Source organism: Elaeis guineensis, chromosome 5 (genome assembly GCF_000442705.2).
Source record: "Elaeis guineensis isolate ETL-2024a chromosome 5, EG11, whole genome shotgun sequence".
NCBI lineage: Eukaryota > Viridiplantae > Streptophyta > Magnoliopsida > Arecales > Arecaceae > Elaeis > Elaeis guineensis.
Genome location: NC_025997.2, coordinates 39,036,693 through 39,108,781, shown reverse-complemented (window position 1 = coordinate 39,108,781; position 72,089 = coordinate 39,036,693). Strand labels below are relative to the sequence as shown.

Genomic DNA, 72,089 nt, shown 5'->3' with positions numbered 1-72,089 from the left:
TGAAAATCTTTTGAACCTCCTCAATTCAGCTAAATATTTCCTTGGGAGTACTTTTCGCAAAAGAAACTCTCTACTTTTTTTTCGTATTTTTGCTCTTTAGCTATCTGGTCCAGCATCTAATTGGCAAAGCTACAGTTTATTCCATCTTTTGAAATTCATCTCCAAAAGATTTCTTGGCTCCCCTTGAATGCCACAACAACTTCTGATAAACTCCAAGAGCATTCACTTATTTTTTATCTTAGGACAAACGTTCATAAATCACTAATGCATAGTAATGCCTTTTCTAGAAACTATCGACCCTTGCAAATCTGTCTTTGTTTTCTTCTAAAAATATAACTAATTTGCTTAGTCAGCCCCACTCTAAAGAACTTTCAAATTCTCATCTCTGCTTGAAAAATGTATTGCTCTTGCATAAATTATATAAGAAAGCAAGGTGCAGTATTATTTCAGCCATCTCATTTCTATAACCAAACACTGAATCTCCAAGTTCTGTCATAAGCCCTCCTATCTCTCCCCATAGGACCATTCAAGTCTCTGCTCGTATGCATTGTTTCAACCTAACGAAGTCCTTTCAGTAAGATGGCCATTTCCATCCAGATGTAGTGCTTATGGAGATTTTCCTTAGAAACATTGGGACATGGTCACTTTTTAAGGTAGATCCTCTCGTCTTTATTTATCTCTTATCCACTTGTTCTCTTAAATCTTTTTTCTCAGAGATGCCCGCTAGTTTATAGGTTTTATCTATTAAAGTCCCTGCGTTTCAAGCAGCTAATTTATTTTTCCTAAACTGCCTAAGAATTGATTTTCCTAATTGACTATCCCATTTCTTCAATTCAATGACATCCTATTAATATCATAATAGCACAGTAATGTTTCGTTATGCCAACATCATCATCATGATCCTTTTTTTCATCAAATATGTGGTTCAATACAAAGCACAAGTTAAGAAGATTGTGAAGGATTGAGTAAAGTTTATGATCAGCTATCGATCTGCTGCTAATTCTCTAGGATTTGGTGTTATATTCCTCGTCAAGAAAGATTTACGTTGATATGGCCTTGCCATGAAACTCATGAGATCAATTGGTAGATAGAGAGATCTATGTTATTGATCAGTATAAGTTCATGCAACAGAAAACCATATCCAAAATTCCTCTCAAATGTCTAGCAAAGAAGCGATGATAACCTACACAGCAGACGAAATCTTGTAGAAAAAATTTTACCACAGAAAAAAAAAAAAAAAAAGGAGCTACTTGTGATCACCTTGATAGCAGCTAAATACATGAAAATTGAGTCTGTGTTTATTGAATTACCTTAATATTACAGTTCATAGAATGATAGGACAACAACATTTAAAGCCCCTTGGACCCCTATTATTGTTAGGATAATTGAAACAACAAGATCTTGCAACAAACTGAAGCAAAAGAAAAAGAAGAAGAAGAAGAAGAAAGGAAAAAAGAAAAAGATGCATCAAATTGTTGTTCCAAATCTTGTGTTCTACAACCTCAAGAAATATTTTCTGCTCTACAACCTCAGGAAAAGAAAAGTTTTAATGAAAACTATTACAACGGCATAACGTTAAAGGCAATAACTGAGGAAGAATGCTTTTAAAGCAATTATAATCAGCTGAAAATTGATTGTTTATTAAGGGACCATTTAAGAAGTGCTCTGCACCATATCAGATCCCATAGAGTTCATCATTCATACTTTAAGCCAATTTAGTCTTCCAACTTCAGTTCATTTCTAATGAAATTTTGGGAAAAATTAGCATATATCCATTAGCAGGCAAACAAACAAAACAATGACCAACAATAACTATCCAGCTACTCATGCATTTATGGTTGGACAAGTCTATCTTTCAACAAACTTTCTGATTACCACACAAAAGAAAGAAGCAAACTAACAAACTTCCATCTATTTATATAATCATTCCCCCGTATATCAGTTCAAATCTTCTCCCCTTCTCTGAATCCTCTCAGGTATATCCAAAAATCCAAAATCTCTCACAAAGAATTTTTACAGCCCGCAGAGCACATGCACATTAGTTAAGAACTTCTAACCACCACATCTAGTACCATGCCTAATAGGCTGATGATTTCATGACAATTATCTTTGACTGCTCTGTTTTACTTCAACACAAATAAACCTGTCAATCTCCATATCACCAGTTTAAGTGGGACAAAATTCCATAATGTTGAAATCATATCCATCTAAATCCCATTAAGCAAAAGGACAAGTTCTCCTGGAAGCTCCGATACTTTGAAAAAACCGGAGGGATCACATGAAAGAGCTTCCAGATACATGGAGGCTTATATCTTTACTCTTATAAAGCTATTAAGCTAATAAACACAGACTATCACCTAAAGACTGAAACTCTAAAGCAGAAGTGTATCGAAGGTGACATAACTTGGAAAGAAAAGGGTCTTCACCAAGAAAGCCGCAGGCATAAGATCGATATATTTTTTTCACATGCAAAATAAGTTCTAGCCTAGTACAGAAGAAGAAGACTATAAACACTTTTCTATTTGTCATCTGCTTGCATAGAACCAGGAACACAGAGAAACAGCAACCCAGTTGTTCATGAGGCTGGTACCAAATGCATAATTTGAGATTGATACATGATGACAGAATATGCAAGGACAATACGCAAACAAACAAGAACAAAGAACAGACCTTTCAAAACTTTCCAAGTAAAGCCGCTGACTTGCATGCAACTTAGACCCACAGGAAAGGAAGAGCAAAGAAAAATAATAAACAAGAACTTTCAAGACATATATGAAACATTTTTAAATTTACAAGTCCGATGATGAGTGAAAGGGTGAACAATTTTCAAAGTAGATGTACAACCAAAAGACATCAATGCCCTTTACTTGTAGCATCATGAGCATTAATTCCAACAAACAAGAAAAGAGTATCAGATAGTGAATATGAGAAAAGGGTGTTGCCAATATGATATAACCACTTCATGTTAGTGGTGCCTTCTTTTACTTTCTTCGATAATTACATGTCTGACATATTAGATTGATTTATCAAAACTTCCACAAACAATCTATTTTCCATGAAATTCTTCACATGTATACCCATTATTGGCCCTATAAATTAAGCATTCTCTCTAGTCTTATTTATAGTCAATTCAATTGATGATATCTAAGGCTAACAAAATGTGACCCAACCCATCAACCCAACTGATGTTCGACTTGTCATGAGAAGGTTCAGATTTGGGCTAAAAGGGTTTGGGTCGTAAACATGTCAACCCATTTAACTTGTTTAACATTCGGGTCAGATTCATGTTTCAAACATCTGACCTGTTTAACCATTTAATATTCAGCTCAGGTTGGGTTAGGTAACAAGTTTAACCCATTTAATATCTATTGAACCTATTTCAAACCTACTTAACCTGCTTTTGTCCAATTTAAACTGACCCATTTAACATGTTTAACCTGTTAAAAATCCACATAACTCATTTAATCAATTTAATCTGACTTACCCTATTTAATAAATGGGTTATGCAGGTCAGACAATGTTATTTGTTTAACAAACAAGTCGGGATCGGATCTGAATTTTCTATATATTTAATAAATGCGTCCGGTATAGGTTGATGGATTTTTGATCCGATCTGCATTCAATTTAACCCGTATCCAGATTGCCACCCCTAATGGTACCACATCTCAAATGCTCCATGTATTTCTAAATGGACCTATCAGTTTCAAAATGAACATATCTATCTGGACAATCGTCAGTCTTAAAACCTTTTTTGAAAAAAAAAAATGGTTCCATCTATGAGTTTACATCACAAGCACCTGGATCTTTTTAAATAGGTAGATGAGTAGCCCTATGGGTTTAGATAAGTTTAAACATCCACATTAATCATAAGAAAGCATTGCCAAATATTTTGGGTATTATAAGCATTTCTACTCCCTATTTATTATAGTTGAAGTTCAAATCAACAAATTCTGATCTTTTTGTCATTTATCTGTAACTTTGGAAACCAATAAAGACGAAGCCTTTGCAACTATGCCATCACTTGTGTGGATAAAAACATAGAAATGCAATAAGCAGAAGCAGAAGTGCACCTGCAAACCGCAACGCAAAAAAAAGGTCATGACGCATAAAAGCCACGAGGCACAAGCTGAAGAATAGTTTTCTTAGATGCAACTAAACCTAGTAGGAGATCACTATGTAGACTGTCAAATTCACCAACTGCTGGAAGAGAACCAAAAACCAAACAGAAACAACAAAATCAAGAAGTCCTCAAATACAGCACTAAAGACATCATTTAAGAAATATAGATGCTGACAGAACACCAAACAAGCAAGGAAAAAACAGAAGAAAACAAAAATGAAGAGTGGACCTATCAAGCCTCTCCAATCAAGTTGCCATCTCACAAGAAACTAAGATTCCATGCCAAAAACCAGGAAAACTGACTCATTGTATCCAAAACAAGGCTCATGTAAATCAGAACAAGAATTTTGAGGACGACGATGGCAGATTGCTATTTCAAAAAGTCTAATGAAAGACAAGAAGGAACAAAATTCATGTTAGAAGTATGAGCTGCAAGACTCCCAATATCACCATACCATCAAAATATCAATCCAAACAGCACTGATCAAGTTCGCATTCTCCATACTTCCAAGAAAACAAAAGAAAACAAAGTATCAACTTCAGATAATGGACATTACAAGAGTATCTTTTCAATATACAAGCAACATTCTTCTCGAAATGGTGTGAGTCTAAAAGGGCGAAAATTTCCTATACATAAGCAGAAGATGGTAGGAAGCATCGATCAAACCAAAATATTCATAAAAACAAGGTGGTAAAAAGAAAAGAGAAAGGAAAAAAGAAAAGAAAAACAGAGAGAGATAGAGAGGGAGAGAAAGCAAAAAAAAAAAATCAATTTTACCTCCTGCAACCCCAAGCTGAAACCGAGAAAAGGGGCTGATCTTGCCAGTACATCATGATACAGCCATTGTCACTGTTCAGCAGCTTGTAACTCTCACAATTGAAGTTCCTCAGCAACATCCCCGCCTGCAGGAGCCCTTGGTAGCTCAAGGAGACCCTGCTGAACCCGGCCAGCTCGAGCCTCTGCGCCCACCTCTCCAGCTTCTCGTGCCGCTCCGTCCTCTCCAACCCCTCGCACGCTATAATGTTCTTGATCTCCTCTCCCAACAGCTTCTCCACCCTCATCCGCTCCACCGAATTTCTCGGCATCGTCGACTCCAGGCAATCAAACAGTGCTGCATAGAAATACAGTGCCTTGGTGAACCTCTCATTCATCATGGGCGAATTGTGGTTCGACTCCTGCTCCGTGATCACCATGACCTTCGGCGACAGGCCCCAGAGCACCGCCAGGAAGCTCTCCATCCTCGGCGCCGGCACCAGAGCGAACGGCGGCGACAAAGCCGAGTCCGGGCTCGGTGTATACCCATTGATGACTTCCCTTTCGAGCAATTCTCGCAGCGTCGCCTGGTTCACACCATGAAGCTGAGTCGTGTTGGGATTCTGGATTGCTGGCATCGGCATTATCCGAGAGCTCCGGCCTTCATCATTGGTGGCAAGCAAGCAGTGCAACTGAAGGACCGAGTTGATCGCCAACGCCTCGCCGGTCTTGACTCGGAGGCTCTCGATGTCGAGATTGTCCAACCGGCTGACGACTGGATTGAACTGGAAGGGAATGTCGAGCCTCTCGGCCTCCTTGTTGAGGCAGGTGGCGGTGTGGCCGAGCAGCTCCTTGTGCTCGTGGACGCCGGTGATTCGGAGGTGAGGCGGGCCGCCGGGGCGCTTGCTGAGGGCCTGGAGGAGGGAGATCCACTGGGTGGGGTCGGAAGCATTGAGATCGATGATATGTATCATCTTCTCCTCCTCCATGGCCTCCAAGATGGCCCAGTTGGAGACGGCGAAGGCGATGTGGAGGAAGGGGCAGAGGTCGAGGAAGTGGCGCCGGGCGGCGACGGCCTCGGCGAGGGGGAAGGTGACGGCGCAAAGGGGGATGAGGACGCGGGAGACGCCGGGCAGAGAGCGGAGGAGGCGGAGGCTGAGGGCCACGGCCAGATAGGAGGCGATGCGCTGCATGGCGTCGCCGTCGGGGGAGGCGAGGATGGAGATGTGCACGAGCAAGGCGTCGGCCTGGTCGGGCTTGCCGGCGGCGATGAGGTTGGCGCAGTTGAGGAGGAATTGGATGAGGCAGAGGCCGCGCTCGTCGGACTTCAGCTCGCGGAGCCACGGCAGGTAAGGGGAGCCGCTTGCGGACGGCGAGAGCGACATTCCGGAGAAGCACTGCACCGACGACGAGCCCTCCTCTTGCGACGTGCCGGCCATCCACGGCGGCGACAGCAATTAAATAAAAGGGTTCAACACCAACTAATATTTAAGCATGTCGAAAAACCAGAGCCAGCAGAGCAGCAGCAGCAGCAGCAAAATTTGAGAATAAGTAATCAAGAAAAAGGAGGCTGGGTTGGGATATGAAGACAGGAAGGGAGGGAGAGATCAGAGAAGATAAGAGCTAGAAGCCCAAAAGCAACAACTTGGAGAGAGGTAAGAAGGAAAAAAAAAAAAAAGGGGAGAAAAGTGAGACAAAAAAAAAAAAAGGTAAAGAAAAAAGAAAAAGAAACAGTTAAAGTTCAGAAAAGGTCTCTGCCATGGTTGTAAGTTTTCAGCTATGGAAAAAGAGCCAAAACCTCAAGATGGGCAATCATCAATTTTTTCAAAAACACCAGAAAAGAACAGTGGGATCTCTCCCAATCAAAGGAATTGGAGGACTTCTCAAATCTCCAAATGGGGTTATCTCATCGACCTTCCATATGGATCCAAAAACATTCACCTGAATGGAAGAAAAAAGAAAGAGAGAAAGAGAGTGGTCGCTCTCCCTCTGTCTCTCTCTGTTCAAGATCTGCTAAGATCTCTCCCTTTTCTCCCCTTTCCTAACCACACAATTTTTTGGGCTACACCGCTTGGAAGGCTATAACCAATGTGGAGGAGTTACAGCGACAGGGAAAGTAGGGGGCGGGGGTGGTGGGGGGTTTTGAAACGGGGAAAGGGCTCCGTTTTGGGTGCGGCCAGCGACAAAAGCGAAGCCCTTTTGTCCGCACCACTTTGGCCTCTGTTTTGTAGCGCAGAGGAAAATGGAATTTGTGAGAGGGAGAGCCCCCCTCTCTCCCTCTCTCTCTTCTACTCTTTCTCTTTTTTTTTTTTTTTTTTTTTTTTTTTTTTTTTTTTTTTTTTTTTTTTTTTTTTTTTTTTTTTTTTTTTTTTCCTTAGGTGTTACTGCCACAGATTTATAGCTATAATCGTTAGTTTGGGGTTTTGTCTTGATGTGGAAGGATGAGGAATAAGGGTGGCCTCCTTATTCCTTATCCCCACCAGGGGCCAAGCAGTCCCTAACAAAACAAAGTGCCACTCATCTGGGTTTTGGCTTTTTCTAAGGTGAGAGATAAGGGTGGGGGGTGTTTGCAAGGAGCCTCCTTGAATGCTTCCAAGCGAACCTGTTTGTCTTCTTGTGGGCCGGATGGATCCTCCAAATGTTCCCATCTTCTTAAATTAAAGGCCATGGGACAAGGAGGTTGGGGGAGAGTGCAAGGGGTGGGGGGTGGCCCCCATGGTCATGTCCTCCCTTAACACCCTTTGATGGCGACCCTGGGGAAAGGTCTCCCAATTCACCCATGACACCACTTTCTTTTATCGCTCAGTGACAGCACATAGAGAAAAAGAAGGCTGGTAAATTGATGAGGGAAACATCCCCTGACTTTTTGACTTCAAAATAGCACGCATGGAATCCAATGGTCCTCCATGAATCAAGACCTCACTGCACATAAGGTGGCATTAGGATGGAAAGTATAAACTATTTCTATGTTCATACCTTGTTTCTTAGATATATCCTGAAATATCATTTTTTTATTTAAAAATATTATTTTTCATTCACTGGCTTAGAGCTCTCACTCCACTGCATGTCAAGTGAAGAAATGATGAATGAATAGGAGGAGACTGCAACTAATCAACTGCAGAATAATTTCTATATTAAAATGTTATGTTACAATACTAATTTTTTTGAAACAATTTTATCTATAAATAGAATTTTCCAAATATATAATTTTTAGTTTAATTATGGGCATGATATCGATCTTCATTCCAAAAATCCATTAAATTTGGCATGATCGAGTTTGATGTCGCAGCAGCTAGGTCCACCTCTGTATGTATGTGTTTATGCAAATATATATTGATCAAACAACCATGAAATGAATGTGATTAGCAAGAACATTTCCAATAATTTCCGTTATTAGATTACTTGCAATTATTTGGTAATTGTAAATGTTGTTTGTCGATTTTTTTTTTTATATCTCATGTTCATAAAATTAATGATCTAATTAAATCTATCTTCATATCATTCATAAAGTTTTTTGTATAGATAACATGTAATTGTCATACTAGAACGGATATACTTGGCTTTCATAGAATTGAAACAAGAAGAGTACTTTTACTAATATTTTACCACGGCAACCTAAGTTTCTATTCTTTCCTTTTCAGGCATATATTTGACCAGCAGTTTTGATATGTCAGCGGCGTGGCATCCCAAGCATGCTTTGGAATCAACATATATGATCTACAATATACAAAATATATCTACTATGTAAATATGTTGTGCCGGAACATTTGCCACAAGTAATTAGTTATATGATATTTTCATGATTTTGGTCCAGCTAAATGTCTACGTCCTTTCTTGTTTTGTACCTTGGTCATCATGACAAGTGGATTATCTTAATTGATACAAATTAATTTTTCGATTGCAGCAATTTGGTATCATTCATAAAATGCTTTATTCACACGTAACAAGTTATCAACATAGTATAAGAGACATTTTTTTGACTTTCATAGTATTTGAAGCAACATACCTTAATATCTTATTAACTCAACATATTGTACATATGTTTTCTGATATTCCACCATGACAACATAGTTAATCATTGTTTTCTTCTGGAGAGTATATATGTCTGATATTTTCTATATTTCATGAATGTGGAATCTTAAACATGCTTTGGAATCAACATATCTATGATTACAAAAATTCCAATTATGTGAATGTATGATGCAAGAAAATTTTAATCACTTCGTTGTCAAAGAGCTGTACTCATTTGGACAAGTATAGTGTCAATGCTGTTTCTTTCTCATGTACATCGTACGTAATCATAAGTTGATTGTCTTAGTTGATATAAATTAGCTTTCAAGTACGTCCAAATTTATACTGTTTATATATGATACTGTATATGATCAACATGTGACTATTTTATCATGAAGGATCCACTTCACTTCCATAAAATATGGAAAAATATGCTTATGCGTTTTATAAGCCCAAGAAAGACTTTTCCATACGTACGTTAGCTTGGCCACGTAGTTTGCCGATCTTTTCTTGTTAATTTTTGTTCTTCAATATGTTTAGTAACTTAACATTTTGGCCAATATTTGCATCTATGACATAGGATCTCCCTTTGAGCCTGCGACATTACAAAAATAATATTAATTTATTTAATTTAAAATATATTTGATTAATCATTAAAAAAATATTTTTTTATTTTTTAATTTTTAAAAAATAAAAATTAAAAAATAATATTTGATTACATCATGAAAAATAAAAAATAAAATAATTAAAATAATTATTTTATATATAAAATAAAAAAAATTATTTTTTAAAATTTATTTTTTTATTTTTTTTACTTCTGCATATCTAAAACGTCAAATCAAAAAGTAAAGAACCCGAGCCCTTTTCCCCCCGTCAAGCTCTTCACCTCTCCATCTCCTTCTCTTTCTTTTTCCGAACCCTTCTTCCTCATCGAACTCTTTACTTATCATCCCCAAATATTATTTTTTGCTTTATAGAAATGTAGTTACCAAATATATTTTTTATTTTTTACTTTTACTTAATAATAAAAATCAAAAAATAAAAAATATTTTTTAAAAATTAAAAATCAGAAAAATGTAACCAAATGCACTCTTAGTGTTTTGTTGCTTTTGAATGTGTTTCTAATCTTTAATAATTTTCTTAGACTTCACAATCTAAAATACATATATCTTTCAATCCGAAATCATCTCTTTGACAAACAAATTTATTGTATAAAATTTTGGTTACAGATTATCCTAATGGATGAGATCTTGATGTCTCTCCCATTTTATATCTATAAATCATGAACTTAGTTATCATTCTAATTCATTGATAATGTATGGATCCATTAATCTACTTAAAACTATACCAAGTTTCAAACACTTATTCCATCAAATTTATAAACTACTATGTCATACTAAATTTTTCTATAGCATTGTGAAACCTAAAAATATATATTAAGTTGCTTTGTTTTGGCGTTATATTATTGAACTTCTATCACATATCACCTATTTAATTAAATGATCTATAGACACTATCTTTATCTTTTCTAGAAGTATTTATATTTTTGTATTTATCTATCTTCATACAGTATATTTCAGAGATAAAAAATGAAAGGTGTAATACTTTCAAAGTATATTTATCAGATCTCACTATCATTGCAGTTGAGGAAAGATAATTGCTTAGATGGATATTGATATAAACTTAGCTTTGGAATTATAAATCAATAGAAAATAGTATGATAACAAATGCAGAAAGAACAAATGATTCCCTGCCCTTAGAAAATAAGGTCAGCCCCCTTAAAATAAGGGGTAACTTACCACCCAAACATTTGCTATTTATCATATCACAAAAAGTGTTATTCACGTACACAATAAAGCATCCCACATGGATGCATTAAAATTGCTTCATACGGCTCTTTTGCAATAATTAGCCAAAATTTTTTCTTTAGCTACAATATTTGACTGAATTTAATTTTAGGCTCGTTGTTTACATTAAAAAAAAAAAAGAAAGAAGAAGAAAAGAGATAAAAACAAGAATGATTTATGCTAGCCTCGTTTGAAATAATTTTAAATTTTGCTTTCACAAATTTTCTGTAGCAACTGTTCTATAAATTAATTCTCAATCTTTAAAACAAAGAAAGATAAATATTTCAACTAATCCACCTGGTTAGTGGCTAAGAAGGAAAAGAAATTATGTAATTGAATACACGTATTCTCTCTCTCTACTTCTCTCAAATTCTACTAAAACGATAAGGATTCATGCGATGTATTAATTATTTTTAAAAAAAAAATTTGAATATTTATATATGATTAAGAAATGTAAATAATATATTTCGGCTATTATGTTTAGATGAGGAATAGGATTGTTGTACGAATAATGGTTAAGAAGTAAAAGGTAAAATAATATACTCTCTCTGAGACTCCTGGCCTCTTTCCAGGCGTTTTCTCAGATCCCACCGGTCTTCTTCGCCGGCCATAAAATAAAACTGAACCATCTTTACTCCTTCCTTTTGATCCCACATGCTGTTAACATCTACTGGTCCTCTGATGCCACCAAGAGAGACATTAATTAATTAGAGCTTGGCTTGTCAAATTAAAATATATAATTAGCCAAAGAGACAGAGACTTTTCCTTTGTCCGAATGGAAGCTTGCAAAAATGCCACTGTTTTGTTGTCCACGTCGCTAAGTAAAAGACGCATCGGACCGTACGAAGCTTAGTGGGGAGGCATTCACGAGGGCGAGAGTTTTCTAGGCTTGCGCCCATTCGGGTCGTGGAGCCTTGGACGGGAGAATATTTCTTCGTCCCATTCCCCTGTCTTTATTCCCTTCTCTTGGCTTTAGCGGACGATTCTAAGAACTAGAGGCCGCGGACAAGAAGACCCCACGTCTGAAGATATATAGGATTAGATAACCTCAAGATTTGAAAGGTTTTACCACCTCCCCCCACAAGAAATTGACCAGTTTTTTTCTGGGGATTTGGACTCTTTAGAACTAGGAAAATCAAATCAATCAAGGTGGACATAAAAGAGAAGATTGATAGGAGTTTTTGGCTTGGACGTCTATAACACCATAAAGATTATTGTGCTTGGTCACGGGCACATGTTGTCGTCCAGGTATTGCCATAACAGCACCATTCAAAACAAGGCAGCATGGAGTTTAGGCTTTAGGTGTGAAACTCTTTGGCAGGTGGCGTGGGCAAGACAAAGCTCTATTGGAGTGCTATCCTTTAACCAGCTTGTTTTTGGACATATGCTATTGTTGCGTGCCTGGAGAGGACTAGTAACAAGTGTGTACTCACCGGGGCAAAATGTTCCGAGTGTTGGCTTCATCTTGTGTGCAAAGGATTTGTTGAAGTGGACTGGAAAGGCTAGGCGTTTTCATTTGTTTAATTTTGTAGCCTCACTGCTTGGTGGTCAAAATTAATGTAGTATACGAACTGTTTCTTGGTAAACAACGTACAAGTAGAGGGTGGGCATTACATGGAATCCGGATCTGACATCTAGAAAGAAATTTTTTTTTTTTTTTTAAGTTGATCTAAAGACCAAGGTGACACCAATGCATGACTGTGGCCTAAGACAGTTATAATTACTCTGTGTTGATGCAAAAATATTGGAAATCTTATTTGGAGGTTTGCATGTGATAAATTTTTGATTGAACTTGTCTACTACATTGGACGGAGCAAAGTTTAGCAGCATGATGTTGCTGTTTTTTCGTTTTCTGGATGCTCTAAATTGTATCAAACTATAAAATTTGTCCTCTATGCGAGTAAAGATTAATAAAGAGTTCTGCATTTTTAGATGTTCAGCTTACACATATTCCATGGCTAATACTCCGTTATTGATATTCTATTTAGGGATTCTATGTGGAACCCAATTGCCATTTTCAATCCCAGCGCGGAGGATTTGGCATTTAGTTGTGAAGGATGATTGTGGGCCTCCATAATCCGATCTATGATACAACGTGGCACAACTGTCTTCATCATGGCCCAGGCTTTGTTTACGATAGATATTGCATATGGGCCCAGGTATCATTGATCAGTAAAAGAGCATCATATGTCCTGGATACGAATTTGGTGCCCATTCAGCATTTCACATATGATAAAAGAAAAATAAAACGTGCATGTATAACCGCATTATTTCTCCTCTAAAGATCATCATCTCACGAAACACATTGGGCATGTTTGATTAAAGAGAGTTGGGCTCTATAATGAAAATAATTGACTCTCACTCAAGCCATTTGGTTGGAACGAGTCTTATTCCTATTCCTACTCTCATTCAAGGAGAACATGTGAATGCCCCAATCCTCCAAAACTCAATCTTAAATAAATCCCATTCTACTATTTATACCAAAAAAAAGAAATTGATTTCCAAAATGTACTCTTTTATTTCATTGATTGTCTAAAAATTTACTTACAAACATCCGGATTCTGACTTTAATCATGAATCAAATACATTAAAGAACATAGATTCGGATTTTTATTCTAATGCATTCTGATCATGAGCCAAACACGTCCCTTGTGTACAAACTTTATGCATCTACAGAAAACTCTAAGCTGTAATGATACACAACCTTTTGATGTTCCTCCTATCAACAAAGCAAACAACAAATATTGGCCATAATAGCAAGATTAAGAACAACTGTTCTAACAAATTCTAGTTTGCAACTAAGAGATAGTAAAGATGCTTCGAAGACGCTGGTACATTTCTTTTATAAACAGAGATATCTATAGAAAGAGATAGGATATCTAGAGTATTTCTACCCTAGGACCAAAATTAAAAGCCGTAATAGCTATCATTCTAATGTTTCGTGAATCGTGGTAGTGACCATGGTTTCAAGCTCCGAGATGATGAGCAAGATCCAGGCAACAGATGTGCTTTGATCAGAAATCAACTGCAATTCTTGCTGCCTTGAGAATGTCCATGATCACAGTCCCAGATTTGCACAGCTTTAGTTCCATTTTGAAATTGTTGTTCAATGTCTAAAGAGCCACAGCATTATCCACTGCAAGCTTCAGAAATGTTTGGCCATCATGTCTAGAATTCATTATATTGAGACTATGTATAGCTAGCTCTAGGATCCATGACGTTCTGACTGATGTTTTAACAAGAGAGCAACTTACCTGGATATTGGAAGGAGATAAAAATAAAAAGTAAACAAGAGCTATCTTAGGCATCATGAGGCTCCTAATATTGTTCTTGGTGATGATAAGCTAGGTGCTTCCCTTATTTAGCAAAAACAAAAAAAAAAAAAAGGGGGGGAATAAAAGAGTCAGCAAGAGGATGATAATAGTCGTGCCCTAGGGTTAGCAAATGGACCAATAGCCTGCAATCTGATATCTTGAATTCGGGTCTAAGAATATACAGCTAGGGTGTACAATAATATTCCATGCTCAGGAGCCAAAGTTTATAATAGCAACCTACTTATACAGGTGCCTTGACTTTGGTAGCACATACCACCTATGCCTAGCTCCTTGGAGTCGAGCTCTCTATTTTATGTATTTTTTAAACCATAGAGCATGGTGAATATCTTGGAGATGGACTGTTGTCACTCATTTCTCAACCTACCATATTTTGCATGCCAAGATGATAGCCGCTAGTCGTCCATGCCCAAGATGGGCAAGTGCACTCATCCAAATATGCATCAGCCTCTATGGTGCCAAACAAGCACCAATAAGCACCATAGAGGATTTGAACTCACCTCCATGACTATGGAGACAAATTGCTTAGCTGAATCTGAATCCCAATAGATGAGGCTAGGTTGGGTTGTTTGGGTTTAAACTCAAAAATCCAATCCAAAGTTCGATAGTTAGAGGTGAGCTTATACCCAAACCAAACTCAACCAACTTAACTTAGCCCAATCCAACTCCGAGCACTACATAAACAAACTTATATTTATGGTTCCTATAAAAGAAGTTCATGTGTTTTATGCAGGGCGTATTTGGTTATATTTTTTGATTTTTGCTTTCTAAAAAGTATTTTATATTTTTTTAATTTTTGCTACAGAACAAAAGTACAAAAAGTAAAAAATATGTTTGGTAATTAGTTGCTTTCACTAATTATCTAATTTTTAAAAAAATTATCTAACTTAAAAAAAAATAAAGGACTGATTAACTACATACCTCTTTGTCGGCTAGTACTTTGGCTATTACCATACTCTGCATTCTTACTGACTTTCTAAACCACCACTCAGATGTTGTCAACAGCTGAACCAGACTCCTCCTCCTCCGGTGTCGGTTCCACTCCCAACTACCCTCCCTCCAATCCCTGCCGACACATGAGCTGCATCCCGAGAAGAAATCTGTGCTTGAATCCAAACCTGAGTTCCATGTCATCCACTTTGGATCTCTCCCTAGTCATCTCTTGGTGCCGCCACTCCTCTATTGGAATGGCAATGGGTAGGGTTTGAGTCGGATATTATACTATCCATCTCCAAACCCAAACTCTATATCCTATACCCATACCCTATCCGACACCCGATCGAGTAAGAAAAGAGATACCCATCCCCATACCCAATGGGTTCGAGGATATCCACGGATAACTCATTTCTCCATACTCAACCCATACGCATCCTATGCCTATCCCATACCCAAAAAAAAATAAACAATCAAAATAATTTTATATATATTATCAATCAAAATAAAATTATCAATTCAACATAGAACATAATTTATAAATCTAAATTTATAAAAATCAAACATAAAAATAGAATTACAATTCAACATAGAATATATAAATAATCAAAATAATTTTATGCATATTATCAATCAAAATAGAATTATCAAAATAAAATTATAAACATATATATTTTAGTATTGGTTCGGGTATTATCCATATCCGTAGGTTCGGATCGGATTCGAGTTCGGATTTGGGTAGAAAACAGTATTACCCATACCCGTGCTACAGTTTTTAGATTTTATTCGAATCCGAACTCAAACCCGATCAAACCCTATTTTCGGATTTGATCGGGTTTAGGTAGGGTGCATACCCATCAGGTTGGATCGATTTTACCATTTCTACTCCACTATCGGTGTGAAATTAGGGCTGGGGTTTCCCTCGATGAACTCCAACTGATGGGTGTTAGGCTCCCGTAAGTTATCTCAGAGCGAGAAGATAGTAGGATTCTAGACGATGATCGAATCCTCGAAGTCGTCGGAAAGGCCAAGTTCTTTCCACATTCCAAAGATGGCGTGGAGGGGAAAGGATCGAGAGAGGGACATGAAGAGGAAGTGGGAGAGGCGATCCACTATGGTAGGGGCGGCAGTGCAGCGGTGGAGGACTCCTGGAGGGTGATTTGGGTGGCAGACGAGACGAGGCAGACGAGTGCTTGGGAGAAAGAGGGGTCGTAGTGGAGGGAGAAGACGTGAAATTTTTTACTTATTTTTTTAAAGCAAAAGCAAATTTTAAAAAGCAAAAAAAAATTGCTTTACACAAAAAGTAATTATTTTTATTTTTTTATTTTATTTTTTGCTTTTTTTTTGGTGTTACCAAATATTGTTTTTTGATTTTTGCTTTTCAAAAATTAAAAAAAAATACTTTCTTTTTGGTTAACCAAATGTACCCTTAATTACATTTCTAGTCCTATTGAGTTATAGCATTGTATATTTGTATCCAAATGTTGAAAATCTTTTTATCAATCTTAAATGAAATTAACTATTTTCAATCTGATTTAACTTGATTAATTTGGCCTACCTAACCTAATTCTACTCAATCCAATTTTGTTTAAGACAAGATTGGGTTGGGATAGTGTCATCCTTCTATTGGCAAACTTCGTAGGCAGACCAGCTTGTTAGTTGAACAGCTAATTTCATCATTAATTCCGAACGATATGATATGTGAACGACCAAGTGCTACCCAATAAAATATATAGTTTAGTAATAGTGTTATTGCTGCAACATTTCGGGAGGGTGCTGATGTGGCTGGAGTCAAATGCCGATCGAGATCCATGATATCAAAGAGTACCTACAAAGAAAGTCCACACGATCACTAAGGATGTTTCGACGATAAACCCTCTGATGTCTAAGTTAGCTGAAACTTTAAAAATAGTAGAGAGAAAAAATAGTAAGGATGGAGTGAGGTTTCTTCTTACCTGAGCTTGGCTTACCTTAGGGTTCCCTTCGTATCTTTTTTTTATTTAGAGGTTGAGCTTGTGGGCTGCTAGCCGGAGTGGATTTGTCTGGTCTAGCCATACAGGCTATTGGGCCTGTCGTTAAGGAATCTCCTTCATTCTTCCATATCAAGGTTGTTAGTCATAGATGTCGGGTGTAGACTTCGCCTATGCAAGTAGTGTCTAGGTTCACAGCTGGTGTGACCTCATCATATTATCTTGGGCGTGCCCCATAGAGGATTGGTCCTGATCAGTGAATCTCTCCCGCAACATATGCCCTCCACTCCCAAGTTTGAAGTGACTTTTAGGCTTCAAGCAAAGGGAGTAACTATCTTGGTAGCTAGACCGTTGACACGACTTCTTCGTGTCTGAGTTATTGCCTTCAGCAAAGATTCTCAGAAATTTAAAGACGTGCCGTGTCACGATTCACACCATTTTTTTAGGAATGGAGCTCGAGGTGTTACGAAATGGTGCTCTAGAGAGAGGAGATCTAGGGATTGCTCCCAGGCTCACCCTAGACTTACTACATGGTAAGTTGTTGTGAGTTCCGAAGCATGCTTCGTGAATTATCCTACGCGGTTTGATCAGATAAGGATGTGATGAAAGACTGCGCGGTCTGCCATTTCAGGATGGGCTAAGTGTGCAATCTAGCACTTCGAAGATTCAATCTGCACCATCATTGGCCTGCATAAATAGGCCACCCATCCGATGGAATTTTCTGCCATCTAACTATCAGTTGCTGCAAATGTCAGAAAAAAGTTCTCTCTTCTTTGTCTCATCGTCATGAAGCCATCGCTGTCAGCTGTTAAATAGACCGTGAAGAAGAAGATGAACTCCTCTCATGGAGAATCCTCATCCAAGAGGGTGAGGAGCACCTAGCCAGAATTCTCAGTCCTCATCAGGGACTGGATCTCATGCTACTGTGTCAGGGTCACATCAGGCCCCTTTTTCATCAGGTTGGACCTCGCCTTCCTTTGGAGGTTCGACGAGGTTTGGAGAGAACCCTCGTCTACCTAGGGGTAGCCAGAGTTCGCCAATGCTACCATGGAGATTTCCACTGAGGCTAGGCTCTGATGCATTAAGGAGTACAAAACCTCGATAGACATTAAGGATGAGCTCATCAAGGCATCTTCGGCTAGGTTCATTCAAGGCTCTGAGGATTGCAAGGTGCACATGAAGAGGATGGTCCCGAAGCTAAATCTGAGGTGCCTCCCCTCAGTAATAGTGATAAGGAGGTCAGGGCATTTTCTTCGGACAAAGATTAAGTCTTCATCTTTTTGTATTTACTTTTGGTGCCTTCATCTTGACAAAGTTTTGTAATAAAATTTTTAATTAATAAAAAATATGTATTTCATTATGTGTGCCTCTCATTTTAAGCTTTTGCTTCTCTATGGTATTGGTATGGTTGGCTTTTTGCCTCGATCAAGAGCTCGAATGGCTTAGATAGGTCGGTCGGATTGACTCCGTGCTTAAGTCAAAATCTTCCTCGATATTAGCCAAAGCTTCTACTTTATATGCATAAAAAGAATAGGCTTTCAAAAGTCTCAGACTCATGCATGTGCCAAGCACCGAATGCTGACTAGCACTACATTGCTTTCATGAATCATAGAAGATGATTCACCTCGATATTATATGGCAAAGAATCATACATTTTAAAGATCTGGTGGGGCTCGCATTTAATATTGATATCTGTTTTTCAGAAGGCACAGCTTTTGACACTCCTTAGTGGGCGACATTTGTTGCACAGCTAGAGGAGCATTTGAATTTGCCTGGATTTACCCCTTCTACAAATAGGAGCTTTGCTACTTATGGTTGGTACCGTCTTGATTGTCTTTCTCAATATCGTGGTGGAGTTGCCTTATCCAGTGATGGAGGGTTACTGGTGCCTTTCTTTAGCTTCGGAGACCTTCTCCCTCTTTCGATCATTCACTGGATGCTTTGAGGGAGCACTTCAGTGTGCATCTCGCTTTGGCCTGGAGGTATTCGAAAATTCCACCGCTCCGATTGAGGGGTTGCGAAGGCGACCATCTGGGCTTCTAGATGCCTTGTCCTCCATGGTTAGGTCTCGGATCTTTCTAAAGAGCTTGCTTCTTCTTTTGCCTAGGGTTGCTTTCTAGCCTTTCCTAGAGATGCATCATAAAGGTGAGTGGGATTCGAAAAGGGAAGCACCCACTCTGTCACCAATATTCTTTTAAGGGAGTTGGTGAGTGTCGCCAAACGAGGAGTCTTGCATTCTCCATCAGGGATCACATCTTCTTGAAGCCTAGCTCGCGCTCCAAGGTTGTCGGGCGGGCCATTTTGATCCTTTCTTCTTTCTTTCTTGTAACGAGATTTGCTCGATTGAGATGTAATGAACCTTTTGAATGAAAATATATTTTCATTGAGGCTCTCTTTGTATAATAAAGCATTTTTCCTTATTGCTTTGGGATGTGTTGATTCTTCTCCCACTATCATCATGAACTTTCGCTGGCAGTGTGAAATCTCTAGGGGACTAGCCCCTATTGGTTACAATGGACCACCCATGGCTACAGTAGGCCATGTTGATGGTCATAGTAGGCCATCTTGGCTATAGTAGGCCATGTTATATTTTTTGAAGGCTTATCTCAGTTAGCTACAATGGGCCACCCATGGCTACAGTGCGCCATGTTGACAATTACAATGGGCAGTCTCGGCTATAGTGAGCCATATGGCTATAATGGGTCATGTTGGATTTTTTGAAGACTTGCTTCGGTTGGCTACAGTGGATAATCCATGGCTATAGGAAGCCACATTGACAGCTATAATGAGCTGACCGTCACGGCTATAATGGACTATATGGCTATAGTGGGCCATGTTGATGGTTACAGTAGGCCTTCCTAGCTACAGTGAGCTATATGGCTACAGTAAGCTATGTTGGATTTTTTAAGGACATGCCTCAGTTGGCTATAGTTGGCCACATCAACGGCTACAGTGGGCTATCTCAACTATCCGATGATCAGGGTTTCGCATCAAGAAAAGTCTTGGTGAGCTTCTTACTTTTTTTTGGGCATTGGGCCTTATGGGGTTTCGATGCTTCATCCATGGAGAATCCGATCAAGTTGTCATATGTCGCATGAGCCTTTCGAGTTTGCTCTCGAGAATACTATGGTTGGGGCCATGCATCGCTTGATGTGGCCTTTGCTCCAGCATCTCCTTTTCTAAGTCAACTAGCGATTTCATCCTCTAGACAACATTGTAAAACAAGATGTCAGATAAGTTTTCATTATAAATGGAAAATACATTTACATCGGGGCTGGCTATCGTTGGTAATGCAACAATGGCGCCAGTGACTTCCCCCCAAGGCACCATTCCTTTTATCTATTTGATTTTATCTCCTACCCCCTGCACCTCCCGCTAAAGTAGAGATGGCAATAATGACTTTGACCATTGGTCAGTTATTGTTACTCTCCTCGTCAGGGGCTTGACCTTGCCGCTCTCACATGTGCTTGCCAAAATAGCCTCTGTAGATCAAGACCTTAATCTCATTCTTGAGCTAGTGGCACTCCTCGTGTCATAGCCATAGTCATAGTAGAAGCAACAATACCTCCTCCTATTCTTCCTATCTGAAGGAGACTTCATCGGTCCAGTTCATCATAGATACCCCTGATCAATGATCTCGATTAGAATATGAGATTATGGGATGGATAGAGTGTTAGAAAATATATCCTAAAGTCAATCATCTAGGTTGTATATGATTGTGCTCCATACAAGTATATGAATTACAAAATGATAAATGTTATCTGACAGATTCACCATAAGAAATACATCTTCCAAAATAGAACTCATATGTTATGATGAAGTCTTTAGAACTACTACTAAAATGATAAAAGAAGATTTATCATGTGGTTCTTAAATTCTGCTCGCGATCAAATAATACAATTATTATAAGGACGATAATTGTATCGAGTGTAGGTCATTATGTGCCATATTAGTTGATTGTCCTCTTAACTAAGATGTGTGGTGACACGGGTATGGCATATAAGTGATATGTAGGAGTACATTTCACTGAGCATGACCATTTTTGGAGCACTCTGCTGTCAAGGGTTACTCTGATGGGATATGGGTATAAGTGTCCCTCGGATATGAGACTATCTCGATGACTTGCAAGTAACTTATTGTGCTTTAGTGCCGGACTATCCAAATTTCTAATTCGATGATGGAAGATTTTTGGGTACAGTCAAGTACTTATAAATTCTGAGTGCGAGTCAAAATGGGATTGACCTCTCCAAGTAAAATTGGAGATGATACATCACTGTGTTTCAATTCAGTAAAACTTTGGCCAAAGTAGTCCTAGTGAGGAGTCACAAGATTTTTGAAATTGAGACATAATGTGGTCCACTCATCTTGAGTTGACAGTTTAACCCAATATCATCCTTGAGCATCAAGTGTCAAAGAGATGAATTATACGGTAACTATATCCACATGGGTTCTAGAGTGTTGCTGGGCATACATTCGACCTATCCAGACGTCGGATCCCATTGCTAGATGGTTACATCGATTAGTACAAAAATTATTCTTGTACTATCGATTTAGGTTCGAACCTATAGGATCACACACATAGAAGTACCTGTCTAATCAAATGGCTGATCGATGATTATGAATCATTGAAAGATTTAATTATCAATTTGATTGATAATTAATTCTTTACAAAGATTACAATAATTTTTTTACTAATGATTGATAAATTATAGTAATAATTAATTAATAATATGATTGTTAATTGACTCAATTTGATTGAGCAATGAGGATTGAATTAGATCTAATTGAATTAGATTCAATTAGATTGGCCTTGGATTGATTGGATGCAGCCCTATTGAATGATAGGACTTATTCCAATTCATCTTAAGGATACAAAATCAAATTAATGAGATTAGTTTGATATAGACTTTGATTGGATCAAATTCTATTAAATAATAGGCTTGATTAGATCAAGTTCTATTATCAAATAGCTTCTCTGAATCCATCAATAATCAATCTCAAGATCAATGGGATTTTAATCTAACTAATTCCAAAATTAATTAAAGCCTAATAATTGGGCTAGGACCTAATTAATTAGTTTGTTATAACTAATTCCTAAGTTAGTTAAGATTGGATCTAAAAATTAGTTAAAATTTGATCAAAATCTTGAATTCTATTTGAAATAGGACTAAACCCAAACCAACCTATGTGATATAAATTTCTCCACGCCCCACCTCTTTTCACGTTGAAAGAAACCCCATGCCCAAAAATCAGATGCTGCACCCCTTCTCCTCTCTTCCGTGCATGAGGCATCCCTTCTCCTCCTTGTCACCCAAAAAAAAATAGGAAGAAAGGGGCGTCCAACCATATCTCATGCACCTTGTCTCTCCTCTTCTCCTCCCTTCTTGAAAAAATTTTTGTGAGAGTTTGTTGCTAGTTTTTAGAAATCAAAGAGAGGCTTCTCTACTAGTTTTACAATAAAAAAATTGGAGAAGAAAAGTTCTTTCCAAAGAGATAAAGATCAAGGAAGAAGAAGGGTCTTCTTTTTTGTACGCAGTCTTGAAGAAGGAGTTCTTCTTTCATATTTTTTTTTATTTTTTTTAAGATAAAAATTAGATTAAATTTAATTTTTAATATAATAATTTGAAGAAGAAATATCAAAAAATTTTAGTTGGGTGTTTGGGGCTCCTTAGAGTTTTAGATCAAGGAAGAAGAAGGGTCTTCTTTCTTGTGTGCAGCCTTGAAGAAGAAAAAGTTCTTCTTCCAGATTTTTTTTTATTTTTTTTAGATAAAAATTAGATTAGATCTAATTTTTAACATAAATATTTAAAGGAAAAATATCAAAAAAATTTGGTTGGATGTAAGGGGCTTCCTAGAATTCTAGATCAAGGAAGAAAAAGGGAGAAAAAGAAAGAAGAACAGTTCTTCTCTTGAAGCCCTCTTTTGGATTCTTCTAGGGCTCAAGATCTCTTATGATTTTTATCATAAAAAATCAAAGAAGAAAAGTTCTTTTCAAAGGCGTGAAAGGAAGAGAGAAAGGTTCTCTCTTATGCATGAAAAAATTGAGAAGAAAGGGTTCTTTTCTTGATCTCTATTGTAGAGATCAGATGCATAGATCCAAGAAGAAAAAGAAAGGGTCTCATTATTCTTCATCTTTGTGTTTTCTCTTAGATTAGCCAATGCATGGTGTCTTTGTGAGCTAGCACTCCTAGGGAGATCGATCAGTACAAGAACTTTGTGTGGATACTTGGAGAGGTCGAACGTGTGTGCGGCTGCCAAGCATCATGAAGAACCAAGTACTACAAATTTTGGATGCGGTGATTTACTATCCGTACTCAGGTATGAGGTTATAATCTCAATTAATTTTTAAATATGATCTAAATATGAAATAGAAATGATCTATACTTGCTGAATTTTAGATTTATATACATGCATATTAATTCATGTCATAGATCCTGTATGATGATTTTAGATTTGATCTTTGCATGTATTATAGATTAAATTATTTAATTTATGTATGTTTCACTGTAAAATTTTAAAAATATATGCACATCATCCACCATGCTTTCCTTCATAGAGGAGTGTAGCTATTGAATCGTTGGGGAGGACACCTTGAATGGTAGCTTTTTCATGGTTGGAAAGATTCCCTCTCGATCCAAGTCAATCGAGGATCTTCCCAACCCCTCTTCTTGATGAAAATCTTCTTTCCTTCTATCTATCTATGAAGCTCCCAAGCCTCCTTTGTCTAAGCATACATCTGAGTTCAGGTCAACAGGTTGGCATAGTCCCTCGAAAACTTCTTATCGAGAGAGAAGGTGAGACGCTCATTCTGTAAGCCTCGCTTGAGCACTGACATTGCCACTGACTAATCAAAGATTCATACTGATCGTTGGTCAAGAATAAAAAATCAACTTAAACTGTATAGATAGGGTGAGTCGGGATCGTTTCCACGAAGATCTAAGGCGATTATCTTTTTTTTTAAAAAAAATAAAAGAGAATTGATTATAGAAAGATTAAAAAGAAATAAAATAATAAGAATTTAATTATAAATATAAATTAATTTATGAAAGAAAATAAGTCAAAGAAATAATCCAAAAATTTTGAATCCACTATGTAAATTAGATTTATTTTTTTTATATTGTAATATTAATTCTTGTGATTAAAATATTAGTATAATTTATCTCTAAGGGGTACGGACTGTATCAGTAGATCACAGCTCATCCTGTCAGAATATAAACTATCTAAATTTAATTACAAGATATAAAATTTAATCTAATATACCATGATCTATCTCTCCTAGGCACGTATCGTATCCAGGGATCACGGTACGTCAGTGAAGGATATAGTTCATGTAGGCTAGATCAATACCTCAGAAAAATAAAAAGATATGAAATAAAAGTATAATTTTATTACATAAAAATTAAATATAAAAAAAAAATAAAAATTCATTTACAGGCTTCATCGTATTCATAGATTGAAGGGATTTAGCCACGCATCAAGATCTCTAGCTCCATATTCATCTTTTCTCTTAGATCCCTAAACCTCCCTTATTTTTTTCTCTAATTTTTCTTTATTTTTCCATTGATTTTTTTTTTCAAAACTTATTTTCGGACTCCCTATTTATAGATAAATTTTTTAAATTTTTTTGATAAAAAAAAGAGTCATAAAACTCTTAGAATTCGTATAATATCTTTTACATTAATTTTTTACCATCAGATCACCTTTGGACCACCCAGATCAGTCCAAAAATCCATGTTTTAATCCTTATCAAAGTTGGATGTGATTTTGGCCATCCAATCATGCTTCAAATGAGATTTCAGCCATTGGATCGTGCCTCTGATCTTCTATTCAAAGTCGGGAGTGTCCTCAGCCGTTGGATCGTGCGATAGACGGAATCAAGGCCATTAGATCGCACCCAAGAATCCTTATTACACTTAAGAATACTGTCAGCCGTTCGATCTGGGTCGGGATAAATGTGGACCATCGGATCATATGAAATCATCTTCGCTCATCGTGGATCACGCCTGTGGACCGTGAAATATTTTTAATGGACCGCATCCTAACTCTGTGGATCGAGCAGTCGGTCCACCATGCACCGAAGGCTATAAAAATTATTTTTTAAGATATTTTGACTTAATTTTTACTCTGATTTTTGCCTGAAAAATAAAAAAAATATATTAAATTTTTCAAAAAAATTTTATTATTTTGATGCTTAAAAGTGCTTAATTAAATTGACATCTATTTTTCATAAATATGCTCTAATTTTATTTTTTTTTAAATTATTTATTTTTATAAAAAATTTAATTTATTCATAAAATTAGATTTTTAAGAAGATGTTAGTACAATAAATTATCAATAATATCTTCAATAAATATAAAAATATACCATTTATCACACCTTCCAACTTGTATTTTGCTCGTCCTCGAGTAAAAAAAGAATTTAAAATTAAATACCATTTAACTTAAAATTTTGAATTTCATGAAATAATTTTAAAAAGGACCACTGATGTTCAGTAGAGGATTAGTAAGTTATGTCATTGAGGTATTAACACTAATCAATATAAGAGTTAAACTAAGAATACTAAATCTTTTCTGAATTTTTTCTAAATTATTTCTATCTTTATCTCCAAATCATTAACCTTCATATGGACATGTATATTGTTACTTCCATCCTTCATTTATCAATTTGATTTTTTTTTTTTTTTTTAATGTTGTACTGCTATTGAGTGTCTTAACCCCTTAAGCTTTCTGTTTGACTCATGTAGTGAGTCTTCAGCCAATGACTCCCAAACCAAATGGCTTTAGGGCACTAGGTATAGAATACCTCTTGGATCTACTTACTCAAATCAAATAGGCTACGAGTTAAAACTAGCTTTACAACAAATTTCTTTATCCTCCACACTTTTTGATGCGAAACTCAATGCTTGCTTAGGCAAAGAGACCCGGTTACTCAGTATAAAGTACTTAAAAACTCTTCTCTTTTTTTTTAAATATGAAGAAATATATAGTTACCCTACACAAACCCATAGAAAGTAAACTCTTCTTTGATGCTGGTAGAAAAATTTAGAAATACTCAAAAAAAATTGTTTAAGTTCTAAACTTAACACTTTATTGAGTTTTCTTAATACTTGATCCCTCAATATCTCATAAACTCTCTAATCTATACATCAATTTTTTTAAAAAAATATTTGATTTAACTCAATTCTGAAATGTAATCAGGTGCTTAAATATGAAATACTAACTTACTTGAAGACTTAAAAAAATTTAAATAATTTTATTATTCTCGCCCCCCAACAAAATGGATATTGTCCTCAATGGAGTAGAAAAAATAAAGGGTGCATAAAAAGAGAAAAAAAAAAAGAAGATATCACCTGATCCAGATATTTTTTCAAAATTAGTTCTCCCTCCAACTTAGCCAATTTTGTCTTCAAATCTCTACAAAAGATACGAAGCAAGCCTCGATTAACCAAAATAAAATACAAAAAAAAGCAAAAGCAAAAGGTGGAACTGGGTTGCCTCCCAAAAAGTACTGAATTTATTGTCTTCAGTCAGACTAAATTATTGATAGGTGTTTCCACATAGAGCTATCCTTTATTCTTAAAAAAAATAAAGATTGGTTAAAATAAAGTAAAAAAAATTTGGATTGCCTCCCAAAAAATATTAAGTTTAACGTCTTCAGCCAGACCTAAAAGAGTGCCTATCCTATTTCTGTCTGAATCTTAATATGGGTTTACAATTCTCTACGTAATTCAGGCTCTTCCTCAAGATATTTTCTACTTAGGACCATTTTGTGACTTGTTCTCCTGATAACTAATAATTCTTCCACTATAATTAGATCTAAGTATAACTTAAGTACTAGTTGGGATTTTAAGAGACCAGATCTATATACTCGATGTGCTGAGGGAGTATTTTTAGATCTCTTATTGTTGCCTCTTCCTTTTTAAGTCGAGGTTCCACCAGTGTCATGAGGGATTCAACAATTAATTTTGGATTTAGCTGAGTGTAATGGTCACTAGGTGTGGATACCTCATTATTATTATCAACTTCGGGTATCTCCTCCAATTCCTCACACCTGAATGTTCTCAACTGATTGAACCGATCTTTAAGTTCTAGACCATTCTGAGCTCTAGGGTCATCCTCTAATTGGCTTGATAATCTATCTTCTTCTAGTTTACTAACCGCTATAGTTGATTGGCCCAATTATTTAAATAACTGATCAGTGATTTGCATGAAATTATTGAAAATATTTTTAATGTCTGATGTTGATTGCGCTAAGACATCTAGACTCTTTTCTAATGTGTTGACTCCTTCCTCAGGATCTAAATTTGATTGATTATTCAGTGTTTGGTTGGGCCTTAGATAGGGTTGATAAAAAATATAGGCCCCTAATGTTGCATCTTGTGATCATATAAAATTGAGATGACTTTTCGATCCTGGGTTATAGGTTGGTGCATAAGGTTCATTTATGTAGCTTTCATTGAATACACTCTCCTGTATGAATTCAATTTAGGTTGGGTTCATAAAATAAGGATACTTCTCCACAACATGATCTGGTGCATCGCATCCAATGCACATGGGTGCTAGCACTTGGTTAAATTGGATATATCTTTCAAATTCCAAGGCTTCAATTCTATTGATCAAAGTTGCAATTCTAGTATCTTCAAACTTTCTTGAATAAATGTATGCATTTTTAATTTCAGTAAATGTAGAATGTATGTTAATCATTTGAAAGCCAATTATAAAATTGTTAGTCGAGAATCTAATTCTAGACGATTGGACAGAGCTAATCGAATAACACAAGTCCAGCAGGGTTCTAGGTTATCTATTGGAATCAATTTCTTCCTAAGTGACCTTGTAGGCTTGTAGGCTTTAAATTGTGTCTAACAATCATCATTTTATCCTAGTAGATTTTTTTTTAATTTTTTTTATATGAGAGAAAAAGAGGAGAAGAAGAAGAGTTCTAGAGATGAGAGTCCTAAGGGATCCTGAACCGATAGATAAGGAAGTTTTAGTTAGATTTAATATTCGTAGGTTAGTAATCAAGCTATGCAGTCAATCCTAGCTAAAGATAATCTTAGATCTAGACAGCTCCTAACTGCTAAGGTTGTCTTTGAGCACTTCAAGTAAAAGATTAGCCACTCAACTGGCCAAATAAGTGTAAGATTGGTGGTGGTCCCTCCGTTGCTTTTCTTAGACACCAACTGAGTTGGTCAGATAAGCAAACAGAACCAATTAAATAACCACCTTCATTCAAGACGTAGTCTCTGAATTACTTTTCTAGACACCAGTCAAACTGACTAACCCTAATCCGATCCAACTCTCAGGATCTCTTGTCCTATTGAGCTCGAGAGTCCTTAGAGATCAACGTCTAATTAATTTTAAGTTAAGGTTTAGGTCAATACAATATGCAAAGATGATGATTTGTGGGCCAAGAAAAGATGATGAAATCTCCACCTTATCTTGTTCAGGATTTGTACCCTTAAGATGTTTTATGGACTTATGCAATGCAAGAAAAAAAGTGACCAAATTTAATAGTTAGTCAAGAGTAAATTGATTTATTTTATTTTTTAGATTTTGTGATTAAGTATCTAATTCTCTAAGTAGATTATGAGGTGTCAATGTAGAGATTTTTTTTTTCTAGAAGAAAGTAAATTTTACAAAGTAACTAAGCAAGTTAGAAAGCAAATAAAAAGAAACTAAGAATAAGACTAAAAAAAAAATTTAATAAAAAATAATCATGCCTAGATCTCCGACAATGATGTTAAAATTTGATCGCTGTCGTAGGTGGTCAAGAATAAAAAATCAACTCAAACTATATAGATAGGGTAAGTCGGGATCATTTTCATAGGGATATCTTTTTTTTTAAGAAGAAATAGAAGAGAATTGATTGTAGAAGGATTAAAAAGAAATAAAATAGCAAGAATTTAATTATAAATATAAATTAATTTATAAAAAAAAATAAATCAAAGAAATAATCTAAAAATTTTGAATCCATCATGCAAAATAGATTTATTTTTTTTTATGTTGTAATATTAATTCTTGTGATTAAGGTATTAGTATAGCTTATCTCTAAGAAGTACAGACTGTATCAGTAGATCACAGCTCATCCTATCAGAGTATAAACTATCTAAATTTAATTATAAAATATAAAATTTAATCTAACATATTACGATCTATCTCTCTGAGGTACGTACCATATTCAGGAATCATGGTACGTCAGTGAAGGTTATAGTTCATGTAGGCTAGATCAATACCTCAGAAAAATAAAAAAATATAAAATAAAAATATAATTTTATTATATAAAAATTAAATATAAAAAAAAATAAAAACTTATTTACAGGCTTTATCATATTCCTGAATTGAAGGGATTTAGCCATGCATCAAGATCTCTAGCTCCATATTCATCTTTTCTCTTGGATCTCTAAACATCCCCTATTTTTTTTTCTAATATTTCTTTATTTTTTTACTAATTTTTTTCTCTCAAAACTTATTCTTGGACTCCCTATTTATAGATGAATTTTTCATATTTTTTGATAAAAAAAAGAGTCCTAAAATCCTTAGAATTCATATAATATCCTTTACATTAATATCTGGATGTCGGATCACCTTTGGACCGCCCAGATCAACCCAAAAATCTATGTTTTAATTCTATCAAAGTCGGATGCAATTCTGACCATTCGATCGTGCTTCAAATGAGATTTCAACCATCAGATCACACCTCTGATCTTCTATTCAAAGTTGAGAGCGTCCTCAGCCATTGGATCGTGCGATAGATAGAATCTAGGCCGTCAGATCGTGCCCAAGAATCCTTATTACACGAGAATACTGTTAGCCATCCGATCTGGATCAGAATGAATATGGACCTTCAGATCGTGCGAAATCATCTCCGCCCATCGTGGACCGCTCCTGTGGATTGTGACATGTTTTCGATGGACTACGCCCTGACTTTATGGACCAAGCGGTCGGTCCACCATGCACTGAAGGCTATAAAAATCATTTTTAGGATATTTTGGCTTAATTTTTGTTTTGATTTTCATCTGAAAAATAAGAAAAAATATGCATTAGATTTTTTAAAATTTTTTTATTATTTTGGTGCTTAAAAGTGCCTAGTTAAATTGACATCTATTTTTCATAAATATGCTCTAATTTTATATTTTTTTAAAAATTATTTATTTTTATAAAAAAATCTAATTTATTCATGAAATTAAGTTTTTAAGAAGATGTTAGCACAATAAATTATCAAAAATATCTTCAATAAATATAAAAATATACCACTTATCACATATCTCAAGTGTGGCAAATAGCATTAAAACCTGTAACGTACTTATACAGTAACTCACCCTCTTCTTGGTGGAGGGAGAAGAGGCTGTCGGAGTTCCTCGATTAAGGTCGACAACTACTAAAACAAGTAATGAATAGCCTGTGGAGCTGTTCGAATGAATAGATGGACCCTGATCAAAGTCCAAAGTATCATGCCTGCATCGATTTTTTGAGGGTGGGTAGGAAGGTGAGACACAAGTGGCTGTTCAAAGCATCCTGAACCATTATGAGGGTTCTATAACCCTATAGATGATCAAGAGATTTATGGAGCCATCATACAGCTCCAGTTGAGGAATTTTGAACTGACTAACCAACTCAGGATCGGCTCCTCTAGGATGGCCTAGGCGAATGGTGATCGGGAGTCGAAGTTGAGGCCATCACTATTTCAATTAGGCCCAATCTAGATTTTGTCGAGGTGATGCTCGATGTCCCGAACTCTTTTATTGAGCTACTTCCCCTTCCAAGATCTCTCAGGCTTAAGATAATAGGTCAAGATTGAATCACCGATGGAGAAGAGCTTCTTTGCCATGCCCCTTCCCTTAGGCTTCGAGGGAAGGTGAATGGACTGGAACGATGGTGGAGTGGCGAGAGTGCTGCCGAATGGCGGGTCTCAGACTTTAAGAATGAGATCATCAGCTAAAATAGGAGGGAACTACTCAAGAGTTTGGTTCCATATGCTACTGCTGCTCCGTCACTTGTTGGAGCTGCTGTATAGCATAGATCAGTGTCTGAATCTGGTGAACCAAGACTTTGGATGGTGATAGATCTATTATGGCCGAAGGATGCATCGCATTGGATTCAGGAGTTGTACTACTTCGACTGCGACAGGTGGATTGCTATGGAAGTGATTGCTGTCGTAGGTGTCAAAATTAATTACTTAACTTACAACTATATAGATAAGGTGAGTCATGATCATATCCATAGGGACTGTGTTAATTACGGTTAAGTCATTTTAATCTTAAATTGAAGATAAATAGAAGTTTGATTAATTAAAAGTCTATTAAATATAAAATCAAGTAAATAAAGAACTAAACAAATTTTAATTTTAGCGAAGATGGAAGTTTGGTTCAAATATGAAGATGGATTAACAGGATCTCAACTATTCCTTATTTGACAGCCGGTACCCTTCTTTCATCTGCTCTTTCTTAGATATCTAAATAATAAAGATATAACATATCTTAGAGAGCACGATCTGTATCCTTAAAGTTATAGACTAGTCTAAATTAAATTAGATACAAGAGACAAAGCTTCATCTAAATATAACCTATCTTAAGAGTACGATCCATACCCGTAGATCACAGATCATCCTAGGAGAATAGACTATTCTAGATTGAAAACTCAGACAAAGAAAATAAAGATGCACATAGATAAGCAAATAAATTCATATCTTTATTGCATAATGAAAGAGAAATACAAAAGATTTTGCAACAGAAAACAAACTATCAAAATAATTTCCAGCGATCTCCCAAAAACTTAGTGTCTAGCCGGTCATAGGGAAGTTCTTCACCGCACTCTGCATTCCGAACTCTAGAGATTCTTTGCCATGGACTTGGAGAAAATCTTCGGTAGCAAGAGGAAGAGATTTGGTGGAGAATATGGGCTGAGGAAAGTGAGTTTTGGGAAGGATAAAGACAAAAAGATAGGTTGCTGATTTTTTAAGAAATGCCGTAGATGGCATAAGAAGAGAGGTTTGGGCGGCTAGTTTTTAAAGGAAAGGAAAGACCTAGGGCCAGCTAGGTTGGAAGAAGAAAGAAGGTAGGCGGCGGCTTGATTTGTGGTGTGAAGGGGAGTAGTGTGAGGCATGGAGGCTGAAGTGATTTCAAAGGGAGAGCCGGCCAATGGTTTATATAGAGAGGGAAGTTAGGGTTTGAGGGTTTAGGCACATGGAATAAGGGCCCTTAGATCTTAGGTCAAAGCATCAAGTCCCTTGGTTCTTCTCTTGATTATTTTCCTCAATTGCTTCCTTGATTAATTTCCTCATTTGATTGAATCAGAATTGGCCTCTAATTCTCTCTCAATTTCTTCTTTTTAAACCATGCTTAGCCACCTACAATATCAGCCCTTGATGCTTGATTGGGTGGTTCTCCTCTATTGATGAATTAGTCGCGTTCACACCATGATCCATGTGAAATATAATCTTTTAATTTTGACAATTGATGTTCAAGCTGTGTTCACACTCTGGTGTCTTCATGAATAGCTCCCCTCTTGGTGCCTACAATGATGGCCATTGGATGATGTGAGCTAAGTTCCTAGCCTTTGATTTCTTCATGAATCCATGTGAAGGTGTTCCAAGGATTGATAGCCTTTAGATCTTCCTTGATTTTTCTCAACCCTTGATCTCTTCTTGTCTTGAATCTTCATCTTAGGTGCCTAGATCTCCACCATTGATTGTGTCATTGTGATGGAAGTCCTTGGATCTTCTTTATGGCTCTTGGATACACTTGGGTTCAAGTTGGATTAGATCAAATTGAGCTTAATTAAATCCAATATTCAATTTACCTACAAAATAAGTTAAGAAACATCAAATTGAAACTAGTACATGTTAATTAATGATGTTTTGAGTATGTTTAATGTATTAATTTAAATATTGATCACACCCCCCTCCCAACTTAGTGTTTGCTCGTCCTCGAGTAAAATAGAAAAATCAAAATGAATACCGACTTAGCCTTGAATTAAAAGTTAGTTTAGACATCTCTAAAGGCAGTTGGTACCTGATCAGACTATTGAAGAGGTATTTTATTAGATTATTAATTCAATCCAGTTAGTAGTTGAGTGTTAGCTATAGAAATTCTTCGAGATCTTCTTTCACCAACTCCTCACTCTATTTTTTAAATCTTCTAACTAGATGTGGCTGGATTTATTAACTTCTTATAATTTAGTCCCCTTTATTACCTACTTTTATTCTTTTTTTCTTGCTATCCCTTGTAACCGATTTCTTGCATCCCCATCTTTTGATGCGAACCACAATACTTACTTAGGCAAAGGAGTCCGATTACTCAATGAGATAATGCTAAAAATTTTTTCTTTTTTTTTTTAAGCAAATAAATTTGAGGAGAATTTTTGTGTATCTCGACCTTTCCACCCAAACCCCCATGGAGAGATTCTTTATTGAGATTGATAAGAAGAGGGTTCTGGAATCACTCTAAAATTTGGTCTGATCCAAATCTTACCATTCATTGGGTTTCCTCAATAATTTATCCCTCAGTATCTTTAAAATAATCTAGACCATTAATGACTTATTGATTAAGGTGTCTAATCAACTTTTTATTAAAATAAAGTTTGGATATATACATCTAATTATTTCTGATCGTACTTGGGGACTCACCTAAATTTAAGTTAGTTTATTCTCCCTCCCCTCCACTTAATTTTCATTGTCCCCAATAGAAGAAGAAAAAAACTTTAAAAAAATGTAAAAGAAGGGATACCACCTGATTTGCTATTGTTTGTAGGTTCTTTCATATTTTTCAATAAGTCCTTATCAGATGTTGATGTTGTGCTCCTCCTAACTTGGCTAGTCATCCTTATTAGATTCTTTCAAAATTAAAAAAAAAATTGATAAATAAAATAAAATACTGGATTGCCTCCCAACAAGCGATAAGTTTAAGGTCTTTAGCCAGCCAAAGTTCACGGTGGTTCATGGACCCGTTCCACTAGGTCCACAACTTCGATTTGCTCTCCATCCCTTATACCATCCACATAATGTTTCAGTCTCTACCCATTAACTTTAAAAGTATTTTCTTGTTTTAGATCTTTAAGTTTGATGGCTTTGTGGAAAAAAATTTGGGTCACAATGAATGGTCCATCCCAATGCGAGCGAAGTTTACTAAGAAAAAGTCTCAACCTTGAATTAAAGAGCCATACCTTTTGATTTGGTTGGAATGTTCTTCTTGAAATAAATTTGTCATGATAAGCTTTGGTTTGAGCCTTATAGATTTTAGCACTCTCGTACACCTCATTACATAGTTCCTCTAATTTATTCAATTAAAGTCTTCTCTTTGATCCCGTATTTTTCATATCAAAGTTAAATTTTTTTGTTGCCCAATACGCACGGTATTCCAATTCTACCAGCAGATGATAAGACTTTCCAAAAATAAACCAGTAAAGAGACATTCCTACAGGGGTCTTATAAGCAGTACGGTAAGCCCATAGTATATCATCTAATCTCTCAGACCAATATTTTTGATCGAATCTAACCATTTTCTCTAAGATCTTCTTAATCTCCCTATTGGAGACTTCCACATATCCACTAGTCTGGGGGTGATATGGAGTGGCTATCCTATATGTGATTCTGTATTTCCTTATTAAAGCTTCAAAATATCGGTTCGTGAAATGCGTTCCCCCATCACTGATTATGATTTTAGGACAACGAAACTGACTTATAATGTTTCTTTGAATAAACTTTATTACCACCTTATAATTATTGGTTCGTGTTGCCATGGCTTCTATCCATTTAGAAACATAATTCGCTGCCATCAATATATACTCATAACTAGAAAAGGAAAGAAAATGGCCCATAAAATCAAGTTTTCAAACATTAAAAATTTTAACTACTAAAATCGGGGATAGGGCATCATATCTTTTCTCAAAATATTTTTTGTTTGTTGACATCTCAAATAGTTACGACAAAAATCATGGGCATTCTTAAAAAGTGCTGGCTAATAAAATCTACTCTGTAGCATTTTTGCTGTAGTTTTTCTTCCACTAAAATATCTCCCACAAGCTGATGAATGGTAAAAAATCAAGATACTTTGAAATTCACACTTAAGGACACATCGTTGGATAATTTGATCTGGACAAATTCTGAACAACTCAAGTTCTTCTCAAAAATAATGTTTTACTGGGGCAAAGAATTTATTTTTATCTTGCTGGGTCCAGTAGGACGGGATTTGTCCTATCGCCAAGTAGTTAACTATGTGTGCAAATCAAAAAAGACTATTAGAAGATGCTGAGAAGAGTTGTTCATTAAGGAACCTATCTCTAATGGTTTCATTATTATGTTCCACCAAAATCCTCAAGATATGATCTGCTACCACATTTTGGGAACCCTTTTTATCTAAAGTTTTCAGATCAAATTTTTACAACAAAAGAACCCATCTAATCAGCCTTGACTTTGTATCCTTCTTGGATAGCAAATATTTCAATACTACATGATTAGAGTCAACTAAAACCTTGGAGCCCAAAAGGTACGACCTGAATTTATCTAGGATAAACACGACCGCAAGCAATTTTTTCTCGATTGTGGTATAGTTCAATTGAGCATCAGAGAGAATTTTGCGTGCATAGTAGATCACATGAGGTTCCTTATTGAATTTCTCTCCTAAAATTATCCTTACCACATAATCGGAAGCATCACACATAATTTTAAATGGTAGTGTCCAATTTGGTGGTTTGATAATTGGTGCAGTGGTCAGTACTGTTTTCATTGTATTATAAGTATCTAGATAGTCTTCATTAAAATCAAAAGAATTTTTTTTAACCAAAAAATTACATAAGGTCATAAAATTTTGCTAAAATCCTTAATAAAGCATCAATAAAATTTTGTATGTCCCAGAAAGGATCATACTTGCTTAATCAAGGTTGGGCGTGGCAGATTCAAGATTACTTCAACTTTCACTTTGTCTACTTCGATCTCCCGCTCGGATATAATGTGTCCAAGCACGATTCCCTTGCAAACTATGAAATGACTCTTTTTTCAACTTAATACCAAATTCATCTCCACACATCTTTTAAATACTTTAGCTAAATTTTGGAGATAGTCATCAAAAGTAGGGCCAAAAATAGAGAAGTCAACCATAAAGACTTCAAGAAACTTATCAACCATGTCAGAAAAGATAGCCATAATACACCATTGCATTTTTCGAAAGGCAAATTCCCATAAGGATAGATAAAGATGGTTTTCTCTTAGTCTTCTGAAAATACAGGCATCTGATTGTATCCTGAATATCCATCCAGGAAGTAAAAGTAACTCTGACTCTCTAACCATTCTAGGATTTGATCAATGAAAAGTAGTAGAAAGTAATCTTTTCTAGTCATAGCATTGAGTCGCCTATAGTCCACACATACTCGCTAGCTAGTTGTTGTGCGAGTGGATAACAGCTCACCCTTCTTATTTTCTACCACGATGATGCCTGACTTCTTTGGCACCATCTGGGTTGGGTTGGCTCATTTACTATCAGAAATTGGATAGATAATATTTGCGCCCAACCATGTTATTATCTCTTTCTTTACAACCTCTCGCATGTTTGGATTTAATCTATGTTGCATGTCCCTATATGGTTTGGTCTCGACCTCGTAACGAATGTGATGCATGCAAATAGAAGGATCAATGCCCTTCAAATTAGCAATTATCCATCCTATGGCCTCTTTGTGCTCTTTGAGCACACCAACAAGTTGGTCTTCCTGGTTAGTGTTAAGATCGGAGGAAATGATTACTAATAAGGTCTCATTGGGTCTGAGAAATAAATACTTCCGTGTGTTAGGAAGGGGCTTTAACTCTAGGATGGGTGATGCTTCTAGGGATGGTACTGGAGGACTCGATTGGATCGATAGTTATTCATACTTTGCAATCTAAAGGGGAGTGGTGCGAAAAGTGGATGGCTCTAGAAGTGCATTTACTTCTCTGGTATACTCATCAATGTCAAAATCATCTACTCTAAAGTGTGCTAAGCATGCCTGTAAAGGGTTTGAGACGAGCAAAATAAGAGCTTTATTCTCTATAATTTTCTCTAGTAGATTGATTTCACTTTGATCGAAAATAGGTGGTCCCTATGCTGCATTAAAAATGTTCAACCTTAGCTTCTTATTCCCAAAAGACACATCCATAACTCCGATCCTACAGTTTATGCAAACATTGGCAGTCACTAGGAAGGGTCTACCTACGATGATAGGTATTTGATTGGGGTTGCTGCCAGATTTCATATCTAGCACCAAAAAATCTATGAAAAAATAAAATTCATCCACTTTTACTAACACATCTTCCAACATTCCATGGGGCACCTTAATTAATCGATCGGCTAATTGTAGGGTTATCATCATGGGCTTCAATTCTTCAAATCTAAATAGGTCATACACAGATCTCGAGAGAAGGTTAACACTCGCATCCCAATCTAACAATGCTTTCTTAATGATCAGGTCCCCTACAACACAGGATATGATTGGGGTACCAGAATCCTTAAGTTTGAATAGGGTTATCTATTAAAAGATGGAGCTAGCTTGTTCAATTAAGTGGACTTTCTTTGGTGTGTATGCCTTGATTTTTCATTTTCATATGAATAGATCTTTGAGGAACTTGGAATATGTTGGGACTTGTTTGATAGCATCATGAAAGAATAAATTTATTTGGATTTGTTTAAACAATTCAAGCATTTTATTCATTTTGATGCCCTTTTTGTCTAGCAACAAAGGGGATTCTAAAGCACTAAGGAATGGAGCCTTAGATGCAGGTGCCGAGTCAACAGGCTCTTCCCTCTCCATAGATTTTTCTTTCTTTGGTTTGGTCAATTTTGATGATTCTGGTTTTTAAGTTACCTCAAGTTGGTTTATGATTTTTTCGCTTCTAAGGGTCATGATAGATTTAGCATATTCGAAAAAAGTCTCTAGGCCAATGGAGCTCTCAGCAATATACTGCCCATTTGGATTACTAATAGATTGGCTGGATAATTTACTTCCCTCTCTCCTATTAAAAGCTATAGCTAGTTGATCTATTTGGGCTTCTAGCTTTGCAATTGACTGTATATGGGAGTGCAAAACCTGTAGTTCTTACAGAATCTTCTCAAGGACATCATTTAAAGAAGATTGGAAATTTTGTGCTTGTTGTGGGTATAGAGCCAGTTTATAAGCTCTCCCAATATAGTTGGGTGTGGATACTGGGGACCTTACAGCAGGTTGTTGAGCCCAAGAAAAATTAAGATGGTTTCTCTAACCCAGATTGTAAGTGTTGGAGTAAGGGTTGTATCCTGATCTAAAATTATTATGAGTTTATATTTGATTGACTTATTCATATATAAACTCAGAGAATTGAAGTATAGTAGGACAATCATAAACAGAATGAGCAGGACTCAAATATATTGAACAGACATCTATCGCAAGTGTGGGTGGGGTGCTGGTGGGTATTACCTACAGTATTCGATTCATCATTTGAGATAATTCATTCATTCGACTGTGGATGTCTATTGACCTATCAATTTTATAAATTCCATCTGTGGCTATAGTAGGCAGCATTGATGGCCATAGAGGGCCGTCATGGCTATAGTGGGCCAGGTTATATTTTTCGAAGACTTATCTCAGTTAGCTAAAATGGACCACCCATGGCTACAGTGCCCTATGTTGATGACTACAATGGGCAGTCCTGGCTACAGTGAGCCATATAGCTACAATGGGCCACATTGAATTTTTTGAAGACTTACTTCGGTTGGTTATAGTGGGCCATCCGTACCTATAGTGAGCCATATTGACAGCTACAATAAGCCAACTGTCTCAGCTACAGTGGACCGTATGGTTATAGTGGGCCACGTTGATGGTTACAATGGGCCTTCTCGGCTACAATGGGCTGTGTGATTACAGTGAGCTATGTTGGATTTTCTAAGGACTTGCCTCAATTGGCTATAGTGGGCCATATTGATTGCTGCTGTAGACCATCTCAACTATCCAATAGTCAGGATTTCGCATCAGGGAAAGCCTTCGAGAGCTTCTTACTCTTTTCTGGGCATTGGGCCTTATGGGGGCTTGATGCTTCATCCATAGAGAATTCGATCGAGTCATCATATGTCGCATGACCCTTCCGAGGTTGCTCTTGAGAATAATATTGTCGGTGCGGTGCATCACTTGATGTGGCCTTTGCTCCAGCCTCTCTTTTTCTGGGTTGACTAGCAATTTCATCCTGTAGATAATATTTTAAAACAAGATATCAGATAAGTTTTCATTATAAATGAAAAATACATTTACTTCGACGCTGGCTATCATCGATAATGCAATGATGGCGCTAGTGACTTCCCCTAAAAGTTAAGAAGAAGAGTGATGCCCCCCCCCCAAGGCGCCATTCTCTTTATCTCTTTGATTTTATCTCCTACTCCTTGCGCCTCGACCAAGGGTAGATGGCGTTAATGACTATGACCATTGGTCAGTTATTGTTATTCTCCTCATCAGGAGCTTGACCTTGCTACTCTCACACATGCTTGCCAAGATAGCCTCTGTAGATCAAGACCTCAATCTCGTTCTTGAGCTAGTAGCACTCCTCAATATCGTAGCCATAGTCATGGGTAGAAGTAACAATACCTTCTTCTATTCCTCCTATCTGAATGGGAGTTCATCGGCCTATTTCATCACAGATACCCCTGGTCAGTGATCTTAACTAGAATCTGAGATCATGGGGTGGATAGAGGAGTGTAGCTATTGAATCGTTAGGAAAGACATCTTGAATAATAGCTCTTTCATGGTTAGGAAGGTTCTCTCTTGGTCTAGGCTAGTCAGGGATCTTCCCAACCCCTCTTCTTGATGAAAATCTTCTTTCCTTCCATGTGCCTATGAAGCTCCCGAACCTCCTTCGTCTAAGCATACTTTTGAGTTCGGGCTAGCAGGTCAGCATAGTCTCTCGAAAACTTCTTATCGAGGGAGAAGGTGAGGTGCTCATTCTATAAGCCTCACTTGAGTGCTGACATTGCCACTGACTAATTGAAGTTTCGTACCTCAAGTGTGGCAACTAGCATTGAAGCATGCGATGCAGTTGCACATTAACTCACCCTCTTCTTGGTGGAGGGAGAAGAAGTTGTTGGAGTTTCTTGGTTGAGGATGGCAGCTACTAAAATGAGTAATGAATAGCCTATGGAGCTGTTCGAATGAATAGATGGCCCCGATCAGAGTCTAAAGTACCATGCTTGCATCGATTTTCTGAGGGTGGTTAGAAAGGTGAGACACAAGAGGGTATTCAAAGTACCCTGGAGCATTATGAGGGTTTTATAACCCTACAGATGATCAAGAGATTTATGGAGCCATCATACTGCTCCAGTTGAGGTACCTTGAACCGACTAACCAACTCGGGATCGGCTCCTCCAGGATGGCCTAAGCGAATGGTGGTCGGAAGTCGAAGTTGAGGCCATCACTATTCCAATGAGGCCTAATCTGGACTTCATCGAGGTGATGCTCGATGTCTCGAACTCTCTTGTTGAGCTCCTTTCCCTTCCAGGATCTTTCAGGCTTAAGAGAATAGGTCAAGATTGAATCGCCCGTGGAGAAGAGCTTCTTTGCAATGCCCCTTCCCTTAGGCTTCGAGGGAAGGTGAATGGACTGGAACGATGGTGGAGTGGCTAGAGTGCCACCGAATGATGGGTCCCAGACTTTGAGAATGAGATCATCGGCTATAATGGGAGGGAACCACTCAAGAGTTCAATTCCATATGCTACTGCTGCTCCATCACTTGTTGGAGCCACTATATAGCACCGATCAGTGTCTGAATCTGGTGAACCAGGGCTTCGAATGGCGATGGATATATTGTGACTGGAGAATGCACCGCATCAAATCCAGGAGTTGTACTACTCTGGCTGCAATAGGTGAATTGCTAGTGGAAGTGATCGCTGTCGTAGGTATCAAAAATAATTACTGAACTCACAACTATATAGATAGGATGAGTCGAGATTCTATCCATATGGACTATATTAATTGTGGTGAAGTTATTTTAATCCTAAATTAAAGATGAATAGAAGTTTGATTAATTAAGAGACTAGTAAATATAAAAGCAAGTAAATAAAGAACTAAACAAAGTTTAATTTTAACTATGAAGATAAAAGTTTGGTTCAGATATGAAGATGGATTCTTAAGATCTCAACAATTTTTTATTTGATAGCGCGTACCCTTCTTTCATCTGTCCTTGTTTAGGTATCTAAATAATAGAGATATAACCTATCTTAGAGTGCACGGCCCATACCCTTAAAGTTATAAACTAGTTTAAATTAAACTTGATATAAGAGACAAAGTTTCATCTAAATATAACATATCCCAAGAGTACGACCCATACCTGTAGATCACAGATCGTCCCAGGAGATAGACTATTCTAGATTGAAAACTCAAAAAAAAAAATAAAGATGCACATAGATAAGCAAATAAACTTAGATCTTTATTGCATAATGAAAGAGAAATACAAAAGATTTTACAACAGAAAATAAACTGTCAAAATAATTTCCAGTGATCTCCCAAGAACTTGATGTCTAGCCATCTATGAGGAAGTTCTCCACCACACTCTGCAATCCGAACTCTGGAGATTCTTTACCACGGACTTAGAGAAAAACTTCGATAGCAAGAGGAAGAGATTTGGTGGAGAATATGGGCTAAGGAAAGTAAGTTTAGGAAAGATAAAGAAAAGAAGAAAGCATTTTTTTAAAAATACTGTAGATGGCGTGAGAAGGGAGGTATGGGCGGCTAGTTTTTAGAGGAAAGGAAAGACCTAGGGCCGGCTAGGTTGGAAGAAGAAAGAAGGTAGGCGGCGGCTTAGGGTTTTAAAGAGAGGAAGAGAGCTAGGGGGCGGCAGCTTGATTTGTGGCATGAAGGGGAGTAGTGTGAGGCATTGAAGTAGAAGTGATTTCAAAGGGAGAGCCGGCCAAGGGTTTATATAGAGAGGGAGGCTAGGGTTTGAGGGTTTAGGTGCATGGAATACGGGCCCTTAGATGTTAGGTCAAAGCATCAGGTCCCTTGGTTCCTCTCTTGATTATTTTCCTCAATTGTTTCCTTGATTAATTTTCTCATTTGATTGAATCTGAATTGGCCTCCAATTCTCTCTCAATTTCTTCCTTTTAAACTATGCTTAGGTGCCTACAATATCAGCCCTTGATGCTTGATTGGGTGGTTCTCCTCTATTGATGCATTAGTCGCGTTCACACCATGATCTATATGAAATATGGTCTTTTAATCTTGACCATTGATGTTCAAGCTGTGTTTAGCCATTGGTTTCTTCATGAATAGCTCCCCTCTTGGCACCTACAATGATGACCATTGGATGATGTGAGCTTAGTTTCTGACCTTTGATTTCTTCATGAACCATGTGAAGGTGTTCCAAGGATTGATAGCCTTTAGATCTTTCTTGATTTTTCTCAACCCTTGATCTCTTCTTGTCATGGATCTTCATCTTAGGCATCTAGATCTCCACCATTGATTGTGTCATTGTGATGGAAGCCCTTAGATCTCCTTTAGAACTCTTGGATGCACTTGGATTCAAGCTGAATTTGATCAAATTGAGCTTAATTGAACTCTTAAATTTATCGCAAGCGCACGGTGTGCAATGTAGCACGTCCGACGAGTACGAATCGATCCCACGAGAAATTAGATTTTAAACTGTATTCAAATACTTACTCAAGCGAGCTTTAAAGAAAAAGAGGAGAGATTGTTTGTTGAATTACAAACTACTAAAACAGTAAATTAATCAAATATAAAAGATAAATTATCTAAAAGATCTAAGACTTTTGAATCTACTAGACCAATGAATTAGAGAGCCTTCATATAGTTTCTCTTATAATGTCCCTTGATTAAGGTGTAAAATATGAACAAGCATAGATCATGAAGAGATTTAACTCAACTATGATCCATCAAGTATTTTGTTTTAATCATAATTAAGAAACTCTTCCTTTCTTCACTTCTCTTGTGTTGTCCAAGTATAGGCTATGAAGGAATTCTGACCTAACTATAACCCATTAAGATTTTCATAAAAAAAAAGAAGAAACGGTTTAAAAAATTGTAAGCCTTCTACCAATCATCTACTCTTGCACCGAACCAAATATGGACTATGAAAGGATCCTGACCCAACAATAACCCATCAAGTTTCTTGGTAAGAGATGAAGGGAGAAGGACTCTAAAATTACAAACTCGAAAAGAAAAATTTAAAGAAGAAGGTTTCTATTCATGGTCTAGCTTCGTTACAAACCCCAGAGGGATTACTTAGCCAGACATAGTTGATTTGAAGCCCGAAATAAAATTTAAAAAAAAAATCTAATTCTACTTGCTAGAATTTAACTTACAAAAATTAAAAATTACAGGATTAAAAGATGTAAAAATTTAAACTACTCTATTACAGAAATTAAAATTACAGAAAAAAAATTAATTTATTGCTGAATAAAAATTTTGATTACAAAAATTTTTAACTCCTAAGCCATTAACAAAGCTTGGAGTTAAAACAGAAAATAAAATTTCTTACAGAACCTAGCTTCTCTCTCTTCTGGCTTAGGACCAATCTCTTCCTGGCTGACTCTCCTTCTCGTGTGTTGGAAAAATGGAAGAAAGTGAGAACAAAATGGCTAAAAGGTTTAAAAGGTAGGTATGACTGTCTGTCACACAAATTTTTTATAAAAATTATAGAGTGAAGAGAGATATCTCTCAATGTAGAAAAATTTTTTTTATTTTTTAAATGAAAAATTATATATTTTTTTTTCTATATCATGCATCCCAGATCGCTTCCAAACTTCTTTTCAAATCTGCGGATGAGGGATTATATTTTTTTTTTCTATATCATGCATCCCAGATCGCTTCCAAACTTCTTTTCAAATCTGCGCGTGCCTAGAGCCTTCCGCCGTTCAATCCGCATTCACGTCCCAGGCTCTTCTGTGTCCCCTGCGTGTAAAATCCAACCAACATCCAGTTTTTTTTTGTGTGCGACCATATCCGAAGATCCGCGCTCACGCTGGCTTCTCAACCTCTGGACCCAAAACATTCAAATCCCATGAGTCCCACTTCCTTTTGTTGCCACCTCATTCGGATTTTTATGCACCCAGCCTTTATTAAATTCTGTTCTCAAAAATCGTGAGCCCACTTTCCTTCTCTAATTTCTATTTTTTTTTTGTGCATGGTCCATGATGGACCGGGTCTAGCTCCCTTCCTTGGTAGAATATCACGAGCCACATGAATATTAAGTGGTCCATGAGGGACCAACAATTTACAAATTGATACGCGAATTTTTGGCTTTGATTTTAATTCCATGTTAACTCTATTTTTTTATCCCATTCGATCTTTTAAGCTTGTAGATTGGGTCCTTCATATTGGTGCACTTTTTTTCTATAAAATATACGAAAAAATATCAATTAAAAAATAATTTAATTGATAAATTAATATTTTTATAGACAAATTTATACACTTATCACACCTCCCAACTTATTTATTACTAATTCCTTAACAATATAATATATATATATTAAATAATATTTTATTAAGATCATCTTTTACAAAAGTAGATCTAGGATTGAAAGTCAAAGAGTTTAGAAGTACCACTAACTAAATATTGAGTTTTAGAAGTAAATTTCGTAGTTAGTACAATCAGAACTTCCTTAGAATACATCAAAAGATCTACAGCACTTGTGTTTGTGATGATCAACTTAGCATTTGGATGCTAGCTTGTAAAGAAAAAAATATCTTTTCTTATTACCTCATTTTGATTAATTTTTTATACACTCCTAAATAAAGTTTATGAACTAAGGTAGCTTTCACACTGTCTTCTTCTTCTTCTTCTTTTTGTGCTGAGCATTCTGACCTTCCCTTCACCATTTGATGCGAACCTCCACACTTGATTTAGATGCAAGGATACGATTACTAAGCTTAGGGCAATCCACATATACTCTGTATTTTGTACTTTTATTTTAAGCAGGTAGCTCTTTTCTCAAATTCAAATTTTTAATTGGAGTGTATATCAATTACCGATTTTAAATAATAATTGAGTCCTCAGTCGGTCTCACAATCAGTACCTATTTGCCTTGTCAGTGCATATGTGCAGTTTAGAAGTACTAATAGCCTTTAAGTGATCTAAGTAAACAGCTAAAAGTCTGTCCAACCAATCTACTTCTTAACTCATTACAGTCATTAGCAAATACTCTCTAACTCTTATTATTCTTTTCCTAGTCTATTTTGCTCAAGACACGATTTATTCAAAAAAAAATTTAAATATTTTTTTTTAAAAAAAAATTCTACCCTCCAATTTAAATATCATTATTTCTAAAGAAGGAGGAAAGACAATGCAATGCAAGAAAAAGAAAGATGTCATCTGGTGAATATGTGTTCTTTATTGAAAGTAATCTGGTGCGATGTTCGCTTGAAAGTCTGAAGTCCGAAGATGGGTATCTCTGTTTATTCAATAGAAAAGATATTAGTTTAAAGAAATCGGGTTGCCTCCCAGAAGCGCTAAGTTTAACGTTTTCAGTCAAATAAAATATTTCAAGCAATTTAATCGACATAAGTTGGTTCATAGAGAACTATGGCTTCGTCAAAAGATTCTTTGGGCAGTTCCAAGAATGGTTTTAATCTTTGACCATTGACTTTAAACACAGCATCATTACTTGAATTTTTAATTTCTACAGCTCCATATGAGAAGACTTCTTTAACTAAGAATGGTCCTGTCTATTTAGATCTATTCATAGAAAACCATGGCTTCGTCAAAAGATTCTTTGGACAGTTTCAAGAATGATTTTAATCTTTGACCATTGACTTTAAACACAGCACCATTACTTGAATTTTTAATTTCTACAGCTCCATGTGGGAAGACTTCTTTAACTAAGAATGGTCCTATCTATCTAGACCTAAGCTTTTCAGAAAATAAGTGTAATCTAGAATTGTACAAAAGAATTTTTTGTCCAGGAGTAAAAAATTTTCTCATAATTACTTGATCATAAAAAATTTTGGTTCGTTCCTTATACATCCTAGTATTCTCGTAAGTTTCATTTCTAAGTTCTTCTAATTCATTAATTTGAAGCTTCCTGTAGGTTTCGGCTACATCCAAGTCCATATTTAAATTTTTAATGACCCACATAGCTTTGTACTCTAGCTCAACAAGCAAGTGGCAAGATTTTTCAAACACAATCCTATAGGGAGATATTCCTAGGTTAGTCTTGAAAGCGGTTCGATATGCCCATAGTGCATCAACTAATTTCAAAGACCAATCTTTTCTATTGGCATTAACAGTTTTCTCCAAAATTTATTTGATCTGTCTATTGAACACTTCTACTTATCCACTAGTCTGAGGGTGATAAGGTATGGCCAACTTATGGATGACATTATATTTTTTTCATTAATGTGGCAAAGGGTCGGTTGCAAAAATGTGTCCTTCGATCACTAATGATTGCTTTAGGAGTGCCGAAGTGGGAGAGAATATTTTTTTTCAAAAATTTTATGACCACTTTGCTATTAGTAGATCTACAGGGAATAGCTTCTACCCACTTTAAGATATAGTCGACAGCTACTAAAATGTATTCATTTCCACATGAGTTTGAAAATGAACCCATAAAATCGATCCCCCACACATCAAAAATTTCAAGCACCAAGATTGGGTTAAGAGGCATCATGTTTCTCTTGGTGATTCACCCGATTTGTTGGCATCGAGCATAACTTCTATAGTACTCGTATGCATCCTTAAATAAATTGGGCCAATAAAATTTACATTAGAAGACTTTGGCAGCTGTTTTCTTGGATGCAAAGTGACCACCACAAACTTGATCATGACAGAAAGATAAAATACTTCTAACCTCATTATCCAGAACACACCTTCTAATAATTTGGTCAGGACACTGCTTGAAAAGGTATGGATCATCCTAAATGAAATATTTCACTTGGGCAAAGAATTTGTGTCTGTCCTGAGTGATCCAGTGAGAAGAAACTTTACCAATAGCTAAATAGTTGATAATATCAGCATATCATGGTTCAGTGGATGCAGACATAAGCTGTTCATTAGAAAAAATTTATTGATGGGTGGTTCACCAGATGGTGCCACTATAATTCGGGACAAGTGATCCACTACTGCATTTTCTGTTCTTTTTTTGTCTCTGATTTCTAGGTCAAATTTTTGAAGGAGTAAAATTCATCGTATCAACCGTGCCTTGGCGTCTTTCTTTGCTAGGAGATGTCTAATGGCTGAGTGATCAGTATAGACAATGATGTGTGACCCAACCAAATAGGACCTAAATTTTTCTAGGACAAAGACAATGGTCAGAAACACCTTTTCAGTGGTAGTGTAATTAAGCTGCGCATCATTTAAGATTTTACTCGCATGATAAATAACTCTAGGCAGCTTATTAATTTTTTAACCTAAAACTGCACCCACAGCATGATTGGATGCATCACACATAAGTTCAAAAGGATCAGATCAGACAGGAAGATGAATGATGGGAGCTGAAATAAATGCCTTTTTAAGAAATTCAAAAGACTCTAGGCACTCAGGAGTAAACTCAAACTTGACTTCTTTTATTAAGAGATTTATTAATGTGCAAGCCACTTTACTGAAATTGGCAATGAATCTTCTATAGAATCCAGCATGTCCTGAAAATGAACAAATTTCTTTGACAGACTTAGGGGGTGGAAGACTTACAAACAGGTCTACTTTGACTTTGTCCACTTCGATTTCTTTTTTTGAAACTACATAGCCAAGAACTGTTCCTTCTCTAATCATGAATTGGTATTTTTTTCAGTTGAAAACTAAGTTCTTCTCCTTACATCTTTCTAGGACTAATCTCAGATGATCTAAGTATTCTGAGAAGATAGGGCCAAAGATAGAAAAGTCATCCATAAAAATTTTTAAAAATCATTCAACCATATCAGAAACAATACTGATCATGCATTTCTAGAAGGTCGTCGGTGCATTATATAATCCAAAGGGCATACACCTATAAGCGAAGGTTCCACATGGACAAATGAATGTAGTCTTTTCCTAATCTTTAGGGGCTATAGGGATCTGATTATAACCGGAGTATCCATCGAGAAAATAACAGAACTCTTGTTTGACTAATTTCTCTAATATTTGATCAATAAATGGCAATGTAAATGATCTTTTCTTGTTGCAGCATTCAATTTTCTATAGTCTATACAGACCCTCCATCCTGTTTGGATATTAGTTGGGATAAGTTTGTTCGCTCCATTCTGGACCACTGTTATCTCAGACTTTTTGGGTACCACTTGTATAGAGCTCACCCACGAGCTATCAGAGATGGGGTAGATGATTCCATTATCAAGTAGCTTTAAGATTTCTTTTTTGACTACATTGTTCATGATTGGGTTAAGTCTCCTTTGAGCATCTCTAATTGGTATGGCCTCTTCCTCTAGGTGTATCCTGTGTTAAACTATGGAAGAGCTTATTCCCTTAATATCAGCCATGGTCCAGCCTATCACTTCATGATTCTCTCTCAGAATTTCTAACAACTCCTCTTGTTTAGGATTTAGGTCAGATACGATAATTACAGGCAAGGTTTTCGTTGAACCTAAATATGCATACTTAAGGTGCTCGGAAAGGAGTTTCAATTCTAATTTAGGTGCCTCCTCTATTGATGGTTTGGATGATGGTTTAACCATTTTCATGATTGATTCAATGGGAGGCTCTTGTCTCTGGCTATTCTCATTGTTTATAGAAATTTCATTGATATCCTCAGGTTCATTAATTGGTCAGAAACTAGACTCAAGATCGACTTCCTCATCGCTAATGTCAATGGATTCAAAAATTTTTTCTTGAATTATATTTACATCAGCATGCTGGTTGGAATCCTGTTCTAGATTGAATATATTCAGTTCAATGGTCATATTCCCAAAAGATAGCTTCATAAGTTCATTCCGACAGTTGATTTTAGCATTCGCAGTAGCTAAAAATGGTCTTCCTAAAATGACAGGAATATAACTTTTAGGATTCACAACTAGTTCATTCTCTAAAATGATAAAGGCTATAGGAAAGATAAAATTACCAATCTTGATTAAAACATCTTCTACCATTCCTTTAAGGATCCTAAGAGATCTATCTGCTAATTGTAATGTGATTTTTGTTGGTAGAAGTTCTCCTAATCCTAACTGCTTATAAACTGAAAATGGAAGAATATTTATACTAGCCCCTAAATCTAGCAAAGCCTTCTTAATGTAGGTTTCTCCAATATCACATAAAATTGTTGAAGATCCTGAATCCTTATATTTTATTGGCACATGGCTAAATAAGTATGAGCTCACACTTGCTGTTAAAAATATTTTTTTGGGTATATTGGTGGTTGTCTAGAAGAAGAATATTCACTTGGACTTGCTTAAACACCTCTAAAATTTTATCCAAATATTTCAATTTTTTATTAGACCTTAGTCGATTTGGAAAAGGAGCTCTAGGGATTGTGGGTTCTGGGCTTGGTGTATTATCAGTTTCAAGAGCTTGAGTTTGTAAGGTAGATTGTTCATAAGGTGACTCAACAAATGAGTTTTCTCTATCATCAGATGTACCTACCTTATTATCCACTTATTTTTCAGATCTTAAGGTGTGAATAGCATTCACATGATTGACTTGGTTTCCTTGTTGGGGTTGTAGACCATTTTGGTTTCTTGGATTAGGTTCAGATTGGCTAAGTAGTTTACCTCATTCTCGCTCACTCATAGCAGAAGCTAGCTGACCCACTTACATTTCCAAACGGATAATGGCTTAGGTGTTAGTATTTATGAGTTGGCCCGTGATTTGCATGAAATTCTTAGTGTGGCATTGGTGTCAGCATTGGATTTGGTCAGGACTTCTAAGCTTTTTTCTAGAAAACTAAGTTTCTTCTCATTATTATTGAAGCCTGGTGGGTTGTTTATCATAGGGTTAGGCCTTGAATTTTGCTGGTTGAAGCTAGGACCACCTACATTTGGATTTTGTGACCATGAAAAGTTTGGATGATTCCTCCATCCTGGGTTATATGTAGATGCATAGGGATTGTTTACTGATCTCTGGTATGTGACATTTATCTGTGCACATCCATTTTCTATTTGATTCATCAGGAAGGCACATTCCTCAAGGACATAGTCGGGTGCACTACATGCATTGTACATAGGTACAGAAATTTAGTTTACATTGGCTACTCTCTGTAGCTCTAAGGCCTCTAACCTATGTGCTAAAGTTGCAATTTTAGCCTCTACAGCTAGAGAAGTTTGAATTTGATGCATTCCTCCTCTTGAAGGTGTTGGTCTATCAGATTTTCTAGTTATTTTTCATTATAAATTTTTCTCAGCTAGATCTTCTAAAAATTATCAGGCTTCAGTGGGTTCCTTATACATGAATTGACCCTGGTACATAGACTCTAGCATGGTTCTAGAATTTGAATCTAGCCCATCATAAATTATCTGGCATAACCTCCAGATTTCTATTTCATGGTGTGGGCATTAGGTCAAGAGGTTCTTAAAACTATCAAAGTATTTCCAGAATGATTCTCCAGCTAGTTAGTAAAATTGATTTATCTCATTTCTAATCCTAGCTGTTTTATGATGGGAAAAAAACATCTTTAGGAACACTCTTACAAAGCCTTCCCAGATTGTAACAGATTGGTTTGGAAGACTATAAAGTCACTTTTTAGCATTGTCCTTTAGGATAAAATTGATCAGTCTTAGCTTAACCTCATCCTCTAACAGTTGTTGCAACCTCATGGTTGCACAAACCTCTTCAAACTCTCTAATGAATATGTATGCATTCTCTATTTCCGTAAATTTTGGAAGCATAATGATAATTTGAGGTTTAATTTCAAAGTTGTTTGCAGTGGGTTAGGGCAACCTGATGCAAGAAGGTTAGACGGAACCGACTGTATAACATAAATCCTTAAGGGTTTGGGGTTGATTGGATTCTTCCATTGTAGAAGTTTTTGGATTTGAAATAAGAATCCAATTAATTCTTACTAGTCGACCCGACATCCTTCTCCATGAAGGAAGTGAAGAAAATATTTTTTTTTATTTTTTTGTTTTTATTCTTTTATTTTCAATCAAGTTTTCAATCAAAAGAAGAGAAAAGAAAAGAAGAAAAATCCTAACTAAGATTTTTCTAATTCTAGATAGCTCCTAACTGTCAAGGTTACCTTCGAGCACTCCAAGTTTGAAATCAACTAACCGAATCAGTCAGGTAAATGTAAGATTGGTGAGAGATTTTTCATATTTTCGCAACGGATATAATTAGATAACTACTTTTCTTCGAAACGTAGTTTCTGAACCACTTTCCTAGACACTGACAGGCTAACCCACTTGAACCCAATCCAACTCTTGGATTTCTTTGTCCTAATGAGCTCGGATGTCCCTAAGGCTGACGTCTAATCAATTTTATTTAAAGGTTAGGTTATGTAGATGCAAGAAAATGATTTGTGGACTGAGGAAGGTTGATCAAATCTCCACCTTATCTGATTAATGGGTGATACCCTTAAGATATATTATGAAAATGTAATGCAAAGAAAGCAAGGTGACCAAATAAAGTGAAAAGTTTTTAAAGTTTAGGTGTTTCTTTATATTAACTAAATCTTATGCGATTAGTATTTTCTTTCTTTTTATGTTAATCTAATTGCAGAAACTAAAGTAAATGTTGCGTTTTGGATTAGTAAGTTATGAAAGAAATGAAAAGATCCAACTAATAAGGATTTAAATTAGCTAATAAGAAGATGAAACTTATGCAATCTAAATATAATGAGAGAAATCTAATCTATATTAAAGGTAGAAAATTAACTAAGCAAATAAAGCAGCAATTAAAAGAGAAATCTAAGAATTAAAGATAATGATCTTTTTTTTAATGCAAATCAAAATCTATCCTAGGACAACCATACAACGTAACCTCCTATTATGCTAGGACAACCTTATGTAGATTTTTAATTTGACTAAAAATAATTAAAAAAGACAGAAAAGAATTACAATACTAAAGCTAAAAGTACAAAAAACAAGAATCTGAAATACAATTTAAACCCGCCAAATCTCCGGCAACGGTGCCAAAAACTTGATGTGTCTTAAATTTACCGCAAGTGCACGGTGTACAATGTAATACGTCCGACGAGTACGAGTCGATCCCATGAAGAATTGGATTTTAAATTGTATTCAAATACTTGCTCAGACGAGCTTGAAAGAAAAAAAAGAGAGATTGTTTGTTGAATTACAAACTACTAAAGCAGTAAACTAATCAAATATAAAAGGTAAATTATCTAAAAGATGTAGGACTTTTGAATCTACTAGACCAATGAATTAAAGAGTTTTCATATGGTTTTTCTTATAATGTCCCTTGATTAAGATGTAAAACATGAACAAACATGGATCATGAAGAGATTTAACTCAATTATGATCTATCGAGTATTTTGTTATCACTCTAATTAAGAGACTCTTCCTTTCTTCACTTCTCTTGTGCTGTCTAAGTATAGGCTATGAAGAAATTCTGACCCAATTATAACCCATCAAGATTTTCATAAGAAAAAAGAAGAAACGGTTTAGAAAATTATGAGCTTTCTACCAATCATCCACTCTTGCATCGAACCAAGTATGGACTATCAAGGGATTCTGACCCAATGATAGCCCATCAAGTCTCTTGACAAGAGAGATAAAGGGAGAAGGACTCTAAAATTACAAATTCAAAAAGAGAAATTCAAAAGAAATGACTTTTATTCATGGTCTAGCTTCAACGCAAACCCCATAGAGATTGCTTAGCCAAACATAGTTGATTTCAAATCCGAAGAAAAATTAAAATAAAATCTAATTTTACTTGCTGAAATTTAACTTGAGGTAATTAAAAATTACAAAATTAAAAGATGCAGAAATTTAAACTATCCTATTGTATAAATTAAAATTATAGAAAAAAATAACTAATTTATTGTTAAATAAAAATTCTGATTATAAAAATTTTTAACTCCTAAGCCATTAACAAGACTTAGAGTTAGAACAGAAAATAAAATTTCTACAAAATCTAGCTTCTCTCCCTCTTTTGGCTTGGGACCAATCTTTTTCTGACTGACTTTCCTTCTCATGTGTTAAAAGAATGAAAAAAATGGGAACAAGATAACTAAAAAGTTTAAAAGATGGATATGTCCGTCTGTCATATAGATCTTCTATAAAAATTATAAAATAGAGAGAGATATCTCTCAATGCAGAAACATTGAGATCTTTTCATAGATGCAGGCAAAGAAGAAATTTTCTTAGGGACATTGAGATCTTTTCATAGATGCAGGCAATGAAGAAATTTTCTTATTGTTTAGACGTGGGACTATATATTTTTTTCTATATCATGCATCTCAGATCGCTTCCAAACTTCTTTCCAAATCCGCGCGTGCCTAGAGCCTTCCACCGTTCAATCCGCATTCGCGTCCCAGGCTCTTCTGTGTCCACTGCGTGTAAAATCCAACCAACATCCAGTTTTTTTTTTCATGTGCGACCATATCCGAAGATCCGTGCTCACGCTGGCTTCTCAACCGCTGGACCAAAAAAAAAAAAACAGCCATCATTCAAATCCCACGAGTCCCACTTCCTTTTGTTGCAGCCTCATTCAAATTTTTATGCACCCAGGCTTCATTAAATTCTGTTCTCAAAAATCGTGAGCCCACCATCCTTCTCTGATTCCTATTTTTTTTTTTTATGCATGGTCCATGATGGACCGGGTCTAGCTCCCTTCCTTGGTGGAATATCACGGGCCACATGAAGATTAAGTGGTTCACGGTGGATCAACAATTTACAAATTGATAGGCTGGATTTTCGACTTTGATTTTAATTCTATTTTGACTCTATTTTTTTATCCCATTCGATCTTTTAAGTCCGTGAATTGGACCCTTCATATTAATATACTTTTTTTTCTATAAAATATATAAAAAAATATTAATTTTAAAAAAAATAAAAATAATTTAATAGATAAATTAATACTTCTATGGATAAATTTATACACTTATCGTGGACCCAATCTTCAATTTACCTGCAAAATAAGTTAGAAAATATCAAATTCAAACCGATACATGTTAATTAATGATGTTTTGAGTATGTTTAATATATTAATATAAGTGTTGATCAGGAAGGCAATGAAGTTATATGCTTTCATCCGCACCATTTCTCTTTTTCTCTTAAAAAGGACTTGACTCCTCCTCTAATGCCAATCTATTGCCACAATGCTCTAGCAGAGTGCTGACATAGCTAGAGTCAGTCGTCAGTCAAAATCTGTGATATCAAAGAATATCTGCAAAGAAAGTCCATACTCATCAAAGGTGTTTCAGTGGGGCACCTTCCAATGCTTAAAGTAGTCGAAGCTTTGAGGACAGTAGAGAGAAAAGATAGCAAGGGCAGAGTGAGATTTTTTCTTACTTGAGCTTGGCTTACTTTGGAGTCCCCTTTATATCTCTTTTTATTTGAAGGTTAAGCATATAGGCTATTAGCTGGGGTCTAGATTTGTTAGGCCTATTCTTGCAGACCGTTGGGCCACATTCTGACCATCGTCATAGAAAAACCTCCTCCACTCTTCTGTATCAAGATTGTTAGTCATGAGTGTCAGGTGCAGACTTCACCTACGTGAATGGTGTCTGGATCCATAACTAGTGTGATCTCATCACATCATCTTGAGTGCACCTTACGGAGAATTGATCCTATTTGATGGATCTCCCCCACAACAAATGTAATACTATTTTCTTTTATCAAAAAAAAATTGAAAAAGATATATACACACTCATACACACACACACACACACACATATATATATATATATATAGTTATGTACCTACATACATACATAGGTACACATGTATGCGTATGTATTTATTCAAAATAAATTAAAATTACCTATTATGTCTTGGAAAAACTAAACCTCAAAGCTTCACTTTCTCGTCCAGTGGAGGTGATCATGGAATGGTAGACTTTGCATTCAAAATAGAGTAGGTAAATAAACTAAGAGATATGGTGGTAAACTTTCTCCTTTTTTTTTCTTTTTTTTTGTTGAGAAATAGAAAGTATTTATTCAAAATAAATTAAAATTACCTATTATGTCTTGGAAAAACTAAACCTCAAAGCTTCACTTTCTCGTCCAATGGAGGTGATCATGGAATGGTAGACTTTGCATTCAAAATAGAGTAGGTAAATAAACTAAGAGATATGGTGGTAAACTTTCTCCTTTTTTTTTTCTTTTTTTTTTTTTTGTTGAGAAATAGAAAGGAACCTAAATTATATTATTGAAGTTCAATTTTTGAAGATGTACCATCTATGAATCGAATCCAAAATCTATACTTTGAGGTACATCTCAACCGGCATGATATTCTCACATTTAAACTATCTAATTAACCTTGGATTCATATTCTATGGTATACATATAAGCCTATGCACTAAACTTTCTCTCCCATGTTGGTGTTGTGGGATTAATGAGAAAATAGAAATAACAAATAAGCAAGACAAATCAATGATATTATCTTAAAAAAGATAGTATTTTCTCCACTAAGATCGTAATCCATAAATATGCAGGTGGTTATTTGAAAAACCTACTTCCATGATACAATACCTGACTCTAATATGCTTTTTTTTAATTTACATACTTAAAGAAAGATAAATCAATTAGAACCTTTGGAAGCCAAAAAAAAAAACAAAAATATAATAAAATAAGAAAAAATAGATATTTTTTATATTTTCTATTTTATCAGGTTATGCAACAATCCAAAGGATATTATTCAAGATATGTGTTTTTTTTTTTTCCTTTCTCTTCGTTACATAAGAGATGTGCTCTTTGAGAGGACACACTAAAAAACTGTACAAAATTTTGGGTTTAAAAGTAGCGCACCTATTGTTACCAAAAAAAAGAAGTGCACCTGTTAATTTATAATAACTATGTTGGTTTGCTATAGGCCCCAAGCTATCGGAAATAAAAGATAGTTTTATCTAAATAATATTATTTAAAAAAATTTAAAAAATATTTTTTATAAAATATTTATCAAAATATTATTCAAAATAAAAATATCCTGTCATAAAATAACTTTATATGCTGACTCACTACAACTTATGCTATGTGGATGGTGGAGTCAGCAATATAGAATCATCTTATAATATAGAGATTATAAATCACTTTATAGTAGGACGACTTATAGAGTCATTCTATGATAGAGCGACTTTAAGTAACCACCGCTCTTGCATCGAGAGACCCACTAGACTCTCCAACTATTGAGAGAAAGATTGGGGAGGATGTGGGAAGGGGCGGCAAAAACTGAGAGGGCCGAGAGGAAGAGGTTCGAGGGATCTCAGTCCCCGACCCTCTCCCTCTCGGCCCCCGCCGCCCCTTTCCATTCCCGCCAATCTCCTTCTCGATGATTGGAGAGTCTAGTAGTCTCTCTGTCTGGGATCAAAGTCGCTCCATCATAGAACAACTCAGAGTTATCCTACCATAGGACGACTTTATGAGTCATTTTTTTATAGGACGACTCCACATGGCATGAGTTATGGTGAGTGAGCACATAAAGTTGTCCTTAATTTGAATAGTATTTTAATAAATATTTTATAAAAAATATTATTTTTATAATTTTTTAAATTAATATTATTTAGATAAAATTAACAAAATAAAAAAAATAAATTTTTTACGTGTATACCCTTTCAAATATTCAAATTTATAGAATATCTCAATAAAATTACTATTTGTATATATATTCTCATATTTTTTTTTGTACATCTATTTATAAAAATATTTTAATCATTTTAATTTTAAATTATTAATTTTTAACGATATTAGATGATATGAATATATATATGTAAAAAATATATTTTATAAAAAATATATATATAAATATTAAATTTAAAAATATATTTATATAAATTTAAATATTTAAAAGGATATATATAAAAAAAATTTAAAAAAAAATTGGAAACGTCCCGTAACGGTGGAGCAAAGGTAGCGCCCACCCTTTTTTTTTTATTATTTTTTATTTTAAAGAAAATAGAAGAACAGTTGGTCCTCCAAATGCAACCAAGGCTCCATGACACGTTGCTACCACTCCTTACACTGAATGCAAATGGGACCCACCTCAAAACTCCCCCGAATCATCCAGTTTCTCCCACGTCCTGATCAGAATTTGAGACCACACAACTAATCACCGGACTCCATCAACCACACCTTCCGTACCATTTTTACCAGCTTCCCCCAGCTTCAAATTTATCGTCCTAACAAGAAGCCTGTAACCGTTCTGAGGCACCCTACCATTTAGATTCTGGACACCTTTCTTTCTTCTCCTTCTCCAATGGCTCTCAGCCTCTCCTCCCACTCTATCCGTCACCTTCCCTCCTCCCTGGACAACGCCCGGAAGAGCGTTCTAAGATGGCCTCCTTCTGTTCCAATCCCACCACCAAATCTCATGGGCTTTGGTCGTTCTTTAGTCGCAAGCAAAAGCTGTGGCAATGAAGGAAGGCTTGTGACACATGCAGTGAAGGAGGAGCAGACCCAGTCCTCTGGCTTGGCCGGAACGCAGGTCTCTGAAGCTGTTCCCTCTTCTAACAAGCATGTTCTCGTCGTCGGCGGGACTGGCGGCGTGGGTAGGCATTCCCATGCCCCTCTCTTCATGTTTCTATATCATGAGCAAGAATTGGAATAAAGAAGTCTTGTTTTTTTTTTTTTTTAATGTGACATGTTTTTAGGGAATGGCATTCTGGTCGACTATTTGTTATGTTATGAAATTTAATTATTGAAATCCAATCACTGATGGAAGTGATTGAGTGTCAATTTTTTCATGCAAGCATTAGCATTAGTTTCAGTGATGATAAAAGTAGTGGTGATAGGGCAAGCAGGCAATTTTAGGTAGGAAAAATTGGGGAAAGTTGATGACTGCATCTGGTTGAGAGCATGCCATTTAATTTGTTTCACAAAAAACACATAATCGTTAATCAGAATTACATATTATATTGTGAGTTTTATTTTTCTTGGTCCTCAATGACATGGAATGGAGAAAATTGTTTGTTTAAAGAGAAAGGAAAGGTTCAATGGACCAATAATTGAGTCTCTTACTATTGCCAATATTTTTTTTTTTTTGAAAGAATAGTGTTCAGCGTCTCAAATTTGAGCATGATTATGCTGGCTGCTTCTACAATTTACAGAGCTTAGGTCTACTTTGGTTTTTTTAGTTCATTAGCCCTTCCCCTTGGAACAAGCCCTCTAAACATTGAACTAATGCCGAGAGGTTCTCTGACAAAACCTGTGTTGATTAAACCAACAGACTCCTACTAAATGACAATTGACATGGCTCCCTTTTGCTTTTTGCTGTTGCAGAAGTACAAAATTTAACCTTTATAAAGATTCTTTATCCCATATATAGAGAATTGGATTTATGGAAAAAATATGATCCATCAACATCGGAGAACGTTTCACAACTGGCTATTAAAATGCTATTGACTCTTTGAGTTGATGTTGTATATTCTTGGGCAAGGAAACTTTGAGTTGATGATGTATATTCTTGGGCAAGGAAACTTTGAGCAAGAGAGGAGCCTATGGTTAAACCTAGAAGAGTAGTTGACAAGTAGGAGACCCACTCCATGGTTATGCAATTTAAGCTTATGCAGTTAAGATCCCTATTCGAGAGTTCCCTCTTCCTAGAAAGAGTTTTAGATGGAGAGAAGATTGCAAAGTTTGATATAAGAATATTATTCATGTCTAAGTCACAATTGTAAGCCAAAGAGCTAAATGAAAACACAATTCGTATTAGACCTCATAGTTTTTGTTAATTCTTCCAATGATGTGACCAAAGCAACAAGTATCCATATAACACTCGAAAGTTTGTCCAATCGCAAGTACATCTCATACTCCACATGCATGTCATGTTTCAGAGTTGTGTAATACAGTTTGAATGAGGCTCTATGTGCCTTTCTTTAGGATTTGGAAGTAATTTGAAGTTATGGTTAGCTAAAGTCATGTCCCTTCATGTCAATAGATTTCAACCAAATTTCTTATAAGCATTACAAAAATTTTCAACAAATTTTGTTCTATGATTGACAGTTTAAATAGATTTTAAGCTCTTAACTTTAAATTTAATTTATCAAGAGCAATCATAAGGATTTTATGGATATAAATCAATATCTGTGCATGTTCATTGTAAATGTTTGGCATCAGTAGTTTGACATGTCAATTTAAGTATGGGTTCTTAGACTACATTGCCTCCCTGAGTTGGAGAATTGTTTCTTTTGAGTTTTGCATTTCTGCTCTGTTGCAATGATGAATTTGTCTTGATATTCTTCTAATATTGTAATATCTGGGAGAAAGTACTTAGAATAATTTTCTTGTTATAGATGTACGAGAAATCATCTTGTCATGCCACACTTCTATTGACCTTTTGGTTGCTCATTATAGTTGATATGTGTTTTCCAATTTGTACAACCGAATGGCTCAAAAGAATAAGATTTTATACCCAAGCCCCTTGTTGCAACAATCAGAATGTATCCAGAGTGGTTGCCATCCTATATTCTGGAGGATGTTCGAGTGCATCATTTTTTCCATTTTTTTTCTTATTGAATTCCAATCAAAGAAATGCAAATAACATGCATGAGTTGAAATGGTAAAAAAAATTGTCAAGATTACTTAAGAGCTCACCGAGATGTATATATTTTTTGCCTTGTGAATCTGAATAGCATGCAACACTGTGAGGAAAATCGTTCTCTTCCAGTGGGCAAACATCTTAGCTCTGCTGCCAAGCAGATACAATCCAAGACTCTGCTGCCAAGCAGATGGCAATGCACTGGGCCACTGGCACTTGATTTTATAAACCCCATTATAAAAAAAAAAAACAATATATTCTTTGCAGTGGTGTAAGTAATTACATTATATTTTGCAAGTTAGCATAAGGATGATGTAACAAAATCCTGTGGTTTTAGAGCCTCATCTGGTATGTTTCTGTTTTTTCAGTTAAATGTTGCTTGTCCAGACCAACTCACCTCTGTGGATTCATATATTCTTTCATGCATATAATATGTTTGCAGGGCAGTTAATTGTAGCATCACTTCTAAGCAGAAACACCAAATTGCGCTTACTTCTAAGAGATCCTACAAAAGCTACATCTCTGTTTGGTAAACAAGATGAGAACACTTTACAGGTATGGTAATCAAGTTACTTATTTAACATGTTAACTCATTTCCTTTATTTTGACGTGTTAACTTATTTACTACTCTGGTACTTGCCTTTATATTCTAACTATAGTTTTGAGGTGTTGTTATTTGTAATAGGTATGGCAAGGGGACACACGAATTCCGAGTGATTTAGATCCAGCTATATTTGAGGTTAGTCAATTTGATTTTTCATTCTAGTTTCAGTTTCAGGATATAAAAGTATCATTTTGATATGTGGCTCAAAAAAATTATCATGTTGACTGTCAAATTATTTATGACTGCTTTATTAAATCAAATTATAGGACTCTTGTTTCATAGGGAGTCACACATGTAATTTGCTGCACCGGAACCACAGCATTTCCTTCGAAGAGATGGGATGGTGACAACACACCTGAACGAGTGGGTAGGTATAATGTCTCTGCAGATTGCACCTATTTGTTTAGGAAAAAAATGTATAATTTTCCTTAACTTTTATATTACTAGATGACAGTGACCTAATTCCAGTTAAAGATATGAGGTACAATTCCATTACCATGTGTTCCTCATAAAATGAAAACAAGAAGGAAAATAATAGAGGAAAAGGTTCATGGGCATAAGATCATGTTAAAATTATTCTATATGAAGATGCACTCACTTTCTCAAATAATTCCATCGTACTATAGTGTCAACATTCTTCTTGACAAATGCTAGAACAATTTGAATGCCTCTTTAACATCTCATAATAACAGGGTTTTCCTTTTCTGCTCCTTGATGACAACTAGTGATTTACACAATAGTTTTCTGTACTATTCCTTCTTCACTTTGAATTGTGTTGGGCTGTTTTGTTTTTATATTTTTCCTTTAGGTTCTTTCTTTTTGACTTTTCAAAAGCCAAAATCTTTCAATCACACTATGAGAATTTGTAGCATGACAGTTTAGAAAATTTTGTCCTTTCAACTTTCTCAAACATAATTGTTGTTTGAAGATTGGGAAGGAGTACGGAATCTTGTATCAGCATTACCACCAACATTGAAGAGACTCGTTCTTGTATCATCAGTTGGTGTTACAAAATTCAATGAGCTTCCATGGAGGTATGTATTGTCAATTATTGCATATTTGAAATTTTGATTTGACGATATTGAGAATGTAAAGTTTAAAAAGTGTCGGGCATATTTTGGCACAACTGAAACAACAGTCTCTTAGCCAATACCGTTAAGAAGACCTGTGCAAGTGTGTGTTTAGTCCCAACTTGGTTATGCACCGGATAAATCTTGGATACATAAATAAGGCCACTTTTCCACATAACACCTTTTGGCTAACCTTTTTGCATGCGGTCCTAAGTTGTTACAAGTGGTATCAGGTCCATAGTCCATGTGGATTAGGAAACACTGCAGCATGGACCTTTTTAAGGATGACCACAGTCCAATTGTGGTATTTGTGATTTGATTTGATGGGATTTGGACTCTTAGCCTACAAAGATGCCAAAGCATAAATAGAGGATTGTGTGTGGACCTATGTAGGCATATGTTTAGTCTCACATCAGTGATGTACCAGATAGATCTTAGGAAAATATACTGGGCCAAGGAACCTAAGTAACACCTTTTGGCTAGCCTTTTAGGTGAGATTCTGGATTATTATAAGTTTATAACCTTCTTAGCAATTATTGTTGCCTGTCTACTCTTCTAGTCATCAATACCACAATAATAATTAGTCTATCTATTCAATTTTCATCTAAAAATAACCAAGAAAGTCATTACTAACCTTCCTATGCTGAAACTCATAGTCAGCAGCAATACAAATTTCTATGAGGTTCAATATGCTAAGCCTTGCTTGTGATGCTCGTTTTAGAACACAACTCCTCGAATCTAGAAAAAAATTATCAGAGTGCTTAACTTTGAATGTTGATGCATAGTCAAATAATATATGCATTCTTGGTTATGTTTCATTAATGCTTGTACCTTGGTTTTAGAATTAGATAAAATATTTGTGCATTTGGTAACTTAGCTTCTAAGTTGTGGTTGTTCTGTTTGAGCAGTATCATGAATCTCTTTGGTGTTCTTAAGTTTAAGAAGATGGGGGAAGATTTTGTTCGCAGTTCTGGCCTTCCCTTCACCATTATCAGGTGTGTAATATTTTTATATTATGTAGATAATAATCTATGTTTATATGAGGCCAAGGCTCTGAGAGAGGCCCATTGACTGCTACCATATAGCTTTTTGGCCCTTTCTCTATGTCAAAAGGAAAAAGGAAAGAACAGCTGATCTTCTTACCATTTTCTTTTGATAATTGTTCTTACCTGTATGTATGTATATGTGTGTTTGTATCACCAGAGTTATTATATTTCTTGTTGATAGAGTATGGCTACTTTTGCCAGGGCTGGAAGATTGACTGATGGACCATACACTTCATATGATTTAAATACATTGCTCAAAGCAACTGCAGGGAAACGACGTGCAGTCGTCGTAGGTCAAGGTAACCCTCTTGGATGAAATTGTCGTAAAATTGTCATGATTTTTCATATGTATACATACTGTTTTGCCATCTATTATACTTCACATATCATATTATAAGGCCATGGTTTATCATATTTGTATAAGTCATTTGATCTTAAACTTCTTCATCAAGCTTTATTATCATCTTCCTGGGTTTCTTTTTATCACTCTGGAGCATCTCTAGTAGTCAGAAGCACCAATAGAGGTTACTGCCATTGCATTTGACTATTTTTCCAAGAGCAATCTTTTCCATTACATGTCAGATTGGTTCCGTTACAACAAGCTCTTGAGCTGATTCCTTTGGATCATGGCCAAAATCCTGTAGACTAACTATAACCATCACTAGAGAAAGTTCCAGATGCACAGATTTATCAAGAGTATTTCTTTCCCACAGAGATGAGAGCAATAATGGAGGTACTCAATTATTCTTCGTTGTCAAGTACAACCATTCATTTAACTCTTTTCTACTTGTTGGAGGCACTTTTCATCTCCTTTATCAGCCACTAGAGGTCAAAATTACATCCAACCTGTTAGGTTGGGGATACCCTCCTCCCCAGCTTCAAAGTATACATGATGCAAACATATTCCTTGAATTTCTTATATTGTTGAGATGTTGTTGATTGTTGATGAACAAAGCATATGACTTTACATCCTCAAATTTTGAGCTTATTTAGGGTTGTCATTATTTGTTCCCATGGGCATAAAGTTCTCATTTTGTGTTTCTCTGGAGGTCTGAGTGGCTACATACTTTTAGCCTCGAAAGTGGTCAAAATCTCATCGTGTCCATTTGTTGTTTAGTCTTTGTGTTGTTATTTGCTTCACCCTTATGATCACCTACGGATTCAAGACCTTTTAGCCATACCATATAGTGTGGTTATTTCAAAGTGGTTTTATTCTAGCTCAAATTGTTCTTTCGGTTTTTTCATTGTTCGTTTTTACGCATTCTCTCCCTTGATAGTTGCAACATAAGCTTGGCATCCTCTTTCTACTTTGTTGATTTCTTCTCTGCACCAAATTGTCCACACTTTTAGTCCCTCTGATACTCTTCATGGTCCACTGTATTGGTTGGTACCGGTGTATACCATGCATACTATACCATATCAGTACCGAACCGATAAGTGGCGGAGCCAAAAAATTGAGTTACGGAGGGTCAAAATAATACATATAGGACATAATTTAAAGTTTTTTATTATTACTATTTAAAATTAAAATTGCAAATGATGTTCTTTTAAAGATATAAATTCATCAAGAATAAAATCTAAACTAAAGGTCTCTGCAATTTTTCTTTCAACATAAACGATCAAGCTATCAACAAGAAATTCGTCCTCCATTTTGTTGCGCAATCTAGTCTTCAAAAATTTCATAGCTGAAAAAGCACATTCAGTAGTTACAATAGATATTGGAAGAGTCAAAACAAGATGAATCAATCTATCAACAAGACAATAAATCTTCGACTTCTTCATCTCCATTAAATATTGGCACAATTCTCTAATAGTTGACAATCTTTTCAAGTCTAGATCATTAAGAAAATCAATACAAACATGTTGTAACTGATATCTCAAAGTAATCCTCTGATTCTGCGAAATCAAAAGGATAATACTTCTCTGTGAGGGAACAAATAGCATCAATGTCAAAGAACTCACTATTATCTCCCTTTGGTTTTTTGTTTTGGCCATACCCATCATTATCTCCTTGAGAACTACTTTCCTCGCTTTTCTTAAAGAAGAAATCAAGTTGTTTTTGCTTCCGATCATTGATGATTAAATTCCAAGCAAAGAATGACCTAAAACAATAGCAATTAACAAAGAAATTATGCAAAGAATGAGTAACTCACTAATTTACTAATTAATCACATAAACTAAATGTTGGAGAACAAAATACAGATCACAAATACATCAATTCAATTCATAATTTCAAACTAAAATTTAGCAAATTAAATTTTAAACTAAATTTAATAGAAAGAAGACAGACGAATCCACATAAATTATTTAAGAATTACTCAATTTTAAATCCTCAATTGAGGGGTTTTTTTCGTTGAATCGCTGATGCCTTATTCGATCAATTGATGCGACGACGCCCGACAATGGCGGAGGGCTAGTGGAGTGGTGGGATGCAGATGCTAGCTTCTGGCAACTGATGACATGTGAGGGGGAAGAAGAAACAAGAGGATGCACTGGTGCAACGCGCGGTGGGGGAACCCAGAGGTGCACTGGAGTCTGGTGCAACACGCCGTGCGGGGGGGATGGGGTTTGGAGGTCATTTTGTTTACCCTATTAAAAAAAAAGTGATGACATCTTCAAAAATGACTCGAGTTCGACGCATCAGGGGCCCGGGGGGTTGGAGCGCAAGTTGCAACTTGCGACGCATCGGGGCCCAAAGAGTTAGGGTGGGGGGGGTGGTGTGGGGGCACGGGGTTTCTCAAGTGTCAGGTCCATATTTCCTTTTAAAAGGGGCCAAGGCCCCCCCTGTGCCTCCACGTAGCTCCGCCACTGGAACCAATATGTGGTACAAGAGCTGTACTGAGTGTCGATACACCGAAATGAACCCCATATTGGGTATTACTAATATTATACATGGATGGTACCGGTATTGGTACTTGTTTCAGTACGGAGATGCTAACATATACCCCTTATCTTGAATGTGATTTTCCTTATGCCACCTTTGCTTTTTTTTTTCTTTTTATCTAGATATTAGGATGCTTCATCATGTTGACATTATTCAAAGCCAATTTCTTCCATTTATATCTATTACTAGATGCTGGTAACAGGATTCAGCATTTTGTCAATCTTCATGCACATATCAAGAGATTTGATTTGTTGGTTTCTTCAATGGCTCTAATTCTAAAACTTCCTGTTTTAAAACATAAAACCTTACACATACTACCTCCACGATCACTTCATTCTTCAAGCCCACTATAGTATCAATTCCAAGATATATTCCTTCCATATGGCCTTGGGGAAGCTCTCCTTTTATTCCTACTTCCTCGTCCTTCAAATATCTCAAAATGTGGACTCAAGTATTGCTTGACCATGTAAGTTTTTGTAGATCCCAAAGCAAAACTGTGGAACTTTGGCATGGGCCAAGCTTCATAAGTGTGATAGTGATTCAACTAATATTGGTTATTTTTGGACTGGTAGCTTTTTTGTTATATTCATTGATTAAAGAAAAGAAACATAAAGAATAAAAAAATCAATTGTGACAGAAGTTCCATTTCTCTTTAGAGCAAGGTCATAGTAAACCAAGTGATGGTTTATTATTTAGAGTCAAGTGGAATTTTTCTTTCAGTGGGTATCTCTTGTTCTAATGATGCAACATTGTAAATTTTGTTATGGTAATTTTTGGCATTACTTAATTGATTTTCTTGATGACATGAAGGCAATGACATGAATAAGATTTATAGGTGTCACCCAGTCAGACATTCTGTGGTTGGTGATCTTGTTACAATGGAATTCTCTGCATGGTGCAGATGTCATGACATATCCTATTACCAAGATACAACTGATAAAGGTTTTAAATCCTACAGAGCAGGATTGTCTTAATTTTCCTATGGAATGAGATGCACTAGCATTCCACCCCATCCCAATGCCGAGGATAGGGGATGTCCTAAGATGTGCCGATCAAGATACGGGAACAATGAGAGGGCAGTCCTAAGATGTCCTACGATATGTCAACACTTGAGATGGTACCTTATCCCAACAAGCAAGATGGTTGTCATGCCTTTGACCTCAGATCATGAGCCAAGGGTTAGGGCAACCACTGCATACTCATGAAGAACTATCCCCACGAGCATATAAGGCATCTTCTCATGATATCAGCAAAATAAATTCAACAAATTAAGTCCAAAATTTAACTATCTAAAATCAATTTTAATTTGTCATAAAATCCAATATTATTCAAAAGATCTTATATCAAACTTCACTAAGATTTTCAATCTAAATAAAGATATTGAATTCTGCTTCTAATCGCTTTCCCATAATGAATCCCCGAGTTAAACTAGTCCTCTGAATCTATAAAAATACTAAAATATAGAGTAATAAGCTAGACAATACAGTAACCAATCAACATTTTAGCTAGATAAATCCAGTAATAATAGCATACTGAAAGTAAGCATGTAAGGTACATCAATTCAAAATCCAGTTGATATATACAATACTTTTCAAATAAATATGCATGTGGATCCAATCATTTCACAATTCAAATTTTGTTCATAAATCAATTTCTTTCAAAACATCACTTTCATCTCAGCAGCTATGAACTAAATCGAAGTGCCACTACATAACCCCTAATGGTGGGTATCAAAGTTTCAGTGCACAACCCTCACGGCAGGATATAAAATTATCAGTATTTAACCCCTTCACTTTCTAGGTATCGAAGTACCAACATGCAACCTCTACCTGCAGGATATCAAAATACCTATGCACAACTATCACCGGTAAGGTATGGAAATACTAACAACCTTCACTGGCAAGATATCGAAATACTAACATTTAACCATCTCATTGGTAGTGTATCATAGTACCAACATTTTATCCTATTGACAAGATATACATATGTAGTCAAACTGCAAGTCAAAATTCATCTCAAATCAAAATACTTTTTCATATTCCAACTGAAAAAGTTCATAAACCATGCGACATCAAAATCAATCGATGTAATCCATATTTCATAGCAAATTCAATACATTCGATCTTAAATCATTTAACATATTGAAAAAGGATATATTTGACAATTCAAAATATCATGCATCGAATTTATAAATCATGAATGATTTAATATAAAAAATATTTTATAATTTGCTAATAAATTTAGAAAAAGTGAAGCATTACTTGCCTCATATGTACTCCAACAAATCCATATAATTTTAGAATTTTCTTTTAAAATCTTTAGTTAATCGATCATATCACGATATCTCTGTTGCTAAACATCTTCTTGTCGAGATGGCTACACCCCTATGCAGAATTAAGTCCAATAATCAGAATGGATATGATTAATTATGGAAGGATAAGATTGACGGTGGTCACATCTAATGATCCAGATCGATCAGTCATCTAACTTCATCTGCCCAAAGATCATACTATGATATAGGTGGTTCAACAGAGATCAAGGATGATCAAATTAATAGTATCCAACAAGAGTTACAATGGAGGTCGATACAATGCTTGATAATTAGAGGTTAGTTTGATGAAATAATTTTATTTAATCAAAATCTTATTAAGATACAGTTGACTCTATAGAGATCAAAGGTGATTAAATCTAGTGGAATCTGACAGTGGTCAAATGATAATGACCAATGTTCCCATCAGTCTGATTAAGATAATCCCATCAAATTATGATTTTAACTAGTGTATAGATAGTTCAATAAACATGGATGATCAAAAATTCAGTAGATCCAATCTTAATAAGGATGGTTGCTGGTACGTTGCCCTATAACCATGAATTAGGATCTTTTCACCAAGATTGTTCTAACACATTAAGATGGTCTTTTTGAAGATCTAAAAAACCCTAGGAGAGAGAAAAATAATCTAGAGAGAGAATCATGTATGGAGAGAACATATAAAGAGAAAGTGGAGAGAAACTAGAGAGAAAAACTAAGAGGAGAGAGGAGAGAGGGAAGAGAGAGAAAGTTCTCTTCTTTTCTTTTCATCTCTTTTTGTTCTTTTCTTTTCTTTTTTTCTTTTCTTTTTCTTCCTTTTTTGTTCTTCTTTTCTTTCTCTTTCCTTCTTCTTGGGTTCCTTTTAACAAAACAAAGGCCGATGGCCTTGGTGGTCAATGCCAGAAGGCCAGCAGTGGAAGGGGATGGCGGCAACACAACCAGAGGTTTGGTAGTAGGTTGTCGGCAACCATAGTTGGCGAAAGGATGCACAAAAATTAGCCAAAATAGGGCCTAACCCTTTTCTCAATTATTTTTGGGTACCCACCCACTCACCGATGGCTGGGCTTCAACACAAGTTAGAGAACAAAGTGGGGAAGGGATCAAGAGCTTGGATGATGAGCTCCGGCAACAGACATGGCCGAAAAAAGGGAGAGAGAGATCAAAAAATAGAAAATTTTCTTTTCTTGATTTTCTGGCGAAACTAATGATCAGTGGTGGTGCTTAATTCTATTGGGAGAAAGGGAAGAGAGAGAGGAAGGAGGGGCGGGGCTTACCTTAGGCTTTGACAGGCTCTCCAACTTCAATTTCCAATGGCACAGTGGCTTTCGAGAAGAAAACTCCGATGACTTCTCCAGCTTGGGCCCTCGTTCTTTGACGAAAAGGAAAGAGAAGCCTTCTTCCCTTTAAATAAAGCTAGAGGGGAGTTAGACTTCCTTCCGGCAATGATCTCCAACTCCAATTGGGAGTGTATCGAGGAAGAGTCTTCTTTCAATTTTTTCTTTTTTTATGCTTTTAGATTTGTGCCAATCATTTTGGGCCGCTTTTTTTTGCCTAGTGGCTGGGTTGATGAGGGGACAATGGTGAGACGGTCTTAAGATGTCCTACGATGTGCCAACAATCGAGATGGTACCTTGTCCCGACATGCAAGATGGTAGCTCATCCTGGTGTCTCGTGGGACATCCTGCCAGAACTTGAATCCCTGCAACTGATCACTTCATTCTTGAAGTGCATGAAAGGATCCTGGATGAATCAGAATAGTAGTGCCCAGATGGAATGAAAAATTGTTAGTCTCAAAACAGCATGCTAGTCTCCCCTAAGTTCTTTCTCAAGTAATTGATGGAGAGACTTGCTTTGTTTCTAATGCATGATATTCCCTTCATACTACGTTTAGTAGGCATGAATAGTGTGAAATATATCTGTATGAGATGGTCTTGAGTCGAGACAACCTCTCATACAATGAATGCTGCTGTTCATCAGATGGTTTCATTGGTGCATGTATTATCCTAATGTTAGAGCCTTTTTGCTGCTTGAAAATATGCCAGTTGCATGGTAAGATGCATCTATTTTGTAAGAAGTGGCTTTTCCTTTTTTCTCAAAAAGAGATCTCAGATGGGGAAATGCCTGCCTTCCTCTCCACACACACACACACACACACACACACACAGAGATCAGCCTTTATAAACAACGAATATGAAAAATAAGTTTAACTCATTTGTCTTCAATGTGCATCTCCAGCAAGGCATTGCTATCTCAACAGCTTAGCATGTTGCTTCACATGTTAAACAGGAAAGACATGATTACTATAGCATGTTGCTTCCAGTTCTCCATCATAATTCTAATTCAAAAAGATCTTCAAGGAAAATAAAATTTTTGTTATCTTCTTTGCACTTTAAATGGGAATCATATCAAATCTCCTGATTGCTGTAAAACATACCTTTGGATGTCCTGCAACATACTATCCCAAAGTATCATTGTACCTAGGGCATAACCTAAAATGAGATGCTGCTGTTCTGCTGGCTTGCTGGAAGAAAGGCAAAGTATCATTTACAGATATAAATCCAATCGTCATGCGCTTTACCAAGAAGTTAGGAGTGCAAATAGCGTGCTTCTATATGAAAGGACCCAATCTCACATATTTCTAAGATTCATGAATTAAAAGTACTGCAAAAGTTTTATTCTTAACACATCATCATATGTGGATGTTCTTCTACTTCAATCTTTGGTTATCTTTGGTTCATTTTTACAGACATTTTTTTCCATTTCATAGGAGACAAACTTGTGGGCGAAGTTAGCAGACTTGTTGTTGCAGAAGCCTGCATACAAGCTCTTGATATGGAATTTACTCAAGGACAAATATATGAAATCAACTCGGTGGAGGTAGTTATACCTATCGAATTTGAAAAATGCATCTTGAATAATTATATGCTTCCTTTTATAGGACCACTTCACAGGCTTTCAAATGAACTGGTTAGTTTATGCCTGAAAAAATGGGACCAATTAGCTTTCTATACTGGAAGTGAAGCATCATTTTTTTCAAGGAATCGAAGTGAAGCATTATAATTAACTGCTTTTTATGTTTACCTAATGTTTCTTTCAGGTATTTTGTTTTGCAATCTGTCTTTATTTAAAACTTTTTAAAAAATCTTGGTATACATTAAGAAGTTGCAATATTCACCTCTGGATTCCTAAAATGGCTAGCTTGAACTAATGCAGGGAGAAGGACCTGGACGTGATCCTGAGAAATGGAGAGAGCTTTTTAAGGCTGCTGAACTTAATTAGTCGATTTCAGAACAGTTTTTCCTTGGTAACATGTCAGAAGGGCAATATTCTATGTACGCTTGTATATAACTATGATGTCATCTTTTACATTCCTACTGTTGCTCGATACAAGCAATGTAAGATTCGTTTATTAGACGAGATAACAAAGATAGTACTCTGTATTCAGAAACATAACCTAGAGTAAATGAATATCACTTGTAATTTTCCTATTGGGATCAAAATCTCTCCATGGAGATGCATCTAGTGAGGGCCTAATGCCATTATCAAAGTATTCTCGGTTACTTTAGCTGATTTGCATACCCCACAAAGGTAGTAAGCAATCTGAAGTTTATGATGCAACCAGCATGAGGATTTGCCCATAGGCTAAAGGTAGTTGTTATAGGTGAAACTTTAGTGCCCAAACCGAAGACACGGATGGACTTTAGTCGTGGCCAACCCATACATCGGCCACTAACCCATGCATCGGCCGTCGATTTATGCGCAAATTTTCAATTTTATCGCCAACATTTTCATTCCTAAGCCATCAATCTATAATTGGTTTGTTGACTCTAGCAGCGGCAGCCGACACTATCTTCATGCACATTATATTGCCGATCTACACATCTACCATTACTCTCATCATCAAAGCGGTCTCCAAGTAGCGAACATCGATCCAGATTTCGAGTTCCGACCCCCATGTCGGCTCCAACCTAGGGATCTAATGTCGAACCTCATCTCCAACAGTACACATGGTGGGTCATCAAACCATGCCCCCTCAGATTTTATTTCGATCACCATATTCAGAAAGGTTGGCAGGAAATCCCCATACAATCCCGTCAAATCACGTCATCAGTGGGAGCAGCTGGCTATAAGCGAAATAAGACAGCTACAACAGCTTAATATCGAGAAAACAGACCAAAGATTTCGGGATAGAGCATTCAAAGGAGTCGAAACAACCTCCAATTCTTCTCTCCCACGGCTCTCACCTCTATAAATAAAGGTAATCAAAGGATCCCCAAAGTACATAACTCTCTCACACTCTCCTTCCATCTATTCTACCGATTTCTGACTTGAGCGTCGAAGATCTCTGTCGGAGCCAACTTATGGTCAAAATTTTATTTTGCAGGTCCGGTCACCATTATCTTAGCCGGATGTTGTCTCACTCCAGCTAATCCGGCCCAGGCCGAGGATCTATAGTAATAGTAGTGATCAATCTGATGTTTACAATACAACTAGGAAGACAAATTTGCTGTAACCTTAAGCCAAATGACTCAGGATTCTAGGATAGAGAAGATACCGTAAGATCTCAATGTTGGCTCTCCTAAAATAAAATGAAGGAAAGTGGAAACAAAATAAGAAAGATTGACGATCAGGTCATGACCCTGGCACATCATTCTCTTTTCACTTATATTAGAAGGCAAAGTGGTTATTTCTTTCATTAGTTCTTGTTAAA

At 36.1% G+C, this 72,089-nt stretch overlaps 2 protein-coding genes across 3 annotated transcripts; one reads left to right on the top strand and one right to left on the bottom strand.

Moving 5' to 3' along the window:
- Positions 1-4,584: 4,584 nt before the first annotated feature.
- On the bottom strand, positions 4,585-7,158 carry LOC105045369 (scarecrow-like protein 3). The gene has a single exon (XM_010923628.4). It carries the CDS (start codon positions 6,310-6,312, stop codon positions 4,894-4,896), a length of 1,419 nt encoding a protein of 472 aa, XP_010921930.1. The 5' UTR covers positions 6,313-7,158; the 3' UTR covers positions 4,585-4,893.
- Positions 7,159-57,085: 49,927 nt separating this feature from the next.
- On the top strand, positions 57,086-70,878 carry LOC105045368 (uncharacterized protein At5g02240). Of its 2 annotated transcripts, XM_010923627.4 has the most exons (9): positions 57,091-57,478; positions 59,909-60,021; positions 60,152-60,205; positions 60,353-60,437; positions 60,999-61,104; positions 62,049-62,135; positions 62,388-62,485; positions 70,146-70,255; positions 70,592-70,878. In XM_010923627.4, exons 1-9 carry the CDS (start codon positions 57,187-57,189, stop codon positions 70,655-70,657), a joined length of 1,011 nt encoding a protein of 336 aa, XP_010921929.1. In that variant the 5' UTR covers positions 57,091-57,186; the 3' UTR covers positions 70,658-70,878. The 2 variants fall into 2 exon arrangements, with proteins under 2 accessions (XP_073114012.1, XP_010921929.1); XM_073257911.1 differs by lacking the exons at positions 70,146-70,255; positions 70,592-70,878 and adding an exon at positions 66,871-66,956 and having other exon boundaries at positions 57,086-57,478.
- The last annotated feature ends 1,211 nt before the right edge of the window (positions 70,879-72,089 follow it).

Excerpts from the sequence above, each read along its gene's own strand:
- LOC105045369 (XM_010923628.4), bottom strand. The coding sequence starts at position 6,312 with ATGGCCGGCACGTCGCAAGAGGAGGGCTCGTCGTCGGTGCAGTGCTTC.
- LOC105045368 (XM_010923627.4), top strand. The coding sequence starts at position 57,187 with ATGGCTCTCAGCCTCTCCTCCCACTCTATCCGTCACCTTCCCTCCTCC. Across the intron at positions 61,105-62,048 it reads TTCAATGAGCTTCCATGGAG|TATCATGAATCTCTTTGGTG; the intron begins GTATGTATTGTC and ends CTGTTTGAGCAG. Across the intron at positions 62,486-70,145 it reads TGCAGTCGTCGTAGGTCAAG|GAGACAAACTTGTGGGCGAA; the intron begins GTAACCCTCTTG and ends TCCATTTCATAG.